The 72089-nt window shown below is 41.2% G+C and overlaps 1 protein-coding gene across 4 annotated transcripts; it reads right to left on the bottom strand.

The window, feature by feature from the left end:
• Positions 1–21132: 21132 nt before the first annotated feature.
• LOC126202906 (uncharacterized) lies at positions 21133–49623 on the bottom strand. Of its 4 annotated transcripts, none has more exons than XM_049936986.1 (9): positions 49474–49623; positions 48873–48993; positions 38007–38174; positions 33603–33965; positions 32939–33520; positions 32030–32142; positions 29088–29147; positions 28240–28326; positions 21133–21880 (listed from the first exon to the last, which is right to left on the bottom strand). In XM_049936986.1, exons 1-9 carry the CDS (start codon positions 49573–49575, stop codon positions 21725–21727), a joined length of 1752 nt encoding a protein of 583 aa, XP_049792943.1. In that variant the 5' UTR covers positions 49576–49623; the 3' UTR covers positions 21133–21724. The 4 variants fall into 4 exon arrangements, with proteins under 4 accessions (XP_049792943.1, XP_049792940.1, XP_049792941.1 ...); XM_049936983.1 differs by lacking the exon at positions 28240–28326 and adding an exon at positions 27398–27888 and having other exon boundaries at positions 21743–21880; XM_049936984.1 differs by lacking the exons at positions 28240–28326; positions 29088–29147 and adding an exon at positions 27398–27888 and having other exon boundaries at positions 21743–21880.
• Between the last annotated feature and the right edge of the window lie 22466 nt (positions 49624–72089).

Here is a 72089-nt window from a genome sequence, read left to right as displayed (position 1 = left end):
TGACAGTCTGAAAAGGAGAACGACAGATTTCCTCGAAGAAAAAGGGTGACACGATTGATGTGGTAAATCCACACCACACCACACCGAGTCTTCCTCGTAATATGTTTGGGTTTCCATGACAGTTCTAGGATTTTCGGTAGCCAAAATTCTGCAGCTGGAGATGCAAGTGTGAAATGGGTTTCATCGGTCCACAACATGTTACACAACCAGTTATCGTCTTCCCCCATTTTTCAAATGCCCCCACTGGAAATGCTCTCTGTCTCACAAAATCTGTGGCTAACACTTCATTATGATGCTGGATTTTGTATGGATAGCACTGGAAGGTATGCCTTAGTGCTCTACAAACAGTAGCGCATGGAATGCCAGTGCATCTTCACGAGTGCTGACTTCACCTTGCAGAGCTGAAGCTGCTAAAGGCTCCATTTCTTCCGGAACTGTTCGAGCAGCAGTAACACATGCATCTTGTCGTCCACTATGCAGCCAGTCGTCTGAACAACCTGTCACTTCAAACTTCGTGATCATTTTCTTCACAGTAACACTTGTCACAGGACCTTTTCCCATTTAAATACTATTCTTACGGCGATAAGTTCACAAACTTGCAGTAGCAAATTCTTCATTCTGGTATTAAAGCATCTTGACTTTAGCAGAAAAGGCACTGTTAGCGAAGCTTCACTAACAATATCTTTTCTGGTAAAATCAACATGTCAGAACTGCTGGCGCTTCTAACTTCCTCTATAACTACAGCTCATTTTATATACGATTTTCATTTGGCATCACTGGCATGTTGCTATCTGGCGCCATGTGTTCTCCAGTTTTTGTCACTCAATGTCATTCCAGGCATATGTGTCAACTCTTACTGCTCTACCTACATTATTCCATGAATTAGTGCATTTACAAATGTTCAAATGGTTCAAATGGCTCTGAGCACTATGGGACTCAACTGCTGTGGTTATCAGTCCCCTAGAACTTAGAACTACTTAAACCTAACTAACCTAAGGACATCACACACATCCATGCCCGAGGCAGGATTCGAACCTGCGACCGTAGCAGTCCCACGGTTCCGGACTGCGCGCCTAGAACCGCGAGACCACCGCGGCCGGCTACAAATGTTAATGAGCGTTTGGGTCGCCCCGCATATCTTCATACCACAGGAAAAGAAGTGGTGGGGGAACAGCAATTAACAAATGGCGATGGCTAAAAATGCAGTGCCCAGTATGCAACCTAGTTAAAATGAGCTCCTCGCAGCAGGAGGGCCTAGAGGAGTCGTCCAAGCCATTGGGAGAGGCTTAATAACACCGAGCTTATTCCCGTGAAGGGAGATCCAGTGGCGATGCTAAAGTGACACCACCACCTGACAGACGGCAACAGAAAGATCATCAGAGGGAATGTAAGAAATAGTCGGCTGAGGTACAAGGACTGGAGCCTTTACAACAGCGTCAGCAGCCTTGTTTCCTGTCAGACCGACTTGACCCACATAATCACAGTGGCTCCATCAAAAGTGAGCAAGTGGCAGTTTTTCCTGGGCCCGCTGCAATATGGAATGGACGGTGTACAGAAGCTTTGAAGGGCCCAGAGATGAGATTGAAAAGCCAGATGTACTGCGTGGCCTGATACGGAGCAAAGAGCTCTGCTGTCAATACTGAGCAGTCTACCGGAAGCCGATAACGAAAAATGTCGGCGCCAATGACGAAGACACATCCGACACCACAGTAAGTAAGAGCCATCAGTGCACACTAAGGTACTATCATGAAATTCCATGCAAAGACTATCAAAATGGAGGCGTTAGAGTGAGGCTGGAGTAGTATCCTTAAGAAATGAATGAAGGCCAAGCTGAACATGAGCTGCCACACGAAGCCAAGGGGTGAAGGGTTCACACCCACTGGAAAAGTTGGAGGGAGCATGAAGTAAATCTGCCGGAGTAAGAGCCAAAAGCTAACTCCAGGAGGTAACAGAGAAGAGGGACGCACCTCATACTGGTGATCAAAGAAGTCATTGAAGAAGGAGCCATAGGATGGGTGGCCACGCATGGAAGACAAATGGCATAGCGGCAGGACAGCAGTTGTTCAGCAGCTTCTGATAGAGACCCTCTACTGGGCTAGGTACCAGTGGCTAACAGATGCCATAATCGTGAGTAGTACTGAGATGGCGTAAGAGGGACAGACATGCAGATGCATAAACAATGCACCCATAGTCTAGTTCGAGCAATAAAGGGACCGGTACAAACGGACGAGGGTGCAGCGATCTGCTCACAGGAAGTACCACTGAGGGCACACAGGACATCGGAAACTGCCCTGCATACAGCAGGCTGCCAGGTAAGACATGTGGGAGGGCCAACAAAGTTTCCTATCGATCAGGAGCCCCATGAATTTCATAGTTTCAATGAACAGAAGAGCGACAGGCCCAAGATGTAAAGATGGTGGCAGAAACCAATTGCGCCGCCAGAAATTCATACAAACGGTTTTGTCAGAGGAAAAACGAAAGTCATTTTCGATGCTCCATTAGTAAAGACGATCGTGACATCGCTGAAGACGCCGCTCAATGAGACAGGACCATGGAGAACTTCAATACATGGCGAATTCGTCAACGAAAAGGGAACCGAAAATGCCTGGTAGGAGACAGCCCATTATAGGGTTAATGGCGATTGCAAAGAGGATGTTGTTCAGGGTAGAACCTCGAGGCACGCCGTTTTCCTTGATAAAGGTGTGTGCAAGGCAGAACCCACTTGTTCCTTGAAAACTCGGTGTTTTAAAAATTCCTCAGGGGGCATGTGGCCATGGAAGCCCCACATGTACAGAGCATGGATACCAGTCCTCCACCAGGTGTAATATGCTTTCTCCAAATCGAAAAACACGGCTACAGTTTGGAATTTGCACAGAAAACCATTCATGACTTTGGTGGATCAAGTAATGAGATGGACAATTGCAGAATGGCATGCTCGAAATGCACACTGTGTAGGTGTTAGCGAACTGCAAGACTCGAGCCACCATACCGGCCACACATTAATCATACATTCCATCACCTTTCAAACACAACAGGTGAGAGAAATGGGGCAGTAGCTGGAAAGAAGGTATTTGCCCTTACTTAACTTAGTTATGAGTATGGCTTCACGCCAGCATGTGGGAAACGTGCCCTTTGCCTAGATGTGGTTGTACATTTGAAGCAGAAAGTGTTCGCCCTCAAGACAAAGGTGCTGCAACATCTGAATGTGAACATAGTTTGGTCCTGGGGTGGAGGATTGGGATGAAGTGAGAGCATCATCTAGCTCCCTCATAGTAAAAGCGGCATTGTAGCACTCACAATTCTGAGAAGAAAAGGGTATCACCCGAGCCTCCTCCACTTGTTTCCCATGGAGACAGGCAGGGTGACACTGGGAGGAGCTCAAAATCTCCGCAAAATGGAGACCCAAGGTGATGGAGACAGCAATAGGGTCCACTATGACATCGTCTGCTATTGTCAGGTCGGAAATTGGGAATGGATCTTGGTCCCAGAGAGCCGTCGGAGGTTGGACCACATGATAGAAGAGGGGGTGGACCTCTTAAAAGAACAAGTGAATGAAATCCATCTAATTTTTTTGCTATCCCAAAGAAAACGACGACACTATGCAGGCAACTGTTTATAAAGAATGCAGTTTGCCATCATAGGATGATGTTTAAGAACGCGGGGGCCGAAGGTCATGAACATTCCATTGAAGAAGAGTCATGATGAGGAAAAAATGAAGGGGTGTCACCTAGGTGGCTGCCAAGTGCCAGCCTGTGAAGACTTGCTGCTACAGGGCACAGAGGCAGAAGGATCCTGCTGCACGAGGTCCACAGAAGCGTCGGATTTGTTCTGCTGTCGGCCTTCGGAGTCCAGCACAGAAGAACAGTTGGTGGTGTGCACCAGCAACATGGAGGCCAGCCAGGTGTGCGTATCACATGGTTACACTGTTGAAGAGGATCTTCGAGTCTGTGAAGATGAATACCATTTGCCTTTGCTGGACTACATCGAGCATTTCTGGTTAGCAGAGGAAGACTCAGGTGTTGGTTGGCTGGAGGGACGTAGGAAGTCTTTGCAGGAGTATTCCTTCTGTCCTTTCTGGCCGCCTGGTAGTGTAGCTGGTGATTTCGCCCCATGAGGCGAGAGTTTAAAACTGGGCGAGGGGATGGCGATGCTACCACGACACTAAGCGATTTCATAACCCCAGAGCTAAATTTGAGGTTGCATGTCTGAGTGGCGATATCATTCACGCAGCAAGATGTAGCAAGAACAGCACTGTGAGTGCCAGGGGGTAGAACACAGAGTTTGTGACTACCCAATAACTTATGAGCAACCGGGTAAAGTACTTTTTCCTTTACCTAGATCTCCTGGACGGCCCACTCTTCGAAATACATGGGACAATCTAGAGAGGCAACAGCATGGTCACCACTGCAGTTGATACAGCGGGGAGGCGGCGGACAATCGCCCTCATGCACATCCTTACTACAAGTTACACATCAGGCTGGGTCTCAACAAGACATGACATGACGACTCTGGTAGCAGCACATCACGTTCGGAATGTATGGTCAGACTGTGATAACTTCATAGCCTGCTTTCATATTGGACGGAAGCACCACTCTATCAAAGGTGAGAATATGAGTGCGGGTGGGCACTAAGAAGGCATTTACCTTTTTCATCGCCCGATGGACGGCAATGACACCTTGACCAGAGAGATGTGTTTGGATTTCTGTGTCAGTGACACCATCGAGCTGCCTAGTGAAAATAACACCACGGGAAGAATTCATAGTTCTATGGGCCTCGACACAAACAGGATAGCCATGGAGAAGCAAAGCGGCAAGCAGTTGTTGTGCTTGAGAATCGGAAGTAGTCTCCAAAAGCACTCTGTAAACGAGAGCAGGACTTAACAGGGCCGGCAATTGCTGCAACACATTTATGATTAATAAACGGATTTACCGTTGTGAAGGGCTGACTGTCTTCAGTATGTAAACCATGAGGAACTGTGGTGCAGCTGGGAGGGTCTTTGAATCGAGAGCTTCATTCCGTTTACGTTTGGTAGATGTGGTCTGCAAAGATGATGATTTGTTCATTGTGAGGAAATCCCCTATGACTGCCAGCATCTCTGATGTCGTGCTCCTTCTAACTGGGGGCCCCTTCACAAGGGGGCACACACACCTTAGGTGATTGTTCATGCCTCAGGTCACAGCTCCCAAACACCTGACATAGGTACCAATTGGCAATTTGGGAAGGTAGCAGCTCAGGCTATCACCCCTTCCTGGGCCTGGACTGTACCAGGAGGTATGTGCGAACCCTACCTGTTGGCCTGGGAATTACGTGTTAACTAGTCACCTGTTATGTGTCAGACGTGCAGCCCAGCCTTCAGGATTGCACAAGGAGGAGCCTCAAACGCCAAAGTGGAGGAGGGATAGGTGCATGTGACTGAAGAAAGGAAAATGGTGAAACTTCACACATCAGCTGCGGACAGTGTGGAAGATACCCAAAAACATCCCAGCCACACTCCCCAAGCAAGAGGAAAAAGAATAGCAAGAGAATAGACATGCAGCACAGAAAGATAAAGATGCAGCAAAGGCTGGGGCTCCATGGTAGCAAAGCACGAACCCGCCAAAGAGTGGCGAGTCCCCTGGGGGGACAACGGGAGTGGTGATGGTCGCCAAGAAGGCTGTCGTCAACAACCACAGGCCACAATGTACAGACAAATGAGGAACATATTTGCACCAATCAAAGTTTCCAGTGATGAAGAGATTCACACAGATATCCTTGACTACAAGACTGAGGAGCAGATTTCTATCGTCGAGGATTGAATGATTGGTAGAATGCTATGATGGTTGTTTACTAGGATTTGGTTACTATGTTGAGAAATATTATCAACTATCTCTGTCACTTTGAGGTGTACTGCAGTATTCAGTAAATGTTACTGCTATAATAATATGCGACGCAAGTTTTAGAAGTCCCCTGGTGTGACCAATTTTCAAATTGTATTTTGTGATACCTCTGTAATTAAGTAGTCATTTTATAAATAAAATCCATGAAACGAATCCCTGAAAACATATTACAAGAACAAAAAACTTCAGAGTCATGATGTGAAATATATGAGCCCAAATAATATGGCGAATCACAGCTATTTTTTAAATTTAATATTTTACACTTATTTTGAGCAGATGTAAACTTCTAATTCGCAATATATAGGCTCAAGACTGAGGACACTCATCCAGGCAGTTTCCCCTGCAATGACTCAAAAAATTGTGCCCCTCCTCACAAACCGTGTCAGCCATGCCTTACCACAGGTACCCATCAAGTGGGGTTGCACCTACAGTACCACACATGAGCCACCCTGTCACAGTAGCGACCAGAGGGATTTGGTGCCTGTGGCCAAGGAGTGTGAAAGTTGACAGCTGAAACGCACAGGTAGCAGCTGTTTGTTTATTAACTGTGAAAAAGAACTCAATACACAGTTTCTGTTGACACTACTTGATTATAAACTGAAAAGTCAATTCCTGATGTTGCCTGGAATGGCTTACAATGACAAGAGCCATAGTTGGTGAAGAGCAGATTGATTGCATTTTTATGATTAGTGATAGCTTCGAAGCAGGCATTGGGCTTGAGGACAGTTGAGACAAAGTCCTCGACAATGAGCTTGGCAGTGGCCACGACAGATCCAATGGAGCATGGTACTCTAGGCCAGCTGTCCAGAGAGCAGGTGACTATGGTGATGGCAATGACTTCATTTGATGGGCCTGTGCCGAGCCTGAAGAGTGCACTGACTACAGAATGGCAAGGCAGTGGTCTAATTCCAACCAGCAGATGGATACTGGCATGGCATTTAGTGGACATGTGATTTTGTGTGGGAAAGCAGTGCCTGCGACTGCAGTGCTGTTTACTCTGATCTGAAAGGGGTGTATTGGCAATGCTGGTGTACCCTGATACTGTGAAGACTGTGAGGCCTCATTGTAAACAGCCTGGTGAGTTGAGTTGATGTCTGCTATTTACATTTGATGTCCCAGTATAGTGTTAATATTGGGCCAGGGCTGTGGCTACCCACAATACACATCTGTAAGAGTCGTGTCCACATAAAAGATTGCAGCCAAACATATACAGTAGGGGAGTCGATCACATCTTTAGTACGCAACATTGTGAGCACATATCCCTAGCTGCCAGTGCATCGGTAAACAGATAACATGATTTGATGTGATGTGATTATACATTCAATAAAAATAAACATCATGGGCTGAGTAACTTTAAATTCTTCCAGAAGGTAGAAAATCTGACCAACATAATGTTCACCCACAAAAATGAACATACTAAACAGAGGCCTCAAATTTAACAAACAACCACATATTGGGAACAGTATGATTAAAAACAATATTGCAAACACTAATTGTACTGCTTGATCCTGGTTGACATATCATGAAAAAACAACATTCCTTGCAAAATTAGTAAAAACACAAGTAAAACGAGAAAGTAGGATCAATTTACAAATGAAGGACAGTAATAAAATTGTCAGATTAAAAACAAGCTTTAAGAACGTAATGCAATCACAGTGTAAAACCATATAAAGCCAATACATTGTCAATTATGTTAGAAGAATATTAAAATAGAAACTATTGAATGAAATAATATTAAAACTATCTACGGGACCCAACTAACAAATTTCATGCTCAGTCAAAGCAAACACTAGAAAGATGTTACTTCATATTCTCAGAAAATGACTTAAGATATTCCATAATAATGAAATCAACACCACCATCACTGCATGCCTAGCCCAAGATACATAAACACCAAGTCCTGATTCATACAGTTGTTAACATGGTTAATAACACACCACATGCTCTTACAAGGGAACCTCCCCATCACACCCCCCTCAGATTTAGTTATAAGTTGGCACAGGGATAGGCCTTGAAAAACTGAACACAGATCAATCGAGAAAACAGGAAGAAGTTGTGTGGAACTATGAAAAAAATAAGCAAAATATACTAACTGAGTAGTCCATGCGCAAGGTAGGCAACATCAAGGAGAATGGAAGCTTACGAGCGCCTTGGTCCCGTGGTTAGCGTGAGCAGCTGCGGAACGAGAGGTCCTTGGTTCAAGTCTTCTCTCGAGTGAAAAGTTTAATTTTTTATTTCAGACAATTATCAAAGTTCAGGCACTCACACATAATCAACTTCGCTCTCCAAAATTCCAGGACATATTCAGATTTGCTTGGACATATGAAGGATTTGACAGTCTACACACGGAAACATTTGAAAACGTACAAAACATATGTTTTGACAGAGCACAGGGAAAACTGTGCGACTGTGAAACTGTTGCATTCATTTGTTGCAGTTTATGTGACAAACTCTTATGTTTTCATCACTTTTTTGGGAGTGATTATCACATCCACAAGAAAACCTTAATCGGGCAAGGTAGAAGAGTCTTTTTACCCATTCGCCAGGGATGCAAGTTAGGTGGGTCGACAACATATTCCTGTCATGTGACGCACATGCCGTCACCAGTGTCGTATAGAATATATCAGACATGTTTTCCTGGGGAGGAATCGGTTGACCTATGACCTTGCGATCAAATGTTTTCGGTTCCTATTGGAGAGGCACGTCCTTTCGTCTACTAATCGCACGGTTTTGCGGTGCAGTCGCAAAACACAGACACTAAACTTATTACAGTGAACAGAGAAATCAATGAATGAATGGACAGATCATAACTTTGTGAAAATAAAGAAGGTAAAATTCTCACTCGAGGGAAGACTCGAACCAAGGACCTCTCGTTCTGCAGCTGCTCATTCTAACCATATGACCACGGCGCTCCTCAGCTTACATTGTCCTTGATGTTGCCTATACTGCGCATGGACTACTCAGTTTGTATATTTTGTTTATTTTTTCATAGTTTCACACAACTTCTTCCTGTTTTCTCGATTGATCTGTGTTCAGTTTTTCAAGGCTTATCGACTGTGTCAATTTATAACTAAATCTGAGGGGGGTGCAATGGAGAGGTTCCCTTGTTAGTAAGAAAAAAAAACTCAATACACTCTTCAAGGAATATTACACTTCTGACAAAGAACACACTAAAAAAAGTTGTTATGATATTATCAACAAAATTAAAAATACATACACAGCAGAAAACGGAAGACTATCACCTGATACACCTAACATGAATACAAACATTCCAGTGCGATACTATAGAAGTCACTGAAAACAACCTTCTCCAACATAAGAAAATCACTCAAGCAGAGGTTTATGAAATAACATAACTCCTACAATTAATCACTGCCTACAATTACTTCTCATTCTGGAACAAAATATATCACCCAGAAGATGGGGTAGCGATGGGTTCGTGCCTAGCAGGTACATTAGCAGATTTTTTGTTAACACTTCAGAAGCAAATTTTATTTAAGAAGTTCAGTCAAATAGCCGAAAAAATCCTTTATTACTACAGACATGTAGATGATATATTAATCCTGTTTGACAGCCTAACAGAAGAGAGTAAAATCATGCATTCACAATTCAACAGTTTACATCAAGAAATTAGTATCATCATGGAAAGAGAAAAAATTAAGAGTATCAACATATTGGATTTAAAAATATCAAACAAGGAATCTGGACACACATTTGAATTTTTTTTGTAAACTATCGATAACAGATGTATTACCCACAACCACTTACACCAGTAGATAGCACAGAAGCTCTCATATTTTCATTCTTTGATACACAGACTGATCAACTTACTACTGGAAAAAAGAACTAAATTTCTCCAAAATGTTGCTATAAGTAACGGGTATCTAGAAACTCAGGACCCAATATTCAGAAAGAAAACTCATTAAACACACCAATCCCATAGATAAAATAACTTTAATCAGAGAAACAGACAGGGAAACAAAGTTCTTGTATGGTCATATCTAGATATTGCTTCTGACAAAATTATTCAAAGTTTCAAGAATACAAAATCATACACCGTGGTACAGGAGCACTAACAATCTACAATGATTGAGACATATACCACAGAAATCAGAGCCTTTTTCGCAATCAGGAATTATCAAAATTAATTGTGAAGATGTTCAAAATTTTATATTTGACAAACATGAAAGAAAGCAAGCACACATTTTAAAGAGCACATGACACAAAGTGACAACAGCAAATCCACCCTTGCTGCACACACAAAAGACACTAACCACAAATCACTGCCTAAAATTACTTGTCATTCCAGTACAAAGTATATCTCCAAGAAGATGGGGTAGCAATGGGTTAATGCTTGGCATGTACATTAGCTGGTATTTCTGTTAATATGTAAGGTGGCTACAATTTCACACCTTACAAGCACTCATTCACATACTTTGGCGTGATTTACAACCACAATTAGATATCATTTGATAGGTGGTATATCGTATATATGAATACTTAAAGAAGACTGACATTGTCACATACAGCTTGTAAATAGTTGTTAACACTTATTGCGTGAAAGGTGACGGAGTGTCTTTATCAAAATGGCGTAATGAATGATTGCCCATACTAGTAGAGCTTGGAACGCCAGTGGAAATGAAACGGCAGGCATAACTCAAGCCCTGGGTAGAAAAGCCCGCACAAGTGTGTTGGTCCCGCTTCACATAGGAAGTGCCAAGACGGAAGGTCTGGGCACCTGAGCACAGAAGCACAATACAGCAGTGGCCAGCCAGTTTTGTAGTGGTGTCGGAAGGATAACCGGATAATACTTTGGAAACTCTGAAAATCTTGGACACAGCAGAAAGGAATGAGGAAGCATTACCTCGGAAATTGCAGGCTGGATTATTTCCGAGGATTTTTTACTCTGAGAAGTGTATCTCCTTGCAACCTTTCCGCGCTAAATGACAAAAGACTACAAATATGGTTGGCTGGCGTTGGAAGAATCTGTAGAGGGGAAGAATATTCTGTGGTTTCGAGAATATGATTCGCCTTCTGAGTTATGAAGGAGGGGAGCCGAGCTTTGCTGGGAAGCCAGCAATGGAGAGAAGCGGTCTTCCATTTTGAGCACCCAAGTTTGACGGTCACTCAGTGTCAGTTTTTGTTGGTATAGATGGACTTGCTGTCTTTGCTCCCAAGAGATTTTTTAGTTAGGACAATTAGGCACTGTACTGTTGCAAACTTGTACGATTCTGGACTTTGCCTCTGAGTAAGGTGTCGTCGTCGAGTACGCAGCGCTCAGTGATTGACAGCACTTCTTGTGTCTATACTCTCATAGAGACATTATCTGAATTCAGTCCTTGTGGCCAGAAATTTGTGTTTCTTGTCTGTAGAACAAAGAGAGGAGAAGACAGTATTACATTATAATGGTCATAGGCCCGACTTTTGCCATCCTAGTGTTTGAAAGAGTTTTATTTTGTGGCTGGGATCCTTCCATAGCCGCAGACATGTACAAGAACCATCACTCCGACACACCAGATTCAGTACACACAGTGATATTGCTAATTCCTCCGGCTTATTAAACAGCTGTGATCATGTAAATATTATTTCCACTGAGGTTGCACACCACTGTAGATGATCTTTGAAAGTAGTGCCTTCTAGTGTTTGGTACGTATACGATATTGGTCGTCTCGTGTTACTTATATGTGATTGTATAGCCCTAAGAGCGGCGGATTCGGGCAATTGATCAATTGTATTAGTTAAGAAATTCATTTGTATCTCTTTATGTCCATTGGACATTGATATATAAACATTTGTAATATAAAGGGGTTTTAATCTACAATATGGGTATAAGTGGAAACAGCATTTATCATTTGGTAGTTACTTGTTCCCTTAATCATTCATTTATATTTATGCTGTAATTTATATGTTAAAGAGCAAGGAGGAGATAATCACCGTTAACAGATACTAAGATATGCTTCAGTGGGTAGTCAAACAGGGCCAAATCTTCATTTTCACGTTCAGTATTTCCATTGCGCACATTCATTTTACACCCGCCTGGAATACCATCTTCGAAACACTTCAAAAGAAAAATACATTACATAAGTTATAGAAAGGTAAAATCGTGGATGTGGTGGAAGAAACTTCAATTTACATCCACCGAAAAGTCCAATCACAGTTTTAAGTCACTAAAAATACCTGCAAAATGGGAAATTCCTAGACAACTTTACAACAGGTGTATGGCGAAGCATTACTGAAACACAGAATGTATAGATACTGGTACACTCATTAACAAATGAGCAAAGGATCACACAACCATGAAAGATGTCATGAAAGGTTCTCCTCATTTTTTAATAGTTTTCAGTACTGTCTGATTAGAGTACTATGATCAACTTTACACGTAAGAGCTTTACAACAACTATGAAAAAATATGCTCCCACAATAACAGAACAAATATTTACAAGTTTTTTCAAAAAAATTGCATAGTCACATTTACGCCAATCATGAATGATAATTAAACATAATTGAGAATGAAGACATATATAGCTCAATGAACAAATTTCTGTAAAATAATTATGATCTTACTAGTGTAAGTACGTTAAAATATTAACTATATATATGAGCTTTGCAACAGCTACTCAAAAGTGACGTGCTCCGAAAATAGCGAAAAACTATTTCTAATTTATTTTGTGATAATTCATAGGATAGAGGACGTACAAGACGTAATATACAAGTAGAGAAACATCCATAAATTTATACTTTTCCTAGTATATCTTGGGATATAATCTGTACCTATGTTAAATTCCTAAGTGTTACTAATCCATTCAATGTATAATGCTTCTATTTTAGATACCTGAAAATGTCCTACGGCCAAAACTGTACATCAAATGGCAGCTGAAGGAATCACAAAATCTTTCAAAAAATTCATCACAGCTGCAGACCGTATCACAAAATTATTATTAACCTACCAAATTATGGACAAATAGGAAAGAATAATTTTTTTAAATTTCACTCAAAATAGTTTCTAAACAGTTGCAGAAATTAATTTATTGCTTCTGTTGGACTTTACCAGGAGAATAGTATTCTCCAATTTCAGTCATTTGTGCAGTTGCAGTTTACATCAGCACACTTTATGTACTGCTTCAAATATGATCGGTTTACACCACAATAAGCAGGGCAATGACCAGGACCATTTTCTACTCTACTGCAATTCTGTCTCTATAAAGCTAGTAATTACGACATGCCCGAAAGCATTAATTTTCCTTTCATCGAGCATGCCTGGTGTAAGGAAAATGTCCGTTTTCATTATTCAAATGACACTTCACTTAACTGTGACAACTGTGGGGAATAAACAAGGAACCATTTCATTGTTTTAAAATACACATTCCTCAAATATCATCGTAACAACAATGCTGCAGGAATTTAATAAAATGATGTGTGTGTATGAAATATTTCATTCCAATTAGTCACAACTGATGGAAGTCACTTGTAATATACCATCAAATACTGCCTCGACCTGTTTTCCTCTGCTACGCAACTTTCTAAAAATTACGTACACAACAATTTAGCTGTTGATATAAACTGCCTCTTATATAAAAAAAAAACAAGAGACATTAGGCGCTTCAACCCCACTTGTCACCCCAGATATTATCACTTTATGTGGGTGCCTTCTTGCCTGTTGCTCAATATAGTGGTCATCTGCTACTATAGTTGACCATGGTCAGTCACCTACTTTCCTTTGGAAAGCAGTACTTGTGGTTAGGAATGCTTCCCATGCATGTGAAACAATGCTGTAGTAGTTGTGACAAAGATGACAACCACCACCACCTACAGAACTAGTTTTATATATGCGGGATGCCCTGTTGTTAAAGGAAAAACAATCAGATGGATAATGCTCCCATTGGAGCACAAAAAAGACAAATATCCTCCTCTCTCAAAAGAGTGGCAAAACTGGGTACCAACTGCCTCAAACTCGCCAAGAATTTTGGCATGCACACTTGTGTATGCTTTTAGGTGTTGAGCAATAGCACTACTGGGAAACAAAGGTGTAGGTGTGTGTGAGGGAGGGAGGTAGGGGGGGAGAGGGGGGGGAGAGGGAGGGAGGGAGGGAGGGAGGGAGGGGGGGGGGAGAGAGAGAGAGAGAGAGAGAGAGAGAGAGAGAGAGAGAGAGAGAGAGAGAGAGAGAGAGAGGCTGAATATGGAGGTTTCATTTACAAAGAGACTGGTGAATGCGGCAGCTGGTGCTCATTTTTTGTTAGCCTTTTAACCCCTTAATTCCAATGGCATGGGTGCGAGGAGTGGTAGGTAGCTTTATGCCCACCCTTTGCAAACGCTGTAATCTAGTCAATTACTTTTAAATTTTGAAAGGTTATTTAGTGTTTGTAATGAATTTTTCTATCAGACTCCATAAATGTTTTAAATTTTTCAGTTAAAATTAACCCAGAAATAAGTCTCTGTAGTAGGGGCCACTTCTCTAATGAATGTCACCTTCGATATTTTGGTATAGAGGACCTTATACATCAGTAGCTAGTTATACTGTTAGGAAAAACATAATGAATATTGCATTTTTAAGGGTGGCTTTAAAGAACCCCTCCCTTAGTAGTACCATTATTGCAAGTGTGTTGATACTGCTAAGTGTGTGCTGAAAGATTTTCATTTTCCAGACCGTACTAACATCACAACCTCTTTGAAAAGTATATTGCTAATCTGTCAACAACAATTAATACATTTTGTTTACCTTTTTTTATCAGTATCAAGTAACCTCCTTGGTAAACCATATTACGGAAAATTCGTTGGTATTGCTAGGGTTAATGATGAACGTCTTCACATTTTTTTGTGCTCTGCCAGCTGGTTTTGTTAAATAACTGGTTAGCTACAGGCCAAATAAAATTAAAACACATTTTGGAGTTTATTGTGGCACTAAATTGCAGAGTCAATCAAAAAATATAACATCAAAATGTCTTTATTTCCAAAGATAACAGAGGTCCAGTCACTCAGTGTCTTCAAATTTGAATGTGCTCGTTTCACTCCATATCATTCCTCAGAGATTATACAGGCTAGCTGCTTGGCAGCACTGCAATAGCAAAGTTGTAGAAAAACTGAAGTAATGCAACTCCTTGTCTTTGATAATACAAAGCTACTGGCTGGTACACTGCAGCTAGCTGCTGCAAACCCACCCACCACCTGCCTTTTTACAGACTACTGTTAAGACCAATGAAATGATCATGTTGGACTATGCTTGATGGCAGCTCTTATAATTGCAATGTTGCTTTGAACTTCTGCCTTTTTATCCTACCAAACAAAAGCCACATTCTCATAACATTACAAACATATGAATAAGATTTCAACTGGAAAAGTAACATCCATTTGAGCATCACAGAAGATGCGACAAACTCACTGAAGAGAAAGCCTACATTACACTTGTCCGTCCTCTGCTAGAATATTGCTGCCTGATGTAGGATCCTTACCAGGCAGGATTGACGGAGGACATCAAAAAATTGCAAAGAAGAGCAGCTTGTTTTGTTATCGCACAATAGGGGGGAAGAGTGTCACTGATATGATATGCGAGTTGGGGTGGCAGTCACTGAAACAAAGGCTTTTTTTGTGGCGAAATCTATTTACGAAATTTTAATCACCAACTTTCTCTTCCGAATGCGTAAATATTTTGTTGACACCCACCTACATAGGGAGAAGTGATAATCATAATAAAATAAGGGAAATCAGAGCTCGAATGGAAAGATTTAGGCGTTCCTTTTTCCCCACACTCCATTTCAGAATGGAATGGTGGAGTAGTACGAAAATGGTTCGATGAACCCTCTGCCAGACACTTAACTGTGAATTGCAGAGTAGCCATGTAGATTTAGATGTACTGCACAGTGAATAAACTAGAACTGCAAAGGCAGGTAGACTGATTCAACTGCACTAGACATCAGGTCTCTACAGAGTTATTACCAGAAATGGCAGTGTACTTTCAAATGATGAACCAATTAACTATTCGGGTTGAAATATCTATATCCCCTGTGCAAACTATCTTAAAATTCTTTTCTTGATAAAAATGTCATTGACATGATTAAAACTGTTTTGATGCCAGTTCACAAAGATTTTACACGTCCTCATGATAGCCAGGTCAGGTCTGTACATTTCCACGTGCACTGCCAATTGTGACAGGAATATGTATCCATATACACACACTGCACACAACCTTATGGTGCATGGCCAAGTGTTTCTGTACTACCATCACACATTTCCTTTACCGTTCCCCTTGCAAAGAGGGAGGGGGAAGGGCTGTCTAGATGTCTCCGAGCCCAGATTTATCTTTGTGGTCCTTATATGAATCATGTTGGCAGCTGAAAAATCATTCTGCAGACAGCTTCAAATGCTGGTTAAATTTTCTCAGCAGTGTTCCATAAAAAGAACGTCTTTCCTTCAGTGATTTCAGTTTGAGTTCGTGAAGCATCTGCAATGCTCACATGATGAACATATCTACCACACACAAATTTAGCAGCATGTTTCGACGTCTTCCTTCAATCCAACCTGGTGGAGATCTCTGGGACTCTAGCAGTATAAAATTTAATTTCCATTCGAGTTTGTCCATGTATTGTAATGTGCTAGAAGTCCAACAGCTACAATTCCAATTTCTTTGCTCAGAGGGGAGGGATAAAGTGATGTAAAGGTATTTTCAGTTAAAAAAATTGTGTGCAGAATTGTTCAGTATTTCTAAAGTACTGGAATATCACCACCAAAAAAATATCAATGACACCCTAAACAATGACAGTCATATGCAAGGTATGTTCAAAAAATTCCAGTACTTTGCCCACAAAATTTTCCTACACTTACCTTTTATTGTGCTTGGTGTCCTTCAAAATACTCTCATGCACAACCAATATGTCACTCCCAATGCCGTTACCACTTCTGGAAGCAGTCTTTGTACACCTCTTCCTGGATCGCATAAAGCACCATCTGAATTTTCTTTTATATTGTCTATCATCGCAAATATTCATCCTTTCAATGGCGTTTTCAACTTTGGAAATGAAAAAAGCCCACAGGGGCCAGATATGGAGAGTATGGAGAATGTGGCAGCACAGTGATATTTTTTGTATAACAAGTCGTGCAGCAACAGGGATGAATGTGCGGGTGCATTATTGTGATGCAAGAGCTACAAATTGTCTCCCAACATTTCAAGACGTTTCCTTCTCACATTTCCTTACAGGTATCACAACACGTCCCAACAGTATCATCAGTTAATAATCTATCCCTTTGGCGCAAATTCATGATGATCTAATCCTTCACAGCCAAAGAAAAGTATCAGCATGGCTTTGACATTTGACCTGACCTGACAAGCTTTTTTTGGTCTTGGAGAACCTTTCCTGACCCACTGTGAAGATTGAACCTCAGTCTCAACATTATAACACAGACCCACATCTCCTCTCTTAAGGAGGGTCTCTAGCTCATTTGTGCGATCCATAAACTCGTCAGATTGCAAGGCCAAGGTCATTCTCATCTTGACTCATGAGTTGTGGTACAAACTTGGTGCCAAACATGATGTCAAGATTTCATGACATGATCCAACTGAAATGTTACATTCTTCTGCAATCTCTGACAGTCAGTCTTCAATTGGCACGCACAATGTCATTGATGTTCCTGACATCAGTGTAGTTGGTAGACATCGAAGGGTGTCCTGAACAAGGGTCATCTTTAACTTCTGTCCGGCCATTTTTAAATCGTGTGAATCATTTGTAACACCAAGTACAGCTGAAGCACTAACCATAGGTTTCCTGCATCAGTTGATGTGTGTCTAAAGTTTTTCTTCAGTTTCGGGTAAAATTTAATGTAGATGCGTTACTCCTCTAACTCTATCTCGACACTCTTAAACTGTGCGACATATTCTACTCAATACAGCAATAACAGACATACAACAATAAAATTTCCAGCAGTTACACATTAAAGAATATGCATAGATGCCAACTGCGTTTCTCTCCAACACACCACTGATATGAAAATATGAATGTTCTGGAATTTTTTGAACACACTTCATAGGGATTCAAACTGTGTTCAAAACAACTGCCCAAAGCCTTACTACTGCACCATTTCACCCAGCTGGTTGGTTGGTTTGTTTGGGGAGAGGGGACCAAACAGCAAGATGATCAATCCCATAGGATTAGGGAAGGATGGGCAAGGAAGTTGGCTGTACCCTTTTGAAGGGAAATCAAAGAAAACTTGAAGCAGGGTGGCCGGACACAGGTTTGAACAGTCCTTCTGAAGACAATTACAGTGTACTAAACACTGTGCCACCTCACTATTTTCACCCTGCGACACTGGAAGAATACATTCAGTGTAATTCTACATTTTAAATACTACAAAGTGGCACAATTTTTTATGGCTAGTCTTTATAAATCTTTCCCATCTAACAAGCAAGGTGGCATAGTGGTTAAGAGAAGCATCATTTGGGAGGATGGCAGCTCAAATCTTAGTCTGGTCATTCAGATTTATATTTTCCACGATATTACAGATTTGCAAAAGGCAATTGCTGTGTAGTTCCTTTCAAATGCCATAGCCAATTTTCGTCCCCATTTCAAGCTTATGCTCGGCCTCTAATGACCTTGCAACTGCTGGAATGTTTAACCCTTGCCTTCCTTCAACCAAAGACTGGAGGATACTCGTAAATGAATTATGAGACTGAATATAAACATCATCTGCCCATAAGATCTAGTGTTTATCGCAAAAACAATTTTTGTTACAGTCTTTTCATTACTTACAAGATAAGGTAAGATCTAGTGTTTATCGCAAAAACAATTTTTGTTACAGTCTTTTCATTACTTACAAGATAAGGTAAGATTATTGTTACTGTACTTAGTCAGCTCGAATTTTGCATACAGGGTAAGTACGTACATCAAATGGTGTGGAGGTCGCCATAACAGCAATTCAAATTCCAGGAGACCTGTGTACAGTGCAACACTATACACAAGTAACTGCACTTTGCAATTCACCATGTGCTTAAGACCTGACGACATTGGGCAGCAGATAATGGCAGACACTGGCCACTGATTGATGCGGAGGTAAGGACGTAACAATTCCTAAGTTAACACTATAGGACTCATTAATCTGGTGTTAAACACCTTTGTCATTGTGAGGGGAGTGAAAATCTATGTGAAACATCCCCAAAGATTCTTTTGAGTGCATTCTGAGATAGATGAAAATTTCACTTAATATGCCATACCCAACCCATACTCCCATTTTACAATCCTGAATCTGCATTGCCAATTCCACCTATATGGTGTACTGTACAACTCAATGTCATATGAGGTATGCAGTTGGGTATATGCCCAACTAAATGAGTTGGTGATAAAGACGATTTGGAAACTGTGGTTACACTGAGAGAATGTGGTTAAAGACTTGGCAAATGTGCTGAGAAATAAGGAAGATGATGCATCAGTATCACCTTTGCCCAACACAGAAATGCCTGACAATTACTATAATTTTTCCATTTATCCTTATAAGTAATAGCAATTTGAAATAAATACTCTTAACTCGATGTCCTTAAAAAAGCCAACAATACACATATTCTTGTGGTTTAGTTTGTATTTATTTAACTGCAATCACAAGCACATGGTCTCAATTTGTAGTAAATCTTTATTCAACTTTCAAGTAAAGTCCAACTTTAGGATTAACTTTCCTTCGTGAAATTCAAGCTATTTTTCTGCATATGGTGCTGTCTTAAGTTTTGCTTCCATCATGACTTCAACACGGTTTACAATGAATTTGCAATTACTGAATTTTCACGAGTGAAGTTTCTACACTGCTGTTAGCTTTAACCGGATTCTCGTTCAATGCAGCTGCCCATATTATTATAACTCGTGCCAGTCTCATTGCATAGCTACTGCAACTTACACTTACTGATCTCCATATTACGTTATAAAAAAAATACAAACTACCTTAGTTCTGTCAATTACAGAATTGAATTGTTTGCTTCCTCCCTCATTTTTTAAAAGTAAGCTGTTTACAGTGCGCACGCATGCACGCACGCACACGCACACACACACACACACAGCTGTAGAAACCATGAATCTTTACAAGTGTTTTTTCTTAGAAATAATTTGGGGCTGCCTACCAGTTGGACTTATATTCATCCCAAACGAAGACTTCCACTTTAAAAAAGTTGGGATGGTGTAACATGTAAATCCATGGACACAAAATGCCACAAGCAAATAATGGGACTAATTTAAAGGTGTCTATAGAACATATCAAGAAAGATAAATTTTGAAAATATAATGTAAATGGACAGATACAAAATCTATCCACTAACTGGAGGCAGGAGAGAAAGGATATGAAAGTTTCTAGAGCCAATTGCTATTACTATTCCTGGCTGAAGGGTTGGAGGGGAAAGAAGAGAGGTGAAGGAAAAGGACTGGTTAGGTTTGGAAAATGCAGAGAGAGATGGAAAAGTCGCCTAGATCCTCAGGTCTCCAGAGATCTAAAAGGCAATATGTGAAAATCAGAGTTTAAAGGCAGAAAAAGTAATAAGCACAAAAGATGACTAACAAAACATTCCTTTCTTCATTCAGTTTTGCCCCATCTTCCCCTCCAGCACTCTGTACTTAGCTTTCCACTCTTCTTAACTCTTGCACGATGTCTGGTCAGTAACCTTCAACTTCCTTATTATCCTATATTCCTCCGACAAGTTCAGGTTTTCAAATCTCATCCATTACAGTCCTCAACTATCAGTCTTTCCTTCTCATGCCACACAGTACGTCTCCCCAGACCCGAGGTTCTGGGCAACTTTCCTGTAACTGTAACCACTTCCCACATCTAGCCAGTCTCCCATTCAATCCTCCTGACAGGAGGAGTCACTTGCTCTGAAAGCTTCCAAATTTACTGAATATTTGTAAATGTTTTCTCCTGCTGCCTTTTGGTGAGGAGACACTTTATCTATCCAATTACACTAGAATGACAAATTCAAGGCAAGCCCAAGGAAAAACTAACCATATTACCAGCCCAACAAAATGCAGACCATGAACCTGCAGATGTCACCTATTTGTTTCATAGGTATCTTGTAATGACCCACAACAGGTTACTAATCACTGTCATAATAACCAATGCTTTAACTGTTTGCCTTAGTAACTGTTGCATTTTATAAACTTAAGTAATTAAGCTGTGTGACACACATTAAACAACAAACGCAGTACTTTAAAAATGTGCATCTAATCCCTTAACTAAGTTGGTTTAGTATTCAATGTCTTCAGTGCTTTCACTAAATAGTCTATTGTTTAAAAGTCAAGAGAATCAACAAATACGAGGTATATTTCCACAAGTTTTACAGGCTGTAATGGAAATGAGATTTACACTGCTCAGATAGTAAGACATGGAACAAAGGAATGGTTAATATTTAGTGGTGTCAAAACTAATTTGTACTCTATGGAATAATGATAATTTAAAAACTTTTAACTGCCCTCATTCACAAAGCTGGAGACTATTATTTAAATAGTCTTTCATTTTTATAAAAAAACACAATGAAAAAAATCAGCACCATCACACACTTCATTAAGGTTATTTGTAATTACAAAACAGCAAATATTCTGTACCATTTAAGAGTAAGGATACTCTCTGGTTCATTTACAATGAATTAACATGCTAAACCCGTTTACGGTAGCAATATAGTTCTAAAATAATGTATGAATGCACCAGTCTTCTCTCCATTTACTATTTATATACAAAAGAACCACCACAAGCAGTACAAACTTCACAGCACACACACTCGCTCTTGGTTCACTCATAATAAAATAATTTTTAAAGAACAGTAACACAGTGAAGTTTCAATAAATTCATTCCTGAAATCAGGAACATAATCACTTTGCATTCCACACAATGCACTATCAGTCCTCAAACTTTATAGAGTTAACAGCAACCGAGATCTGTCCTCCACGGTATGAACCACGTTTTTTCTTAGTTTTCTCGTGTCTAAATGATTTTCCTCTCGTGAACTTCAGATCTTGGTATGCACGTTCACCCCATGAACCTCTTGCTCCTCTCTGAAATTATAAAAACAAATTTTAGTTTTGCTGCACACAAATTAAATTTGCACTAAATTTGCTACCCAATGCCATCTGACTCTGAACTATAAGGAATTTTAAGTTTATTCAAATCTATACATTTACTTATATTCCTTCACAAATCACTGACAAGCTCTGAGCATATTATCTACGAACCATGTAATTTGGAAACATTCTATTATTACGAAGAATGTTGTCTTACAGCATCTCTTCTTCTCTAAAAGGTTTGCCAGTCCAGAAAATTAAGCAACTCTTAACTGGAGGTGCGGAGCGAGCTTTCTGTGTGCTGGAGTTTGACAAAAACAAGGGTGCTACAGCTGTTCAACGGATGTTTATAACTAAGTATGGTAAGAAGCCACCAACAAGGACACACATTCATGTACCGCCTCTACCACATGATGTAGCAGAGCTCCAGGAGACACTACGGCAAGCGACTGTCACAGTCGACAATGCCATGCTGGGACAGGTATGCCAAGAATTTGATTACTGTACTGACGTCTGTCGGGTCACTCATGGTTAACGTATCTAATGTTTTTTTACCAACTTTCAGAGCTTCTCTTCAAAATGCAATATGTATGACATCTGTACAATGTTTAGTTCTTGTGCAATAAATAATTGAAAGTGTTCCCAGACTTTATTTACACCCTGTATTAACTTTTTTGAAAGAAGCAGCACAAACTCACAAAACAGACATTTGGATAGCCCCTATGTGGTCTATATTCCACTGCCAGTTAAGCATGGGCATTCATGTACCCTTCACAGCTTGCCTGACTAGTTTATATTTATCCTTTACTAAAAAGACATGAAATTATTCCAAGTAAAATGCAATCACTGAAAGGTTATAGGCAACGGCAAGTTGCAACAACCTGGGGAACAGGACTGGGATGCATTGGATAATAAAGCACATTAACATAGCTAACAACAAATTTAAACATAGTAGTTCAAAATTGATTAATTTACTGTGAAAAGAAAATTTAACAATTGTCTACAAGGAGATAAAGATTTTAACTATCACCTTTAAATAAACACAGTTTTGTTTGGATATAAGTGTATGCAGTTGTAGACAATACAATTTCCTTGACACAGTACCATAATTTGATACTATAAGAGGCAAAACAATTGGACAGCCCAATGACGAAAAGGGTATGCATTAAACACACAGGGAATTTTAAATCTGTAAAATCAGTTTGAAGACTTGGGCTTCAACATCTCTGCTACCATTGCTGATTTCGTTATTCCAATTTCACCAATTCATTTATTACATTGATGTACAAATTTGAAACGTCTAAAAATTAATACTAGGAATTCAACTCAGTCCAGGACTCCAAACAGACCATATGTTTAGCACAACCATGCTGAAAGAAGGTAATGAATTCTGCTGAAACCACAGCCTACAGGGTGAGTCAGAAGAAAAGGTACATGCTTTCAGTGAGGATATTATTGGTGATTCTGAACAAAGGAGTCAAAGCAGTATAGGTCAATGTAGTGAAAATGCAACAGGTCTTCACATATGAGGACTGGTGACATGATCTTCATCCAAAGGTATGTTTTCTTAATCAGAGTTCTGGATATCAAGGTGTCTGGCAGATTACACGAGTGTAGTATGCTTCCCAGTGTACAAGTATCTGAATGTCGGGTCCAACAGGATCTTAGTGAATTTGAGAACATTCCTGAACTAGTAGAACACAGTCCAACTATCGGTCCTAGAACAGCTCCTGTGCAGCTACAAGAGCTGCAAAGTGCACTGAAATTGAAATTTTTCTCAGAAAATTAAGAGAAAATACGTTCGTATGACTTTTTATTCACAATCACAAATATCATTGTCCCTCAGAGCATGTACACATTTCCTCCTGACTCACCATTTATAATTTTTCACAAACGGGGGGGGGGGGGGAATTCAGAATCCATAAATACTGACTGGACTGGGAAAGCAACACCTGAAATATGGTGCAGCCTGCATATGTAAAACTTCTTGAAATACATGTCTCAAGACAGTCTAAAACATTTCATTTATAACAGATACTCTACTTTTCTCAACACAGTAAAACGTATTCATTGCCTAATAAAGTAAATAGTAAATGTGACAATTTGTATCTCATACTGATGCCACAGACCATCTGTAGTAGCCCGCTCCTCTCACATGTTACACAATTTTATACAATCACAGCATAACAAAAAATCTGAAAGTCACTGTACTTGACATTCCCAAAGGGAATATGACAAATATTCTCAAAGTTGATGCAATGAATACAATTAAATAAGTCATGTTTATGGAAGCAATTCACATGTGCTGTATCATGTCCAACAGAAAAAAATGATACTTTAGCAACAAGTGTGTTCCACTAGTTTATTGTCAACTGTTTAATACAGTCAAAGACAAAACCAGTATGGAACAAAAGAATTAAATTAGAATCATGATTAAAATTCTGTTTCACTGGAGTATCAACAAGATGTGACATCTATTCATTTCAACCCATATGCATCCCCCGATGAGAGAGAGCACAAATTAATGTTGTTCACTGAAAGTTACATCGAATACGCCTTATTTACCCAAATAGACGAGGTTTTTTTCCCCAACTTCATCATTCAAAAAATACGGGGCAGTCATATTCACATATCAAACCATTGCTGCTCACACCAACATTTACACTGTTTAATAGATGATTATAGGGATCATCTTACATTTACAGGTGAAGCTTTGGCCATTGACGTTTTGTACAAATTTATTTTGAAGAATTTTAAAGTATAGTAGGGTTTGGCAAATAATACTTTCATTCGAATAGGTCCAAGATTTCCTGATATGCATAAGCGTTCAATACAGTACAGATTTTGCTCAATTGTGTGACATTCGACCTGCAGTGCTAGTGCAATGCATAGTTGAGAAACTATGAACTAACCACTACAACAAATCCATTACTTGATTCTGAATCCCAGTCAACATTTTATTTGCTTCTGAGAAACTGAAGCAATTTATCAACTGGGTTGCAAATGAGAAATTTGGTCACTGATCATGTAAGAATACTGGGGAAATCATTACCAGTTTTAGAACAAGATGGTGACATTCAAATGAAATGAGAAAGAAAATCAATAAAGAATTAAATGCCTACAACTAAAAATCAATCAGCATCATAAGAATAAATAATGGCGAAAGGACCTGCTGGGGAGATAATACAGACAGACAGCACTAGATTGCAGAACAAGTGAAATCTGGAGAACTGTACTGAATCACAATTGGGATCTTCTTCTTACATACTACACTCCTGGAAATTGAAATAAGAACACCGTGAATTCATTGTCCCAGGAAGGGGAAACTTTATTGACACATTCCTGGGGTCAGATACATCACATGATCACACTGACAGAACCACAGGCACATAGACACAGGCAACAGAGCATGCACAATGTCGGCACTAGTACAGTGTATATCCACCTTTCGCAGCAATGCAGGCTGCTATTCTCCCATGGAGACGATCGTAGAGATGCTGGATGTAGTCCTGTGGAACGGCTTGCCATGCCATTTCCACCTGGCGCCTCAGTTGGACCAGCGTTCGTGCTGGACGTGCAGACCGCGTGAGACGACGCTTCATTCAGTCCCAAACATGCTCAATGGGGGACAGATCCGGAGGTCTTGCTGGCCAGGGTAGTTGACTTACACCTTCTAGAGCACGTTGGGTGGCACGGGATACATGCGGACGTGCATTGTCCTGTCGGAACAGCAAGTTTCCTTGCCGGTCTAGGAATGGTAGAACGATGGGTTCGACGACGGTTTGGATGTACCGTGCACTATTCAGTTTCCCCTCGACGATCATCAGTGGTGTACGGCCAGTGTAGGAGATCGCTCCCCACACCATGATGCCGGGTGTTGGCCCTGTGTGCCTCGGTCGTATGCAGTCCTGATTGTGGCGCTCACCTGCACGGCGCCAAACACGCATACGACCATCAATGGCACCAAGGCAGAAGCGACTCATCGCTGAAGACGACACGTCTCCATTTGTCCCTCCATTCACGCCTGTCGCGACACCACTGGAGGCGGGCTGCACGATGTTGGGGCGTGAGCGGAAGCCGGCCTAACGGTGTGCGGGACCGTAGCTCAGCTTCATGGAGACAGTTGCGAATGGTCCTCGCCGATACCCCAGGAGCAACAGTGTCCCTAATTTGCTGGGAAGTGGCGGTGCGGTCCCCTACGGCACTGCGTAGGATCCTACGGTCTTGGCGTGCATCCGTGCGTCGCTGCGGTCCGGTCCCAGGTCGACGGGCACATGCCCCACGTGTTGAGCAATTCGGCGGTACGTCCACCCGGCCTCCCGCATGCCCACTATACGCCCTCGCTCAAAGTCCGTCAACTGCACATACGGTTCACGTCCACGCTGTCGCGGCATGCTACCAGTGTTAAAGACTGCGATGGAGCTCCGTATGCCACGGCAAACTGGCTGACACTGACGGCGGTGGTGCACAAATGCTGCGCAGCTAGCGCCATTCGACGGCCAACACCGCGGTTCCTGGTGTGTCCGCTGTACCGTGTGTGTGATCATTGCTTGTACAGCCCTCTCGCAGTGTCCGGAGCAAGTATGGTGGGTCTGACACACCGGTGTCAATGTGTTCTTTTTTCCATTTCCAGGAGTGTAGTTGCTGTTATATATGACTACTCTAGAAGATATTGCCATCCATATTTCACTGTTGCTCAAGTACAGCACTACATATCGGCTGGAAGGGGTACTGTGACACTATCTTGGCTGAGAAGTTTAACTACAAACAGTATGGGAGGGAGGGTGTTGCACAAGCAGCAAATTTCGCCGTGCTGTCAACCATGGGAATCTACACTGTGTATTTTGGCTTTTAACAAACACCTACAACATTTAAACTGCAGTTTGCCTGAATCCATTTATAATCTGAATTGAACCGACTGTAAAATAGGGCAAACACTCAATAGCACACATTTTTGCAGGAAATGGTAAAAGTCTACATTGGAGCTAGTGGCATACTTAAGGGTTTTGTGCACCAATGTTGTTTATGCTCATTGTGAGGTATGACGGGAATGAAGAGAGGCTGTGTGAGTTGCTGGTTCTCCACAGCCAGAGAGAGAGAGAGAGAGAGAGAGAGAGTTGTGGGCAGACGATATGTATTTGGAGACAAGAGACATTGTAACATTCTCGTATCAGTTGAGAAACGAAATCGACAATGAAGACATAATTTTACAGTTATCCTATTAGGGGGATACCACAGATGACAGCATAACTAAACAAAAAGGCAGTGAAGATAAAAATTGATGTAAACAATTTATTTTTGTTTATTCCTTCTTGTATTGTTAAAATATGGATGATCAGTAAATGGCAAAGTTTAGAATATGTGTAACGTAAACTTTTTAGGCAGAGACCTTAGGTCAACGAAAGTTTGTAATACTGATTAGTCAGAATATGTTACACTTATTCAGGATCGTCTTACACTACTAAATATGATAATTTACAAACAAAATTAAGGTGAAATTTAGTTACTCACCAGTCATCAGCATTGTCAAATTTAATTTTCTTATTCTCCTGCTGACCTCCAAATGAGTCTCTCTTCTGGAAATTTCCTTGTCCTCCCCTACCACCACCAAATCCTCCCCTACCTCTCCCTCCTCTATCACCACCACGACCACCTCTAAATCCACCTCTCCTATCACCATCACCCCAACTCTTGCGGAAACCGCCTTTATCGCCATCACCGTCACCATCTCCATCTCCCCAGCTTTTACGGAAGCCACCACCTCCACCAAACGAATTTCTATTTCCTCCACCTCTGCCACCCCAACCACCTCTTCCACCTCGGTCACCGCCAAAACCACCTCTACCACCTCTTCCTCCTCTGTCACCTCCACGACCTCCTCTGAAACCGAAACCACCTCTGTTCCCTCTAAAGTTCCCACCACCACCGCCACCTCGTCCACCAAATGAACCACGACGATCTTCCCAGAATTTTTTCTGCCCGCCCTCATCTTCATCTTCATCCTGGACAAAAGAGAACAAAAAGTTAGACTTGCCACAAGACAACGTGCACAATGGGAGACGATCTGCAGCATGTGTGGGTACCTGTAAACAAGGAGGCCAAAATTACAACTACAATGCCATGTTCATGAAACTTGTGTAACAATATTAAAGATCTACAGAGAAACAGGCCTGACCCATGGCTGGCTTTCATTGCAACAAACTGTTGCTGGCTCTGACACTTAGAAACAATCTGAAAGAAACTAATAAATACTAATGCAACAAATATGTGAACTGCCATTTTTAACTAATCATCTCCCTTGTGACACTTGTCTTGCTTCAGTCTGTCAGACAGCCAGTATTTCCATTCTTTACCTTTGCGTCAAATGAATTGTTTCTCAGCCGTGGGTCAATTTCAACCTCGTCTGAACGAATTCTCCGAAAAGGTGATGACCTGCGTCCCTGCAATGGCACCAACCCAAAATACTGACTAATTAATACATGGACATGGCTTTGCATGTAATATAAACACATCACGACACAACAGATCAACTGTTCCAGGGCTACCATGAAGTAAAACTGAAGTAAATGTGTACAAAGGAGGTGACGAACAATCTCCATCCAATAGCAATGACAAAACTGCACACCAACATTTACTGTTAATTAACATTTTTGCAGTATGCAAATATTTTTACACATATATTTCTACATTTTATTCTTCTGAGAGAGTAGTGTATCACTTATCTACAACTTAAAAATCCAACAACGGAAAAGCCAGAATGGAATTTAACAATATTACAAAAAGAAAGTTGCTACTCACTATATAGTGGAGATGCTCAGACACAGATAGGCCCAACAAAAAGACTGTCACAAATTAGCTTTTGGTCAGTGTAGCCTTCGCCAAAAATAGGCCGCACACACACACAGAGCAGCTTCAGTTGCCATAAAATGCATATGTGTGCGTGCGAGCTGTGTTTGCATGTGTGTATATTTTTGACAAAGGGCATACTGGCCAAAAAGCTAATTGTGACAGCCTTTTTGGTGCTCCTATCTGCAACTCAGCCTTCTCTGCTATATGGTGAGTTTTCACAACATTAGTAAAAAATCTCTGACAACCATTAAAATTCTAACACTGTCTTTACAACATTACTTCCTCATACTGAAAACAGGATTTAAATGTGTAAGTGGATTCTGTATACTGTATAAAAATCTATATGGCTTACCTTTTCACCATTCATGGTTTCACCTTTGACAAAATTGTTGTAGTTGTTTGCAGGCTTCTTCTGAAGAAAAAAAGAAAAAAAAAGTACTTTAATGGTGCAGAGAGAGAGAGAGAGAGAGAGAGAGAGAGAGGGGGGGGGGGGGAGAGAGCGCTCACACAGTTCACCGGAAGCAATGTCTGTATGATTCCCTGGTTGTAACACTGCTCAGTCCAAGCGGAACTGAGAATTTGTGCGTAAATCACATACACAACAAATCTATACACTGACAGCTCTGCCATCCAGATATTTCCATAAGTATATTGTCTGTGTCACTGGCAGACGAAGGTTCAGCCCAAGTTCACTGACAAATATTCAGCCCAAGCTCATTAACAGACATTAGGTCAATGAGAGCTTTAGACCCAAATGAATAAAATAAGATGAAACTAAACAAAAGTACAGTCTTGTCTCAATGTGAAATGAGGGATAACTGAATCTTTTTTTTTTTTTTAAGCAGGCAATTTCACGAGAACCCAGAAATGGAAAGTCAGTTCCATGATTGACTTTAACGTGTGCACGTTGTCTTTCTTGATGTAGGGTTGTCAAATTTACAGGCCTCTCTTCAAACCCAACCTGCAAGGGGCTATCACTGTTACAATTTCCAACAAGAAGCTACAACAATTTTTCAACAGAATGCCAAATGACTTCCAATATTTACAGGGAATGGCAACCACAGCAAGAAAACTCAGAACACAGATTGCTATTAAACGAATTTGAACCGGATCCTAGATTTTCACTATTTATCTAGAATTAAATTCTATTACAGCCTTTTATACCTCCAGATACCTTTCTTCCTCACAGGTCCAATTCAAATCCCTCACATTTCTGATCTCAACTTTTCCAGGCTTTCTACTATTAATTTACATATATTTAACACATGTAACAAACAACCTTACAATTAATGACCAAAAAACTTGACTTTTTTGCAAGAGAGAGTACTGACTGCCCTTCCTTCTTTTCTCTACCATTTAAAGTTTTGTATGAGTATAGCCTTTCAATAGCGAAGTATACAGCATGACACACTTTCAAAAAATGTCTATAATTTTCCTACATCAAATATTTGACTAGTGCGAAGGAAATTGTGTTGCAACAAGTATACGTTATGAAAATGTATTAGTGAAAATTACACATTTAACAATTGCACAACAAATTTTAGTAGTGTACATAAACACTACAAAAAAGGTCTGACAGGTGCTCATTACGATGTTAAACAAAACTAACCACACTACCTAGCTTTAGCTTTAATTGCCATGACAGAAACAGTCATGGTTAAATGAATGATTCAATCTTTTGGTTGTAAATGGAAGGGAAATCTTATGAGTCACAAGAGCAATACACAAAACAAATGTTGTACACACATGAGAGAAGGGACTCAAGAATCCTTCACATTTATAAAGCCATATGTTAAGCAATCAACATTTTGAAAATTCCATTCAATGCAACCAATAAATTTTATCAATCAATTTGCTTCTGGTCTATGCAAAATACAAAAATGAAGAGCAAATGACAATTCAATATCAATGATGTGAAGGAAGCAGGTCATCATTTAGCACCAGGAAAAATTTTGCTCTTTCAATTTTGGGTCTCTGGGTCAAACAAATCATTGCTGACTCATCTATCAAAGCGGAGATCTACGGACTCCTCCCTTTGTGCCAACTGGGAAGAGATTTTGAAATATAGTTCCAATGCTGACAAGGGCAATTTGCTCAAACATGGTTATCAATAACTCAGGAAATATCTTTGCTTAACAGTTACAAGACTGAAAATTTTTACAATTTTCATTAATACCAACATTTGATGGTGCAGCAGAGAACCTAACTTTAAATATACTCAGAACAGACAAGAATGGCACAGAGTTTACAGAAGACCTTGGGGCCATCAGTGACATAGTGGAATACTGCAGAACAGATGACACACAAAGAGCACTGAAGGAAAATATATGAGTGTACGAAGACGGTATCTGTTCTTTAGGACATGCCCGATTACCATTGGTAATCTTGCAGCTCTTTAAGAATGAAATTACAATGACATCCAGACCATTAGCTGCTTGCAGGTATTGATAAATATCAACAGGTACAGTTGAAAATGTGTGCCCCGAGCGAGACTCAAAGGCAAGATCCCCCTCTTACATGGCAGATGCTCTATCCAACTGAGCCATCGAGGACACAGTGGATAGTGCGACTGCAGGGACTTATCTGTGGCACGCTCCCCACGAGACCTTCACTTCCGGCTTACTGTCCACACTAAATTTGTAGTGCCTCTGCCAATTGTACTCTTTACTCGCGGCAGTTAATCCACCAATTCCCGTAAGAGTTCGAGCAATGTGAGAGCTTCTGCATTGTTTGAACTCTTGCGGGAATTGGTAGATTAACTGCCGCGGGTAAAGAGTATAGCTGGCAGAGGCACTACAAATTTAGTGTGGACAGTAAGTTGGAAGTGAGGGTCTCACGGGGAGCGTGCCACAGAAGTGCCTGCAGTCGCACTATCCACTGTGTCCTCGATGGCTCAGTCAGATAGTGTGTCTGCCATGTAAGCAGGAGATCCCAGGTACGAGTCTGTTGCACACATTTTCAACTGTCCCCTTTGATATTTATCAATGCCTGTAAGCAGCTAATGGACTGGATTTCATTGTAATTTCAATAGATCAGTGCTGTGGAAGGAAATAGAAGAGGCCTTCAGTCATCAGTCTAAGAATAATACATTAACTGTTTGTTTCACTTATAACATGTTACTTGCAATCACCGCCTCACAATTTCTTCTTTTGGTCTCCTGTGCATCATTTTAACAAGCTACTCAGGGTAACTGAAAATGTTACATTCTTATAACCAAAGCATTCGCTTTGCCAAGCAAGGTCATATTCATATGGATTTGCATTTGTTTTCCGCATATTACATTGACAAACTCACCTTGGGTTGTTCATTATCATCGTCGTCATCGTCATCATCATCGTCATCCTCTTCCTCAGGATGAGGTCGCTTGACACCCCCTTGTGCTTGTTTCAATGCAGGTGATGGTTTTGCTACAATTAAGAGAAATGTCAGTAAGTGTCTCCTATAAATAACATGACTAAAGTAAACAAATACATCAGTATCACAAATGTTTTGAAATCCTACTGAAAAACAAAGCTATCAGTATTTTAATAGCTGCAATATCCAAGATAATGAAGTTAATTCCCCTATAAAATTGTAGTGCAGAGAAAGTTGAAATTAATTATTACAAGTACAACGCATGAACAGTAGTATAAAAAGGATCCACACAACACCATTTCAAATACCATGCGAATAGATTTTTACGAGACGCGCAGATGGCAAAGTATTAATACATTATATGAGCAATTGAAAAATTAGACCATATAGTGACAACATAATGCACTTAAGAAAGAAAGCCTATAACAGACTATTAAACTGGCGAGTCACAGCTTTTTGACCAAGTAGTATTCAGTCGACTCAACATTTTGCCTGTGCTACAGACATTTGAGTTCACTATAGATTTATCTCATCTAATGAATACAATTTAAACCAGCAGATCGAAGCTCACAGTGATGCCTTCCATGTTTAGATGAAAGGAAAGACTGCGAAAACATTATGCATTGTGATGGGAAGTAATGATACACACTAAACAATAATCACAGGCTTTCTGTAATAGACATTTTATGGGCTTAATAATCTGACCAATTTCCAAACAGGGAAATAATATGGAAACATATCTATAGATAACATAAAATAATCTTTGTTAAACACATGCATACAGAGTTCATATAACTAAAATCATCTGTATTTGCATACACTATGCCAATAATAATGAGATTAAAGCACCTGGTGTATCCTCTGAACTGTCAGAGTCGTCATCAGAAGACTCTTCTGCTGCAGCAGCAGCAGCCGCCTTCTTTGGTGGTGGTTTGGTAACATTTTTCTGCGTTGTTGGTCTGGCTGGCACCTTTGCTGGTTCATCTTCATCTGAACTGTCATCAGAGTCATCTGAGCTCTCCTCTGCCTTGGCTTGCTTGGGTGTTTGTGAGACCTTGCCAGGTGGCATTTTAGCTATTTGAAGTGGTTGAGAGGTTTTCTTAGCTGGAGGCTCATCGTCAGAACTGTCATCAGAGTCGTCAGAACTTTCATCATTACCAGTAGCAGCAGGTTTCACTGCTGCCTGTTGCGATTTCTTGACCACTGGCGTACTCTTCTGTGCTACAAGCTTAGTTTTCATCGTCTGTGGGGCTTCTTCATCTGAACTATCATCTGAATCTTCTGAGGAACTCTCCTGAGCTGGAGTGACAGGTTTCTTTGCAGATACTGCCTTCTGAGGAGTTTTGGCAACTGCCTGCACAGGTGTCTTCATCCCCTTTTTCTGAGCTGCCAATTGGGGTTTCGGTTTTACTGTAACATCGTCTTCAGAACCTAAAGCGGAGAATTTTTCAGGAATATTAGCATTCAAGGACATCAAACAACAATAATAAAACATAGCAAAAACATTACTCACTATCATCAGAATCAGAACTAGATTCTTCTTTCGCTTGTGGCTTTGCAGCTACTTTCTGAGGGACATTTGCTTTTGGCTTCACTACAGCAGTCTTTGACTGCTCTTCCTCCGACGACTCTTCTTCACTGCTATCTTCCTCAGGTTGAGCTGGTTTCTTCTGCACAATTGCCTTTGCAACAGCAGGCTGCTTCTGTTGATTTTTCTGTTGCTTTTGATTCTGCACTGGCACTTTAGCTGCAGGTTTGGTCTTCGTCTGTTCATCTTCAGACGATGAATCGTCACTGCTGCTTTCTTCAGCTACAGCTTGCTTTTTCTGGTTTGCCTTTGTGACAGGAGTTTTCAACTGTGGAGACTTTGCAGGAACTAGAACAATATTAACAATTTACAGTTAAGGCTAATATGAAATAGAAAAACCAACAAGAAAGCAGAATTTCCCTTATATTTCAAAGTAACATTGCTGGCGACTGACTGCGTCGTAAATAAGCTCAATTAATTAATTGAGTCACACAGAACAAACTCCAGGGCTTGATTGCAAAGGCAATAATTCCCATCTTAACCAAACAATACAACTATCTTACATCACAATGAGGTCTGCATTGAAGTGCGGGACCCCAACAGTTCGGAATTTTTCACAGTTGCATCTCATCGCAACCACCCCAATAACACCTCCAGTAAGACCATACTCTGAAAAGCTGCGCTTTGAAAAACTTACTACCTACTCTTAGAAACCTTAAATTCTTTACAGCTGGAACTATTGGAGCAATTTAACCTAAATGTTTTACACGTGACTTAATGGAAAAATGTCTAAGACACTCTTTGCACTCCAGAACTGATAGTGGTTTGTGCGACTTAAAAATAAATGAAAATGACCAATATTGCTAACATGCTAAATCAAACTGAATCACTAGAACTCTCCACAGTGCAGCCATTTCATACAGACCACGAAAAGCTTCCTCACTTTTGAACAACAGATGTTCAGCTGCTATTATATCATAGGTGAATAAGTGTTGAAGCAGATATCCCGTTTGCTCAGAAGCCTCAAGCCACAGCAAATTCAAGAACATTTAGAGTTGCAGAGTGGGCAACACACTGGCAGCCAAATGGGAGGGACTTCCAGGATAAGAAGTCTTCCTCTACCAAGTGGCAATGGTCTTTCACAGTAGATAAGAATGTAGAAGTGCGAAGCACTCTTGCCCTTGGGATGAAAAACTGTCCCTCAAGGCAGAAGTGCCAATGAAAACTAAAAGGCATAGACATACAGGACTAATAATCTTAAGTATTTTGTATTAGCTGAAAAACTGCTAACGCTGCTAACAAGGAAACCCTTTTCAACTGGGGAGTAAGATGGGAAGTCAAATATGGAAAACTGTAGTATCCAATTCACAGTTGCCATGGGCAGCATGAGCAAATCATCAGATTCTGAAGAACTTGCACAAACAGCATGGAGAGAGCCTGAGCTTTTTGAAAATAGGCAGAACAAAAATCAAGCATGAGCAGAAAAATTCACTTCTGAAAACTGGAAAGCTTCTACAGATGATATTCTTACTAAACACAACATACTCATTACAGCAATACTAGAAATAAAATTTAAAAACAAGTATGCCCCTGAATGAGGAAGCTAAAGAATTTTCAAAGGAAAAGTAGGGGAAAGGTGTTATGAAAAAAGACTCACATTTTGAAACTGCTTTCACTGTCAACTGCAAAATTTTAGATTCCATAAGAGATTCCCAGTCACTTAATGGAAGACTATCCATGCTATCCTTCACATGCACTGATCAACCATACCAATAAAACAAACAGAAGAACTAAGAAATTACTGCCGAAATTCCAAAGAAACACACTATAATACAGCTGCAGGATTTAGTGCACAATTGGGCAGAGAGAAAAATTCAGATGCACTGTTGGGAACTACCCACCTTAAAAAAGGACAAACTAACACAAACTCTAATAGGACTCTGCAGAGAACCAATCCTGTAATGAAATTCACTGCTTTTAGGCATCTCCCAGAAAACAGCAAGCTCTCCAAACCCAAATTTAGATGAATTTCAAATATATCCAAATAATCCTCCCAAGAAATCTAGATTGTTAAGATAATAAGGAATTTAAGTTTCACCCTGGATAAATAGTTGTTAGAATTTAAGTTAAATTCCAACAAAGGAATACGAAGTGAGAAGCCAAGCCCAGGACTCAAATCTAACATTGAAAAACTCAAACAATGAAGTAACTTTTGCAATAAACTGAGAACAAAAAATTCTGAAAATTGCAAACTCCATGTGTAGTGGAATTTCTGATATGATTAAACAGCCACGACACAAAATGCATGACTAAAATGGAATAAAGCCAATAATGTGCAGAACAGGATAAGATTCCTTGAAAGAACAGGAAACAGAAGCAAGGAATACCAAGACCAATGATAAAATCAATTAGACTGCAAAATGAAGAATACAAGAAATTTTTACAACACTTTAAAAGGAAGTTAAATATCAACATGGTTACTGAAGAAATACATCTTTAGAACGGGTTCTCCAATAAAAGTCAATAATAATGTATCGGAATAGAGGATCTAAAAATTGCATGATCACTTCTGTCAAATTCAGGAGAATCTTTGACTAAGCTGATAGGAAGTCCTACGTGAAAAATCCAATGAACACAGCTTATATAGTAAAACCACGCCTCTATGTGAACACTAACAAGTGTCATTTCTAAAGTTAAATTTCTAGAAGTTTTGAGATCAAAACTGGAAAGAATTAAAGAGTGTCTCTTCCCACTGTTCTTTAATTGTGTTCTCGGGTAATTAATCCATAATTAGCCCCACGTACCAACTGCAGAATCTGAGAATGAGGAGAAAGAAGCTTTCTATGAATCTCTGGAACGAGCACATGATGAATGCTCAGGGCATGATACAAAAATACTCACCAAAGACCTAAATTCCCAGGTGCGTAGGAAACAGATCTATAGACCAATAATCGACATCTATAGTAAACATGTCATAACAATGACAATGGGGCAAAGTTGATACTATTTGAAACATCTAGAAACATGGTGGTAGGCTCAACATTGTTCCCACACATGGACAGCACAAGCCGGAAATACAATAGATAGACCATGTACTAATTGATGCATGGCACAAGTCAGACTTACTGGATGTAAGGAGTTGAAGTCCAAATATAGACATGGATCATTTCCTAGCTTAGGGACAGGTGAGGGCAAGAATATCCAATGCAGTGAAAGGAACCTGGCCAAGGACACAGAAATATAACTCACAGCTTTAGAATCAGAAGAAGCAAGGAAACAATATCAGGAGAGAGTAATTCAGACCCTAGAAAACACTGGAGAATGTAACACCAAAGATCAATAGGAAAGATAAAAAAGACAGTGCAGACAGCAACAAGCAAGATACTTGGGAACAGCAAAAAGCAAACAAGAACCTTGTGGTTCGATACTGAATGTGAGACAGCAACAAATGAAAAAAAATGAAGCATACAGAAGGACATCACAACCACGTTGTAGCAGGAGGATAATAAAAGAATATAAAGAAAAACAGAATTGAAAAAAAGATCCATCAAAGGAAAAAGAGGGAGTGGACGAAGGCAAATACTGAAGAAATGGAGCTTCTGAAGTGCAAACAAGGCAAAGAAATTTTATAGGTACGTGAATAAGGCACAAATCTTTTAAGGGCAGAACACATATAATAAAAGAAGAAAATGGTGAAATTATAAGTGAAGAGGAGGAGGCAAGAGATGGCCTTGTCACTTTGATAAACTCCTTAATCTGAGGCCACCTGTATCAAGTAACCCAACAGACAAAGGAAGAAGACGACTCAGATAATGGTGTGGACCCACCTAACTTAGACGAGGTGAGAACTGCAATGAGGAAATTAAAGAACAAGAAGACAGGAACAGATGGCATTCCAGCAGAACTTTCCAAAATTTTCTGCACACTTTCACTGCTAACTCAGTGTCACACAAAAACATGTAGCACAGAAAAATGCAATAAAAACAAATCAACAATTATTGGTCACAAGCACTATTAGCAACTAACAAGTTATAACTTAAGGCTGCAGAGCAATGGGACAACAATGAACATTAAAGACTGTGCAAGCTAATTTTCTAGTTGTTGCCATGTTAACTGCCCTGTACTAACTATAATTAACTGATTATAGTCAACATAAAGTAGAAATATTAAAAACTAAACAATGCTATTTATCATTAGAATTCTCACTTCTAAATTGTTTTAGAATGTTGACATTAACACACCATTGTACTTAATATAATAAATTACATTTATTCATACACACAAGCATCTGGGGTATAAGAAACTGCTAGTGTACCTAACATTGGCAAGATAGTGAATTTTCAAGCAGAGAGAAGATAATCATATTTTGATATATCTTCTAACAGATACCTTTAGGCGGAGGTGCTTCATCACTGTCATCGCTGTCTTCACTGCTGCTGCTCTCTTTTTTAGCTTGCACTGAGGCCTTTGGTGTTACTGGAGCAGCAGTCTTTGCCTTCTGATTTACATTAGTTTTGACAGTTGCAACTTTGGCCGCAGGAGTGTCATCACTATCTTCTATAAATGAGAGTTTTAACGTTAACTCAACTTGAGCAACGTTCTTGGGGTACATACTACTAATATTTTGCAAAATTTTGAAGCACATGTCACAGTCGGATAAAAGGTACAAATGATAATACAAAGACAAATTAATGCCTTGACATTTAAAACAGTCAGTTCCATTTGGCCCTATTTATGTTACTCATTCAAGATCAATCATATTAACATATAGATTCGTTGTATACTGGGATGATACGGTGTGACCAAGATCAAAGAGGCCTCATGTTATACTGAATTTGATATTTGAAGCTGAGTGGTGTTATTTCTTAACACTAGGGCAGCACTCAAGAGGGGTCACGTCACATCGTCAATAGTCAGTTCTGCAAAACACTTTTTCAGTGAAACAAAGATATTATTGTTGCAACTCTTTGGATGTGAATTTTTTAAAATGCTACACAAAAAGTTCATGATATAATACCCAGAGAGAGCGGCTCCTGCAAAAAGTGTTGTGCAGAAACTGATTACAGGTTTTAGAGCAATAGATTCAGTCACTAATGCCAAATGTAACAACAAACTAAGCTTGTTCACATGAGAATACTGAACATGTTCACAAGACCATGGTGAAAAGTCCACAGAAATCATATAGATGTCTACCCTCCAAACTAAACATCAAACGAACGTCATTCCAGAACATGGTGAAGCTGCTAGAAATGGAGTATACAATGTACGAGTGAGGTAAGTATTAAAAAACACGGATTATGCAAAACGATTCTTGCAATGCAGCTGTGGAAATTGCACCAAATGAACTTGTGAAAATTTCCAGAAACATGTTGGGATGTGCTGAGCTGTGATTTAAGTTTATGGTCAACATTTCTAGCAACTCCTATGAACTGAATGTTAAATACAATGTTTTTCATAATAATTTATGACCCTGTATTCTGTACTTACAATAAACAGAGGAGTGTCTGTTTTTTATAAGACATGGGGACTATTTTGGCCACCCTGTAATTCTGCACTTCAATTCTCATAAGAAAGGAACTATAATGCAGTTTTTGTTAACATTATGTACATACTTGTGGGTGCTTTGGTACTATTTTATGTAAGAGTTAAGTAACAGGTCCCCTGTATCAGTAGGTTGGCTGGTTTGGTTTCATGGCACAAAAACAACTACAGCCATACACGCCCATGTTAGAACTGTAGAATACTAAGACAAAGAAGTTAAAAACGACTCCACATGAATCCCAAACAACGGAAGAGAAGACAGCAATAAAACATGGACATAACTCAATAAAATGTGCCATAGAGACACAGATATCCTGAAGTAAAAATTAAACAGCATTTGCCACAACGGATAAAAATTAAAACGTCGCCGATAGCCCATGCGTCATTCGCTAAAACGGCCGGTAACTAGATGGCAAACAAACGAGAATGTAAGGGGTTAAAGAAAGGGCATTCCATCAGGAAATTGCGGACCGTCAATGGTTGAGTGCAGTTAGTACAAATTGGTGGGGCAGCACCACTTAAATGGCAATAGCTATAAAAAAAAAGTGCCCATTGTGATCTCGTGGTGAGAAGGATGACAGGAAGAAGTCCAAGTTGGTAGGAGAGGCTTAATAACCTGGAGCTTATTCCTTTGTGGAGGGAGGACCAGTGGTGATGCTGAAGGGACACCACCTCCTGTATTTTCAAAATTCCTGAAGGAAACTGGGCAGGAGGCCATGAGACCCCCAACATGTAGATAGTACAGAGGATTCCAGTTCTCCAGGTGTCACAGGCTTTCTCCAAATCTAAAAAAAAAAAGGGGGGGGGGGCACAGTCTGGGATTTCCACAGAAAATCAATCATGACATGGGTGGTCAAAGCGACCAGATCGTCAACTGCAGAACGGCACGTTCGAAATACTCACTGTGCAGTGGTTAGTATATTGCGAGACTTGAGCCACCCTAAAAGCCGGGCATGAATCATACATTCCATCACCTTGCAAACACAATTGGTGAGATAAATGGGGAAGTAGTTAGAAGGAAGGTGTTTTTTCCTTACTGGGCTTAGGTATGGGTACGACAGTGGCTTCACGCCAGCATCTGGGAAACATGCCCTCTTCCCAGATGCAGATGTACATATTAAGCAGAAAGTGCTTGCCTGCAAGAGAGAGATGCTGCAACATCTGATTGTCAACAGTGTCAGGCGCTGGGATGAAGTGACAGCATGAACTAACTCCCTCATAGTAAAGGCGGCATTGTAGCACTCATCATTCTGAGAAGATAAGGGCATCGCCTATGTCTCGTTTCCGATACAGGAGGGCTGTGTGATTGTGGGAGGAGCTTGAAATCTCTGCAAAATGCCGGCCCAAGATATTGGAATGGCAATAAGGTCTACTACGACATCATCTGCTACTGTCAGACCGTGGATCTTTGTCCCAGCGAGCCTTAGGAGATTGGCCCACACGACAGATACGGAGTGGAACTTTTTGAAGTGCTAGTGAATGAAATACAGCTAGCTTTCTTGTTACCTCTAAGTATGTGATGACACTGTGCATGCAACAGTTTATAATGAATGCAATCTGTCATCATAGGATAACTGTTAAAAACATGGACAGCACACCTGTCCTGGTGACATCGATTGACAGAGCAGTCCACTCACCGAGATACATGGGACAGTCTCAACAGGAAGTGGCATTTTAACCACTGCAGTTGATACAGCGGGGAGAAGGTGGTGGACAATCCCCATGTGCGCATCCCTACCACAGGTTACACATTTGGCCATGTGTCGATAAGACATTTGAGTGTAGTTGAAATGGCGACACTGGTATCAGTGCATCGGGTCTGGAATGTATGGTTGGACTGTGATTACTTCTTAGCCTGCCTGATATTTGACAGAAGCACCGTACATAAGAAAAGGAGGGCATGGGGACACTAACAATGTATCTACCTTTTTTCCATCACCCGATGAATGGCAATGACACCCTGACCAGAGAGATATGTTTGGATTTCTGTCTCACTTGGACCATCAAGCAGCCTAGTGTAAAATAGCACCATGGGAAGCATTCTGAGTTCTATGGGCCTCGACACAAACAGGATAGCCGTGGAGAAGCAAAGAGGCAAGCAAGCAGTTTTTGTGCATGAGAATCAGAAGTAGTCTCCAAAAGCAAAGTGCCACTCCATGAACGAGAGCAGGATTTCACAGGGCCAGCGATTGCATGAACAACTTTCTGAATATGAAACAGATTTACCATTGTAAAGGACTTACTGTCTTCAGTATGTAAAACCACAAGGAAATGCAATGCAGCTGGAAGGGTCTTTAAATTGAGAGCTTCATTCCATTTACATTTGGTAAATGTGGGCTGTGAAGGTGGTGATTGGCTCACTGTGAGAAAATGCCCCACAGGTGCCAGTGCCTCTGTTGGTGCACTCGTCCAACTGGACCTTAGGTGATTGCTCACACCTCAGGACACACCACCTGAACACCTGACAGAGGTACTAATCAGCAAATTAGCAGCTCAGGAAATCGCCTCTCCCTGGGCCTGGCCTGTACCAGGGGGTACATGCAAACCCCAACTGTCCACCTGTGGCTGGGAATTGTGTGTGAACCAGTCATCTGTCACGCGTCAGATGCAGGGTCACCTGTCAGGATCACACAGGCAGGAAGAACTGAAAGAACCTCAAACGCTGAGGCAGTGGAAGGAAAAGAAGACAAAAGAAGAAAGGAAAATTGAACAAAAAGCAGTAGCGAGACTGTTCTAAAGTCAGCTACTGAAAATGCCGAACACATTCCCCAGACTTGTTCCCAAGGAGGGAAAACGGATAGCAAGAGAATACACATGCAGCACGCAAAGGGAGAGATACCACACAGGCTGGGGCTCCGTGGTAGCCAAGCACGAACCTGCCAAAAAGTTGCAGGCCCCCTGAATCAGTAGGGCCACAGCCATTCCAGTGTAATTAAACCAGTAGTGAATATTCACATACATAAAAGCAATTAAAGTGGATACAGCTATAGTTTTCTTCACGTAGTTTCACTGGGAAAACACTAACACTGCACTGCTTGTTTGCCTTTACGTTACTCTTAATTGACAAGCAGTCACATTTTCAAAATTTGGAATGTGAGCCATGTTATTAAATTCCGTAACTTTTTGAAGACCTTGTCACAACTCAAATTTAATGACACGAAAAAGACAAAGCTACAGCATCTGCACACACTACCCCACCCAATTTAATCACCCACTAACATTATCCATTATGAACAAACATGCCTCCAAAAAATGTTGTAAGTGTACTTAAGTCTTATGTGCACTTAACACAAATCCTACCACAGCAGAACCACCATCATTTGGGCATGATATACATATTGTAATTTGCACAAACACAAAGTTAGTCCCACCACGTCACTTCTGACTAAATGAATCAATCATAACATCTTTCAACAAGTGACTGGCTGCAAGCGCAGGGTATTCTGATTGCATTGCTGGTCACAGTTAAGTACAATTACATCAGGCAAAATCCTGCAACTCACTTATCTCAATCTGACGCTTTGTGGTTTCAATTGCTGTGCACACTTTCACAACGGCAATGTCACCTACACTGGTTGGTAATACAATCACAAACATCATTTTGAGAAATATTTACTTGACACATTTACAGACAGTCTCGCTATTTTTACAGTGCACACTGGTAATGTGGAAGCTCTAATGCGGATGGGCAACCATACTGTTGAAAATATCGATCTGCAAGCATCACAACTGCCTTTGTGAACAGAGAAAAGGTTAATCCACTGAAGCAAACTGCAGACAAACTGCAGAATTGTCTAAAATTGCAGTTTACGAATACTTCCACATTGGTGGCACCTGACAAGCAGAATTGACGATCCCAATGTCAAGAGAACATACTACAATCATTCACGAAGATCTTCATTTTTGACAAATATGTGACAATAGTCAATTATTACAGCGAATTACAACTGAACTAACAACTGGAAAAAAACAAATGTGCATTTGACCAGTCAGTTGTGAGCAAAAGGGCTTAGTAATGGATGTGCAGCCGTAGTGTAGATTTGTCACAAATCACAATGCAGTAACCTCCCTATATCAGGTGTTCAAAACATTCTCCAGAATGTTTTGAAAAAGAGAAATGTGTGCAAAGTTTGTCCTGCACACCTTAACTCCCAAACAAAAATTATGCGAAATGTGGGAAATTCTTCTCAGGCAAAAATCATGATTAATAAGACTTATCAACAGAAACCTACCACAAAATGACAAAGTGCAGAAATTAACATGAAGAATCAATAGTTTGCCAACAACCTGCACCCAAGCCAATGCGACACGCGAGTTGAACAGCACTACGAAAGATGTTCCTGACAGTTTTACATGGCTGTACAAATGTTCTGTGCTTTGTACTCACGTACAACATCTGAGGTATCAAAAACGACCATCTTAACTTTTTTCTACTTTATATCAACCCAGTCTCAGAGCGTTTTTGATTGACAAAGTATGCTAGCATCACACAGATGTTCCAGCAAATCACATGCAGTATGAAGTCAGCCAGCCTACATTTTTATATATTTATGAAGTATTTGTCATCTATAATGGTCTAGCAGCCAGTTCAGTCACAAAGTCTTAAAGAGCAGAGGTTAGCGATCAAAACTTGGATGTGCACATGCAGAGCAACAGAATGCAATTCGTGACAAAATGAGGAAAGGATATGACCAACAGTATGTTACTTGTGTTGATTTTTAGCATTACTAAACTTATCAGACTGTTTCAGAACCACAATGAGGGCTACATTAATCCATGACTAGTAGCACATCCCTGTCCTAATGATGAACATTCCTGTTAGATCTGCACAATGACAACATCAAACTCTGGCATTTTAGCAAAAAGTTAGTGTCTTCTCAGTGAATTAGGTCTACTCCACACCTACACACAACCCGTATGTCATGATCATAAAAAAAATTACGACAGGAGCTTTATGTCCCAGAACACGCAGTCTCGCAGCAATGCAATTATGACCAACTACAATAATGAAGTCCTCACCCTACTACAGTAACAAAATGAAGTTAAAGACTTCATTACCTAATACAGGTTTTTCAAATTTATCTCGCAGTTTTAGTTCTTATAACAAAATGTAAAATAGTACTGACAACACATTACGTTAAGATTCATTTGTTACCACAATCTTTGATCCACAGTTGTTGGCTTAAACTATCAAATTAGCACCTTCCAGCCTAACACCAAAACAAAGACTTCAGAGGGGGGACCACTAACTCTCACTAGGCCAGGCTTCTCCCAAAATGGCACCTGAGGCCCAATCCAATGCATCACACCCTGGAGCAAGAACAACTATACAGCCAACACAATAACACGCAGTCTCTCCTCCAGTTAAACTAGTTACGAGATGTGGAACTGTCAAATATAGGTTTGAAGGCTGGACTTGAGAACTAAGGAGACATGTGACACACGTCAAAGATAACTCCCTAAAACTTTAGAAAATTAACTCCAACATGATTAACAGAGGGAAAAATCTGTCAGTAAACGAGCTGCTGTCCCAATAAGAGACTAAAATATGCCACGCTGTGACCTATACACCACCGGTACCATACACTCGGGAGACCACTCACTGAAGACACATGCCAAACTGTCCAACAGTAGTGTTGTCTTTCTTCTCTGTTCCTCCATGCAGCTCCGTACTTTTTGATTTGCCCTATATTATAGTACAAGCTTTGTACGTAATGTAATATATTACGAACATATAAAAATTAAATCTAATTATTGCACAAGCCTCCCTATTCTTGTAACGCACACCTGAATACTTGCACGAGCATGCACAATCAAAAAATTCAATGAAATGTCAAGCTTGCTCGTGCTATCTCGTCCCTGCACAAATTTATACTACTTACACTCTAGCATTCTTGGGCAAACACACTTGCATGTAAGTGCTTGTCAAGCATGCAGTTGCATGTGTAGCAGCCTTAAGAAGGACCTCACACCATCTGCAGGGCAGCCACAGGTATGGGGACAGCGTACTGACTACTGGGTCACCACAACATGCTCTATTAGCTGTTACATCCACTAGTTTGTTTCCCTTAATACCCATGTGCCACATGTTCGGCCAAAAGGTACTTCCTTCTGCAGCTTTTGTGAGTGGAGAATCAACTTTGATAGTTATCTTCACTGCACTGACAATATCTCCAGTGTATCACGATCAATAAGCACTCTGTCTTACACACTGGGAAGAAATACAACAGTCATGTTATCCAACATCACACGGATTTTCAGTAGTCTTTTATTCAAAGGAAGCTTTATAAAAACACCCTAAACTTTTTTCATAGCAGGTGTACAATACATGTACAAAAATACTTGTCAGAAAGACTATTACATAAGATAGGTTTTCTGAGTGTACCACCAATTTTAGTGCATTAAATCTGGCACAGGCATCAGATCACACTTATCCATAAACATCAATTGTGTCCCTTAATATTGTACACTTATGAACTGCAGTTTGCAATATTTGCCCATTTGTCCACAATGCCCAGTGAAAGTCTAGACTAGGGCCAGTGGCATACTTACGTGTTTCATGCAGGAATGCTGTCAAAGTCTGCCGTGAGGTATGATTGAACAAAAGAAGGTGTCAGCTGTTTGCATTACACAGCCAATGAGAGAGCAGCAGGCTCACAAGAGGTTTTCATGTAATACATTTAGAAATAAGATTTCTGCAAACAAGGATTATTAATTTCATTGCTCCTTGTTTGAGTCACAGCTATTAATATTGTGCTAGTGTCTGCAAATGAAGGACAGCATCATAACACTATATTTTCAAAAATAACAATGGTTAATTGATTTGGGGAAGGGGACCAAACAGTGATGTCACTGGTCCCATCAGATTAGGGAAGAATGGGAAAAGAAGTCAGCTGCACCCTTTCAAAGGAACCATCCCAGCTTATGCCTGAACTGATAAACACCACTTCTCTATTCTGTGTTGATACACAATTGATCTGCATGAGCACAGTAAGTGGCTCAGTTATGACAGGTGGATCAATGTTTATTAGTAAATGGGTTAAGTAAATTATTATCTGCAATTTAGTTATATTATTGTGCATTTTGGTAGTACTGTCATTTTACATTGATAATGCATGCTTTGTTTATTTGTTGTTATATCTTTGAAATTTTCAAGCTGCTGGGTTAGTTTTATTATCACTGCCACACTGTTAATCATGACCGTTCTGTTGTCTATTTGCACCAAAGAACAACAACATTCAGTGATTTTTTTGTGGTCGGAAGGCGTATCGGGCCGAAACTCATCGAAGACTTTCGGTACAGTATGGGAACAGTGTTTTGCCACAATGTAGTGTCAATGAATAGATTGAAAAATTCCGAAATAGTCGCACAAGTGTTATGCATAATGAAGGAGCCAGACAACCGTTTACCGCCACAAACGCAGAAACCATCAAGCATTCACATGAAACGATTCTCTTAGACAGATGATTAACTATTGACGAAGTGGCACATGGTCTGCAAATTAGTCATGGTTCTGCCTACAAGATTATTCGTAACGTCTTGGGTTTAATGAACTTTGTGCAAGACGGGTCGCAAAACAATTCACAGAGTTGCATAAAAATGCATTTGGACATAGGCAAAAAACTTTTTGGCCACAATGGTAACGAAGGGGACAACTTCTTAGACAGGATCATTACTGGTGACAAAACACGAATCCATCATTACGAGCCGGAGAGTAAGTGGCAGAGTATGGAATGGAAACATTCAAATTTGCAGTGCAAGGAAAAGTTCAGGACACAACCGTCCGCAGGAAAACTGATGCTTACAGCTTTGGGTCGACAGAAGCGTCCGATCCCACGCGTCAGCTTTGACCCGTGACGTAAGGGTGTTGTGCGTGACGTCATGACGGTGCGGAGTTTGGTTTGAGTGTGGCTGTCTCCAGTTCTGTTTTATCTTATTTTATTTACTTTTCTGATCTGTTCGTTCTATCTCGTGAGACTCTTTTTTTAAATTTAAAAACACTTATCACTTATTTTAATTATCTGTTTCCTCCAATTTCTGTTTTAGTTTATTGTATTTATCTTTCTGATCTGTTCGTTCTATCCCGTGAGATTTTTTTTAAAGACAAAAAACGCTAATCAGCTACTGAAGCATCTTTATCTTCTATGGGTTGCAGGGGTTACGACCCCTGGGGAGGTGGGTGGGTATTCATGCATGGCTGTATTCACTTACACATTGTAGCTACGCAAGGCATCTAAATTTGTTTATATTTAGTTTGCCCCCCACCCAAAACACCCCATTTCCAGCGCTTGTCCCGTTAGTGTCATTAGGCTTCTTGTGGAAAGTGTGTGTGTTTGTTTTTGTTTCCGCCATGTTTGTGACGTCATGGATCAAAGCAGATGGGCGGGATCGGACGCTTCCGTATTTCCACAGCTTTTTGGGGTGCACTAGGTCCAGTACTGGAAAATTATGGGGAAAGGGGCGCAGCAATAAACAGTGTACCTTACAGAGATATGGTTACTGCTACGCTAAAGCCTGCAATTCGAAGCAAACGCTGAGGATTGCTGTCAAATGGTGTGTTGTTGCACGACAATGTCCTGTGTGCATACTGCTACCCACATTGCTGAAACACTCCAGATACTCAAATTTGAAGAACCGGATCATCCTCCATATAGTCCCGATCTTGCCCCTTTCTGTCGATTTGCTCAGACGAAGCAGTGAAAGAAGCGGTGCATTCCTGGCTTGCAGCTCAATCGAGAACCTTCTTTTATGAGGGCATCATAAAGCTACACTACAATGATGGACCAAGTGCATTGAATCGCAATGAGACTATCTCTAAACATGATGTTCTTGTGAGTTTCCTATTTGATCACAATAAAATTTTATAACTACTTTGCGGATAATAATTGACTTAACCTCATATTTGAACATGCGAATATTACTAAACACTGATCAACCTGAAGTGGCAGCTTTTGCTGCACTTCCAGGAGATTCCACCCACACAAACCTTTGACTCTTTAAAGAGCTATTTCACCACCAAATCTGTTACATCTTGAGTCTCTGCAATCCATCAATCAATAAGACCCGCACTAAAGCCATGCAGAACTAAATCACCTGGTGTCAATCCTAAAATATTTTTCCCAAAACTCAATAAAACAGCAAACAAGAAATAAGTTTCAATTTTGATGCTACAAATACATAGCATCTGTTCTTACCTCTCACTAGTTATGTGAAACAATCATCCCAAACACTACTCAAAACTGGTGTTTTGCCAACTTATGAGCAGTAGATATGCCTGAGTGACTTCTACTGTCTCTGACCTAGACTTTAGCCCAATCAGCATGTGTAGAAGAGAAACCTGTGTGCCACCTACCTCATGAGGCAGGACAATTTAAATCAGACCTATTCATTATCAAGTACAGTCATGGCAAGAAATTTTAAACTATATTGTGCAATTTGATGTAACATCTGGAAATAAACATGGTCCATGTGTGGGGAAATTAGCAGGGAAGTACAAAACTACCAAACCAGAATGACGGAGATATATAAAATAATTAAGATTAGTGGGCATTAACCTCAAAATAGCAACAATCAATGTCTTGCATGGCTCAGTAACAGATTCATATAAACTACTATGATTAAAAACTGCATACATTCAAGAACACACTACAAATTTATTCGCGAATTATAAAAATCATTTTAACATCAACCTTTTGACAAACACTAGTGACTCACCTGAGCTCGAGTCTGTTGATTCTTCAATGTCACCATTCTTCAAAACAATCTTTTTCGAGGACTTTGTGTTATAAAATTTCACAATCTCTTTCAAGGATGGCCAGCCTGGAGAAACGGGGCTCTGAAAGTGCAATGAGGAAACAAATAAAAAAATGAAAAAGTAATTTTACACAAACTAATACAACTGCGTCAGTGTGTTTACCTCTCACGTAACTACACGTGTGTAACATACTGCAATGTTTGTAATCAAAATCTGAACTCTGAACGCACTGATATATTCTTTGTGATATTTGGCAGAGGAATAGTAAAAACTGCAAATGATGCTATGTTTACACGTGAAATTAAACTAAACAGCCGGTTTCACAACTTATGCTGCTACACCACATATCAACACGTTATTAAAAAATATATACATACACTTCGCTGATGAATTAATCACAATGTTGTTAATAATAAACAGAAGTCATAGTCAATTACACCGTAATTGGCAGGTAGTGTACCACGTGTTTCTCAACAAGCCAATAACACGATCGATAATTAACGCAAAGTTTCAAAAGTCTGAACATTAATAACCATAGTAGCAAACAAGAACAGTACTCACAGGCTTTGCTTTCTTTTGATACACTGCGGCCAGAGATGGGCAGGTTGATAGTAAATGCTGATGCACAAGAGAATTTACAACACTCTCCTCTACTGCCGCCATTTTGAACCGAAAGAGCGAGCAACGCGCTACCTCCACGAACACTGTGTAAGCAATGATATTCAGTAGCGGAGAATACCATGCACAGCGATAACATACATCATGTGTATATACAATATGCAAAGATAATAAACCCAGAACGGGGAAATCACGTGTACACAGATTGTTGATTTTTTTTCCAATTTCGTACTATGAAGGCCATATAGATTTTACTTATCAATCCTAAAAGTACATCACAATGATTTAAATTGCCTTGCGTTGAATAATGAGTTTTAATTAGGATGCAAGAGAGCAAATATATTAAAGAAAAAGAGATTACACTTTGCTTACAGAACGAGAAACTCAATCCATTCACATTTACAAATAACAGAAAAACCAGATTAATACCAAAGATCAGGAACATACCAATTAGAATGCCGAAAATGAGAATCAGTATATCTGGAGATGACAGGTAGGAATTTCAAAACAAGGTATAAAGCTCGAAATATGAAAACAGCCATTCTATCTCCGCCGAACATATGGCAAAACATGAAACATTGACACAAATCATCAAGCATGGAAAAACACACGAAAATTATTGGAGAGAATAATCACAACAGAAAACTGCGGACATTACAAAAGAACTTCCACATACAAAGAGCCTTTGCAATGAAAATGAAAGCACAATCTTAATGACCAAATCCATTTAAGGAATAACTCTCTGAACATGTTAGCCATTTATTTGTTTATTAATTTATTTATTTATTTACATTTTTTGGGTGTTGGTCATCAAGCTGAAGACTTTTGCAAACATCATACATAGGTTGAGTAGGTAACATAGCTAACACTTACATACGGTAGTGGTACATACATTCATCTTAATATTACAATTATCCCATATGTTACAACAGAGGGGAAGTAGATTAGAATTTGCTGAGTGAATATAAGCATTTATTTACTAAGAAGGCTTTTATCTCCCTGTGGAATAGTTTTGATTCATAGGTTTTTAAAGCATGTGGCAGCTTGTTGAACCATATCTGTCCACTAATATAAGGACTATTCTCAGTCATTTTTAATTTTGTCCTCTGCCTGAAGCAGCTACTCTTACTTCTAGTATCATAATTATGTGTATCACTGCACTTATTTACTTTGTTTTTACTATTCAGAAAAAATAAGTTTATACAAATCAAAGGAATATTTAAGTTGGACAAGGTTTTCATGGCAGAACTCGCTTGACTTCAGTCCATGCATCAATCTAAGGACTCTTTTGCTTAATATTAATATTCTGTTCTGGTGTAGGTCTGCCACACAATCCCACATTTCAACACCATAATTAAGAAATGGATAAATTGTTCTATAGAAAACAATTTTTAGTATTTGACTTGGGACTATTTTTAACAGCTGACTTATCAGATACGAACTACTGCTCATTTTCTTACATACAGAAGTAATGTGGTTTAACCAACAGAGATTTTTCTGCAGGTGGACACCAAGAAATTCACTGTTATCGGCTCCTGCTGATGTAATACCATAAATATTGTTCATTTAAGTCTCATGAGAACTAGTCGCTTGAAATATTAGTAGCTGGGATTAGTGATGCTGTTGTTTAGACTCTGGTGTAGAAAACGCGTGGTTACTTCCGTCACATATTTGGCATCAGCTGAATGCAATGTCTCAAAGTCCTTTCATAAAGCAAGAGGCAGGTGTCAACAGCATAGGTTACTAGATGTGAGCTGAAGGGTTGCATCATGTCACGACATAAACCAGAAGAGAAAGGGACCAAGGATCAATCCCTGCGATACCCCCTGGATTTCTGTAACTCTAGAAGATTGGAAATCTATTACCTTATTGTCTATTTTACGTGAAAGTTTAATACGCTGTTTGCGATTTGTTGAGTATGTTGTCAGTAATTGCATTTTTAATGAGCATTTTTTTTATGAGCAACCCATGACTCACCGAGTCGAAGGATTTGGAAGGATCTAAGAATATGCCTACTGACTTCATACCTTGACCTAGGAGAGTGTACACTTTATGGAGACATTCAGCAACTGCAGTAGTTGTGCACCAATCTTTCCTAAAGCCATACTGTGTTACTGTTAACAATTTGTTCTTCATAAAATATGCAGAAAGCTGAGAAAGGATAACAGTTTCAAAAATCTGTCTGAAGGTGGGGATCAATGATATTGGACTGTAGATTGAAACTTCTTTTGTACTCCACTTGTTATGCAAATGCTTGTTTTTAGACTACCAGCATAAGTGCTACAATTTAAGGGGTACGCTGGTGGTTTTATCTATTTCTTTCATGCATATTTTTAAATACTACACTCGACATACCATCCCATCCAGCTGAGTATCTGCTCTTTAGTGCAAGCATTATTTGGCTTATATCATTTTCTTTACCTCATCAAATTCGAAACTCACTGCTTGAGGGGTGTGATTCGATTTCTCTCGGTACATTTCTAAAGTTTGTTTTGGATTCCTGTTGGTGATATGAAATGTTTACTAAAAAGGTTACATAATGCTTTTTGATCTTTTATAATGTTATCATCCTGTATGATACATAACGGTTTGCTGTCTCCAGTTGAGGAGATTTTTCGATACCCATGATCAGTTTCCAGGATGCCTTGATTACATTTGTAGATTGTGAGATTTCATTACTGTGAACTTTTTTTTCTAAGGTTTATAAAATGTACCTTAAGATTTTCTTAGCTGTGTTGTATTTTTGTTTGAAAATGCGCAATCTTATTGATTTTTACACGACATCTAAGTCATGAATATTTTGCCGAGTTTAACAAATCTCGCTTGAAGTCTGAGTTTGTTATATTTTTTGCTCTGACTGCGTACTGGCTCTTTCTGCATTTCTTTAATGCGACCTCAGATATCAAAGTGTCTCAATAGGATGTTATAAAAATCATCTCATTTGGTATCTGATTCTTCCATATGGTAGATTCTATCCCACTTCTCCTCAGCTAGTTTAATTTTCAGAGAGTTGATGTTACTGTCACTTGTAAGTTGTTTCTTTCCAAAAGTTCTTGGTATTATTTCAGGAGTTGTTTTTCTATATTATATCTGTTGTCAAGGTGGAATGAGTGTTGAAAGTCTATGTTACTATACTTAACAGTGTCTTCAGCAGTTTTATTGCGAGCTTACACTGCCGGCGACTTGCACCCCACGCTTTAGGACTGTTAATACACACCCCAGCGATCACCAAATATATTTGCGGTTTTTGTGTGGAAGATTACTTCATTCAGAAGCAATACCATACCTCTATTTATAAAGCCTATATAGTTTTTAACATGGATATTGTTAACGATACTTGTCTGCGCTAGTAGAACCAACACTGCTTGTGACAGTAACATAGCCGTTGCCATTGTGTTTTCTTAATAGCTCTTCACTTATAAGACAATTACATCTCTGTTCCTAAGACACACTCGTTCGACTCACAAGAAAAATAATGAGACATATCCATCCATCACAGATTTTCACTCAATATTGTTTGGTATCACCAGCATTCAGCTACTGGTGAAGTATTATACTTAGTAGGGGATGTTTGATATATTTGCTGTGATCAGCGAGCTAATAAAGTATGTGTGTTCTGACATGTGCAAAGAAAATGACTAAGTCCTATCATAGGGGAATGAAAGACTTTTTACGTGGTAAGTTATGTCCAGTCATAAGAATGCTAAAGATAATCATCTTTGCAGTCGCAGTCGTCAGGAGGGAGTATTTCCGATACTTCGCTCACTATCGAATGTCGTAGATTGACACTGCTAACGTATTACTTAACTATAAGTACAGTGATGAAATACATGTGGCTGGTTTCCATGACGATTCTGTCTGGCGTTTGAGGAGCGCGTATCGGTGGTGGCCGGTGTGTCCGTACGATTGACATTTCTGGCTTATGGTGGAAACCATCCTGCGTGGAGAAGCCAGCTGGAGAACAGAAATGTAGCTGACCTAACTCTGTCACCCTCTAGGCAGGTCAATAGCGCACTAATACTCAGTATGTATTGGAGAGATCTCGTGATCGCATGTATTCTCCTTGGAAATTTGAGAAGATACAGTATGGGCGTGTGTTTGCACTGGACAGTTATTCCGTCCCATTTAAATTGTCCGGATGACTGCTGTTACACATTTCCCGTCATTATGTGATTGAGAGAACATCGATAGTGGTGTATGTTGTGTGCATCTAGATGGTGAAAGACAGCTGGAGGAGACGTTTGCTGGTTCTCTAGACATGAGAAACATCTTAGTTGACTTTGTAAGGAGGAAGGATGATTTGGAATCTGGTATATCACTGACATCGGTATTCACGAGCGGAACTACGAGTTTCCTCTATTTCTTTCGAGTTTTCACGTAAAGATCTTCGCATATGAGATAAGTTTCTAGTTACTCAGAGGTTTGCAGCATGTTCCACCTCAGAGCACCTCGCTAAGGTTTCAGGTTTCTAGAGAAAAATTTCCACTTTTAATCTTTAGAATTATACTGGGAAAGCGATACTGCTATGCAAGCTATATTCCGATGTGCTCGATATCGAGAATTACTGCAATCCCTTTTCTTTTTTTTTTTATTTGTCTGTCATCGTGGGAAATGGTATATGCACGAGAGTTTGGTGGTCGATAGCTGTACGCAAACATGCAGCATGCAGAAGTGATGACTTTGTATGCTGCAGGATACGAATTATGTCATTATAACCCGGTTGAAGATCGGTAACATGCTGAAATATTCAAGCTTTCCTCGACAGTAGCAGATCAATGTAATTGAGGGGGTGTCTTTGGTGGTAGACACCTTATTTCATGATCTGTAGATAACTTCTGCAGGGTTTAATTAACAGATCAATGTGACTACTATATCTTTTTTGTTATCTGTAGAAAATAGTTTTGCTGATGAAAGTCTCGTAATTGCTCTGTCTGCAGAAAAGTACAGTGCTCCACACGGCACCAGCAGCAGTTTGGTGTGTATATTCAGTAAGAGCCAATCAGAATGCTTCATGCACAAGACATCCTCTGCGTGGAACATAGAAGTCTCTTCAGACTGGTTCAAACAAAACAGGGGCAAGGTATATACAGAAAATTTGGTGACATCTGAGAGTAATGTGATGTCTTCTTTGTTCAAGTTTTCAGAGACAGGTCCAGGCAGACCATCCACCTCTGGCGGGATGCTGTCCCTCATCTGCCATTGTGGCCTTAGAGCATCTCCAGACCAACAGTTGTAGGAAATCTAAAATTCCAGCCATTTTTCTCCTCTGTAGGACAGCACTGCGAGTGCTGTTTGTGTAATTGTTCCGATTTTCCCGTCTGTGCTAAGGCACTAGTGTGTGCTTCGAGATGTGAGGAAAATAACGCCACTGACTCCAGAAGCAGCAAATATTAAACTAAGCCCACTCACCGTTTCAGAAAAGTAATGAACTTCATAGCAACTGTAGGACTCAAAATGTTTTCTCTCTCTCTCACTGGCAGTGCCTTCAAACAAACAGCTAAAACTCGAAAAATGGTATATGTTCGAGTATGGCGGTATACATCGCAAAATTGACGAGAACTACTGTGCAGCGATCTTTCTTGAAAGTGTATGTACAGACATATTCAGTTCGATTCAGTAATTCCTGAAGCAGTCTGTGCTAAAGACAAATGTATTTCCCACAAAAGCGCCCGAAGTGTCTCATGGACGGTTTCACAAATATGTTGCGATCTTTTTAAAGTCCGTTTTCAAGTGTGGCGGTGATGGTATTCCTCGAAATAAAACGTGTAATTGTTAAGTCTTCTCGTGTCTTCTGCAAAGCTGTCTCTGCCTCTATCCCTCGTTGTGCATTGTTGCATTTAGTTCCTGTGACATCTTTAAGTTGTATACACTCCTGGTAATGGAAAAAAGAACACATTGACACCGGTGTGTCAGACCCACCATACTTGCTCCGGACACTGCGAGAGGGCTGTACAAGCAATGATCACACGCACGGCACAGCGGACACACCAGGAACCGCGGTGTTGGCCGTCGAATGGCGCTAGCTGCGCAGCATTTGTGCACCGCCGCCGTCAGTGTCAGCCAGTTTGCCGTGGCATACGGAGCTCCATCGCAGTCTTTAACACTGGTAGCATGCCGCGACAGCGTGGACGTGAACCGTATGTGCAGTTGACGGACTTTGAGCGAGGGCGTATAGTGGGCATGCGGGAGGCCGGGTGGACGTACCGCCGAATTGCTCAACACGTGGGGCGTGAGGTCTCCACAGTACATCGATGTTGTCGCCAGTGGTCGGCAGAAGGTGCACGTGCCCGTCGACCTGGGACCGGACCGCAGCGACGCACGGATGCACGCCAAGACCGTAGGATCCTACGCAGTGCCGTAGGGGACCGCACCGCCACTTCCCAGCAAATTAGGGACATTGTTGCTCCTGGGGTATCGGCGAGGACCATTCGCAACCGTCTCCATGAAGCTGGGCTACGGTCCCGCACACCGTTAGGCCGTCTTCCGCTCACGCCCCAACATCGTGCAGCCCGCCTCCAGTGGTGTCGCGACAGGCGTGAATGGAGGGACGAATGGAGACGTGTCGTCTTCAGCGATGAGAGTTGCTTCTGCCTTGGTGTCAGTGATGGTCGTATGCGTGTTTGGCGCCGTGCAGGTGAGCGCCACAATCAGGACTGCATATGACCGAGGCACACAGGGCCTACACCCGGCATCATGGTGTGGGGAGCGATCTCCTACACTGGCCATACACCACTGGTGATCATCGAGGGGACACTGAATAGTGCACGGTACATCCAAACCGTCATCGAACCCATCGTTCTACCATTCCTAGACCGGCAAAGGAACTTGCTGTTCCAACAGGACAATGCACGTCCGCATGTATCCCGTGCCACCCAACGTGCTCTAGAAGGTGTAAGTCAACTACCTTGGCCAGCAAGATCTCCTGATCTGTCCCCCATTGAGCATGTTTGGGACTGGATGAAGCGTCGTCTCACGCGGTCTGCACGTCCAGCACGAACGCTGGTCCAACTGAGGCGCCAGGTGGAAATGGCATGGCAAGCCGTTCCACAGGACTACATCCAGCATCTCTACGATCGTCTCCATGGGAGAATAGCAGCCTGCATTGCTGCGAAAGGTGGATATACACTGTACTAGTGCCGACATTGTGCATGCTCTGTTGCCTGTGTCTATGTGCCTGTGGTTCTGTCAGTGTGATCATGTGATGTATCTGACCCCAGGAATGTGTCAATAAAGTTTCCCCTTCCTGGGACAATGAATTCACGGTGTTCTTATTTCAATTTCCAGGAGTGTATATGTGACCATATTCTGCAACATCAGACATAATAACTCCTGAAGCAGTTCGTGTTTAATGACAAAGTGTATCGGTGCACTGGGGATGGGAAGGAGGAAGGCCGGGTATTCCCAACGTGACAGGAAGCGCTTAGCGTGCGGCCCTGTGGCTACTGCGTGGCCGTGCTGTAAGCCGGCGCGGAGATTCTTGGGGCAGGCAGACCAGTGAAGTGCGGATATGCTGGGGTGAATATTTGCTCTTGCGCTTTGGAAGACTGGCTGATTGTACTTTTATCGAATGATCTCTAGCACATGCATTTATCAGTATGAGTTGCAAAGCATAACTTAGCCCCATCCTGCGGCGTCTTCATTATTTCATGAAACGTATTCGTCTTCATCAAATGTCATTATTATCGACACAGTCCTCACATGCATGGTTACTACTAACATACTCTTCCTTCTCCAGGACAGACATCTGATCGACTGAACACAGTAAACAAACGTCTGTTCTCCCAGTCTTACATCCATCCTCTCCAATAGCTCAGACATACTGAGTCCTTTTCCTGCCAATTTCCAAATCGGTGAAGGGAGTGGATGGGTTGTGGAGGGGATGGGGCGTGGGAATGGGGCAGGGGAGGATGTTAGGTTCCCGCCAAAATTCTAACCTCCCAGCAGGATGGCACAGCGACGTTACCGTATCTATAGCCATCTTGAATCCGTCATCTTGAACGAATCTGTAAAAATGCAGAGTATGGCTATACATACTTTGCCTTAGTACTTCAGTCCACAGAACAAATTTCAGCAGCAAGCGAATAGCCTGTCATAACCTCAAAGTTTATTTTATTCATTCAGAAATTCGCAATGGAAAAAATTATGTTATGATATGTTTGCAACCTGTGTTCCCAAAATAAGAGACTGATCAAAATAGTCTAGACAAAGACAGCTTAAAAGAAAGTAGCTTTTGCACATAAATTTACTTCGCAAGTTGCTGTGCAAACCCAACAGCTGGTGTAATTACTTGCAGGTGGTTTTGGAAACATGTAATTATCTTATAACGCTAATAACCCCTCGTAGATGATTGTCATCTATAGTGCCTGTTGGAGGTACTTACGGATTGGTGTCCTCTGAAATCGGTCGTGTGTAAAGTATCAGATCACTGATGATGCTGTGTACATATCATCCACTACTTTTTTGTTGGGAGATTCCTGTTGGCAGATCTGGGGCGAGACGAAAGTTGCAATGGAAATCTGTGTCTAAGACTGATTCATAAATATTTGTGTTCAAAAACAGCCATGAAAATTTATCGCAATGACCAAGATAATTCGATAAAGTTTGAGTGGAGAGCATACACAGCTCATACTTGGATGGCCTTAGGCAGCTCCATTGGTAGATACTTCAGGGGAATGTTGCTTACTTCTAAGGCGATGTCAATGAGAAAGTATTATTTGTTACGGTATCGAGCACAAAGAGACACTCAGGATCTGGGCAAAACTGGTCAGGCCCAAGTGGCTGTGGGTGGCGTCACTGTGTGCTGCGATCTGGATCGTATCTTGCGTTTTGGGAGGTTGCACAGTGCAGAGCAGTTACGCGGATTGTTGTAAAAGCAAGCGTGGAACCAACGCAGCCGGGATCACTTCGGTGCACCTGCCAGTGGAATGCTGTCACTAGGCAAAGGCATGTTTCTTGTGGGTGGACGAAGTTACAGTAATTTACATGAAAGCAGTTTTCATTGATTTTTTTCGTATCAATTAGGCCAAAAGTGCAGCAGACAGGGAAGTTCGTGAATTTGACTACATTCTGTAAACACAATAATGAACTCAAGCACTCTAGTTTGGTTCATGGAATGTTGGCATAATTTTATATACTTTGTGCCAATAAAATTAAGTAAAAATTATCCTAGTGTTGTTAAGTGATGCTGCCGCATATATCATGAAGGCCGCAAAGTAGTTAAAGTATTTTATCATAGACTAACATGTTTAGCCCATGCTGAACAGTACGTCTAAAATACAATAACGTGAATATGCTTATATCCTCTACAATCAAGGTAAAGAGATGCATAAAATAGAAGGGTTTGATAGTTTTGACATTGTTAATGAAGTCATATGCTGACTTTTTTCCGCATTGAAGATATTCTTGATAGAACTTGTCCATATCGTCGCATTTAAAAATATACTGCGATATATAGCTTTGAGACTAAAACCTGTTATAACTAGATGGGGTATCTGAATAAACGTTTTCGTGTTTTACTGTGATAACTTTTATTACGTTAAGTCGGTAACAGACTGTAAATTTCCACACATTTATTGGAGTTAACATGTGCTTGCTTTATTCTACTGTAAAACTTTTAAGACATCTGCCACCTAATTGTTTTGTTTTTCAGTTTTCGCTCATAGACACTTTCTAAGGCACTAGTGTAGCATTCATTGAAGACACTGTAATGGCGTTCAAGAAAACAGATCTGGAGCAAGATCTGATTTATATTAAATCACATTTTGCGCATTTGCCTGGATCTCAGGTCTCCAGATGTTTGAGGAAAATCATCAGGATAACTGGCTGGATATGAGTTGGCATGCCAAGCAACCATTTCCACTCCATCAGATCACAGTTCCTCTTTGTTCCCTTTATTAACTGAAATTCTCCTTTGGTCGATTCCTCCCAGTCCAAGGTATCTATTCGTTTCAGTGATGCTGAAACTTCCCTCTGTTAAGTAGCAATGTCATTTAATGAAGTGATAACTGGGATTTCATTCAAGCTGCTGTGTTCCAGGTTTCTATGAAAGGCAGTCAGCATCCTCACATTTTTGTATAGCACTGTGATGTCATACTCCTGAAGCCTCAGTGCCTGGCCGGCCGGTGTGGCCGTGCGGTTCTAGGCGCTTCAGTTTGGAACCACGTGACCGCTACTGTCGCAGGTTCGAATCCTGCCTCGGGCATGGATGTGTGTGATGTCCTTAGGTTAGTTAGGTTTAAGTAGTTCGAAGTTCTAGGGGACTGATGACCACAGATGTTAAGTCCCATAGTGCTCAGAGCCATTTGAACCATTTGAACCTCAGTGCCTGTCTTGCTAGTTGATCCGATGAGTCCTTCAGGCAAGTTAACCAGCATAGAGAATGATGCTCCATCGTAGTAGTGAATGGATTGACAAATAAATACGGCCAGAATTTGTTGAGGGCCCAAACAACTACAAGGCATTCTTTCCTGATTGTAGATTAGAGTCTCTCGGATCTGGAGAGTACCTTGGAAGCATAAGCTATCACGTTATTAGCACCTTCCTGAATTTAAACCAGAACTGCACTTATCCCATAGCTGCTGGCATCAGTGTGAAGCTGTCTCGACATACTCGACTGGAGAGTATAATGCCCCAAAATTGAAAAGTAGTGTGAGTGGTATACGTATGTGGCATTACATATAAAAATCACCTCAACCTATTATTAAAGTGTCAATTTCGATGTAGAAAAAAGAGGTTGTTAATTTTATTTGTATTTCCTTCTGAAAATGTTGCCAAAATTATGTTGTAGAAAGAGCGTATGCAGCAGAGCCTGTCGCGGCCAGAGATGTCACACAACCGCGACGATAGCAGCAGCGTGGTGCATGGCAAAGACATCGACTGTTGCGCAGCCGGCCGCTATTTGAAGAGGAACGAAAGCATCTAATAATGAAAGTTGTGAAAAAGAGACGATTAGCGTGACGTGTTTGTTTGTTCAAAAATCCTGTTTCTTGGTTTTTTCCCTTGTTTCAAGTGGAGTTACCGTTGAGATCTCGTGTAGAGAGCTGCATTTGAGACATCAGGGAGTTAGTCAGCAGCCGGCCGTTGTGGCCGAGCGGTTCTAGGCGCTACAGTCTGGAACCGCGCGACCGATACGGTCGCAGGTTCGAATCCTGACTCGGGCATGGATGTGTGTGATGTCCTTAGGTTAGTTAGGTTTAAGTAGTTCTAAGTTCTAGGGGACTGATGACCTCAGCAGTTAATTCCCATAGTACTCAGAGCCATGACCTCAGTTAGTCAGCATTGAGGCCACGGGGTAACGTCAGTCAGTTCGTGACACTCGAAAAGTGTAAGCCCAGTTGGAGTTGGAGCTCGAGTGATTTAATATCGGATTTTGGCTTCTACAGTTATTAGTTGAACACATGATGGGGTTATGGCCTATATGGTAAGTTATATGTAATTATTGCGCGAGGTGTATTGTTCGCAATCGGTTGTGGGATGTGCGATGATATTTGGAGTTTGCTTTAAAAGAGTAACTCACTGTGAGACACACTAAGAGATTGGTTTTTCTCGCGTTTTCATGTGATTAGTGATAGTGTAAAGTTTGGTCGAGCTAACCTTGGAGTTACTCGCAATCAGGCGTTCCGTATCTCGTGCTAAGGGGAGGTTATTTTCAGTCTTGATTCTGTGTATTTGCTATCGCCTTCAATCGAAGACTTTGTGAGTGGTTTAATAAGGGTAAGCACAAAGGTACATGTGCCGTTGCCGCTTCTGTTATAAGGATTTGCTAAAGCTTTGGCGTGAGTGTGCGACTGTATTGTAATTGTAATTGTGAGGAAGTCCTAAGGTAATAGAATCTTCAGATGAAACAACCCTCAAATTGAAGTGCGGCCTGTGATTGTCATGTAATTATTGTGAGAACGGGCGTCCTAGTTTGATTCATGTAAACGGGAGAACCAATCTGTGTCAGATACTTTGTGACACGCGCGAATTGGTGTAATAGTATTTTCCATCCGACGAAACTGACAGAACCAAGACCTATTAAATGAGTAGGGCACGATAATTGTCACTTTGAAACTGTGATTGCTGAATGTTTTAAATTTGGTATAGAGGGACCGCGTATGTCAGCGCCTGAAGAGGGAGAGATTTGCTTTGATTTGAGTGAATAATAATGATACTTTAAAGTGGCGGTGACGCTTAGGTGTTTTGTTTCTTTTTTTTTACTAGCTTCCGCTTAGTGGGGAAGTAGTTTACCACCAGCACTCACGCCTGACGAAACTTTGTGGAGACATTAAAGATTAAGAAAATGGCTAAATAAAATGATGCTCAGACCCTGTGCATGATAAAGGAGAAATTGGTGTCTCGTGTTATTATTTCTCCCCATATAACATAACTTGAAAATACGATAACAGAATCTTTGAATCTCAAAAAATAAAAAGGTTAAAGATTACGTCGTGAATAAAACGGTAAAGTACAATCAGGACAAAGAATATTAAAATGAAAGATAAGTCACACTGAGAGTATGTTACGGCAATTACGTAATGTTCGGCGTAAAGTATATGAAAGAGGTTTTTGTCTGACTCTTTAAGTGATAAAAATGGGAAAAGTTAAGTTATGGGGAATTAATAAACTATGGAGGTTGTAGCATAAATCATTATCATTGATAGAATGCAAATAGCATTATCCATTGGGTGTGTTCGTAAAAAGAAATAAGCAAGGATAGAGCTGAAGTGCAGTGACTGTATAGGATTAATAATCTCTGACTAGCAACGCTCAGTCAACACGTAAAATTATAACACTGGCGTGCTCTTACGAAAATTAAACTAACTGAAACTGGTAGCTTAGAAAGTTCGGTCTAGATTGATTGCTTCAGTAGGGTTCTATTAAAAGGAACGCTTAAACTCCACGTTGGATAGTTTCAAGCTGGGAAAAAGATAAGATCAATCCAAGGTATCAGCGTTGGAGTGTTGGGTTACGTAAGCAAGGTTTCCGATCACGTTGCTGTGAAGTGTGGCAAATGGCAATGAGTTGGGTTTAATTTACTTAAGTAGCGCATCCTAATCAGACTTGTAGTTTCTGCTTGATTCCATCGACTAGTAGATTACGTTTGGTGTTAGCTTGCTGGTCGAACGTGTAAAACCTTGTGACAGTCAGATGCGTTAACAAAAATTTTCAATCGGGAGCTAACACTAGCCGATAAAACCAGAACCCGTTTGTACTAGTGGTGGTCCAGTTGCATCTTCTGCGGTAGCTATTGTGTGAGTGGTAAGCATTTGATTAAACTTTCCATCCTCAACTACTTGCAGATAGCTGACCTAGTGCACGGCGTTGCGGAACTCTATTGGGTCGCTACGCGTTTTAATACACTTGTCATCTCTGTGTATCAGTGCCATTCCACCCAGGTTTGACACACTGATAAATAGTAGTCGCTTTAGCAGGTGCTGTTGGCTAGCGCAGTAAATATAATTTAGCAGACACACTACCACTGAGGTGCAATACAAGAGGATGTCAGCAAGTCCTTAAGAACAAGGAAATATCTTTCTTGTGCTTTGTTTTAGGAAAAAAACTGGAGTCCCCTCGCAGTAGTTCTTGTAAGAGATCTGCCTTGGTCCTTTATGAACTGCTATTAGTGCGAACACATCCAGAAAGACTTTTTATCTCATGAATGTGCCAAGGGATCGGAAAATTTTTTACTGCTCTCGTTTTCTCTGGATTACATCACCATTAACTAGGTGCCGCAAGATCTTTATGTCTTGGGCTACAAAGAGACACTTTTTTGGATTAAGTCAGAGGCCTGAATCAGAACCTGCTTCAACAAGGTTGTTCTTCAAACGTCTCAAAAAAATGACAGTGTCATCCAGATAACACAGACACAAGTCGTTTGTTTAAGATGTCAAAGGACGGGTTGTCCATCACACTCTCGAAGGTGACTGGGTAGTTAAATAGTTCAAATGGATTAACTTTGAAATCTAGGAGGCCATTAGGAGTTACGTTCTTTTCCTGTTTAGTGTTGTCAGCCTCAATTTGCCAGTAGCTGTCTGATTGATTATAACTGGGAAATACCTTGCACTTTTCAAGCAGTTTAGGATAGTGTCAAAGTCAGCAATGGGTAGACATCTGTTTTGGTGATTTTATTCAGTGATTGGTAGTCGATGGAGGAATGCCATGTTCCATCCTTCTTCTTTAGAAGGACCACAAGAGAATTTTCAATGATGTCGCTTTTGCAGCATCTTTTTCATTTCCTTCCAGATTATCTGCATTTCAGCTGGCGACTCCCTATATTAGCTGTGCTAATTTGTGATTAATCTCCAGTGTTGATAACGTTGGGTTTGTCTCTAATCCACTCCAGATTTGGAAGCATCCGAAAATTGGCTCAGAATGGCTAATACTCGCTGACATTGTTCCCGAATTAGGCCTGATCATATTGGGAGTGCAATGGTGGCTTCCTCCCATGCATTTTCTGTCTTTTTAGAGAATCACTGTTCTTCATCGATGGCACTAAACTGCTCTTCCTGGACTCGTTTGGCTGTTCATACACACATACCTTTAGGGATGTATTTTGGCTGCTTGTGATAATTAGTGATCCAAAGTTCTCCTTGACCAATAGCAATACTTATGACCATCACTGGCTTGTAGATTTCTTTTGTGAGCTTGAGTTGCTTTTTTACAATTGTACTAAGCATCCAAATTGACGAATTGAACTCATCTCATTGATAGTAGGATGACAACATCTTCCATGGCAAACAAGCCCCTCCCTCCCCAGCAATCTTTGGTAAGTATGCTTGTTGGAATAGCTTCATCAATGTACTTTGATCTTCTACAGTCTATGACTGCTTGTGATGTCAGCAAGAAGTTCCATCCAAGAACAAGATTATGACTACATCCTGTTAAAATCACAAATTCGAAAGGCTGTGTTCTGTCATTGATATTTATTGTTGTAGTACATGTTCCTGCTGGCAGGACATATTTCTCACTTATGACTTTCAGTACTATCACTTTCGTGTAACACAGAATAGTCTTCTTTAGCTGGCAACAATTATCATTCGATATTACAGAAAAAAAGTTCCCGAGTCGATTAGCACCCAGACAAGTTGGCCCTCTATGATAATGATAGTTAGATTTCAAAACATCTTGGTGACCATCCTGCATAGAGGATTTTCATCTGTGGCAGCCTCATCCCTGTAAGTGGTCTCCTTTGTATCCCTGAATTTGTTGGTTAGGTGAACAGGAATACCCTTTGTACAGCGACAGGGAATGGCTACAACATGTTTGGGTGTGACTTCGTCCTGCATATGGCTACAGGCTTCCTGCCACAGGTCGACAATAATCTTCTGCAGTTGACTGCTGTGAGGAGAACTTTTGTGATGTTCGATGTCTGCAGCAGAGTAGTCATTAAACACTTGTTCCTCTTTCTGCAGTCATATAAGATGTTTCCAGGTCGTCCACAGTAAAAAAATAACACTGTGTTGTCCTCTGTCTTTGGAATATCTATCCATCTGTTGGGTGTTGATCTTAGCATAGCAGTTGATTGTACCTATATTGACCAGAGTATTGGGGCAAGGACGTATGAGTACACTCTACATTGTAGCCAGATGTATCCAAGATGGCGGAGATGACATCATCCAAGATGGGGACTTGTAGACTTATCAACAGTGCATGACGTAATCCAAGATGGCGGCACGACATCATCCAAGATGACGGATTTTGGCGGGAAGATAGCTCAATTTGGGTTACGTCCAATAACCTAACCCCCTCCCCTCCCCCAGAACAATGGCGGGAAGTTCAAATTACAACAGGATACTGTATCACAAAACAGTTATCTCTACTAACCTAAGAAGATTGCGGGAAGATAGGTCACTTGGGCTACCTCCAATAACCTAAATCACTTGACTGTCACCTCATCCTAGGAACTGGAGCGAAGTTTGGATTTTGGTTTGATGATAGGTCAATTGGGCTAACCTAAGAAAATGGTGGGAAAGAAAGGGCAGTTGGGCCACCTCCACCAACCTAAGTCACCTGACCGCCACCTCTTCCTTGGGATTCACGGGAAAAGGGCTCGACCTGTTCTGGACATAAGTCGTTATTATTTTGCATGCACCTGTCTTTATTTAAACAATTAGATGCACTACCACCATCCAGTATGGTCGCCATGGGGACTGGAGTCCAACTGACCTAGTACATGCAACTACAGCCAGAGGGCGCACTCATCTGTGGCGTTATCCAAGATGGCAGCCATGTCAGCTGATGACACAAGTAACGTTATCCAAGCTAGCGAGAAACTGTACTCGCCCCAAAGTCTGTACCTAGTACACAGTACCACCACCAGAGAGCGCTGAAGTCCGTACTGTGCCGTAATACTAGCTGGTGGGGAAAATGGTGGCAGGCAGTGTCTCTACAAAGGGATCTAGAGTCCAACTGACCTAGTACACAGTACTGCCACCAGAGCATACTGTCATTCCGCCTGTGACATAATCCAGAACGGTGGTCTGGAGGAGGAAACCGGCCCCAAAATGACTCAGCCTGCGCTGGGCTGCTAGAGAGACTAAGGAACGAGTGTACTTTATTTATTTTGGAACAGTCCATAAGAGGTCTGGAGTTCAAACGGCGCTGCCGTCCATTACGTGACATAACCAAAGATTGCGGTCTGGGGTGGGGGAAAATGTTGGGAAAAGGACTCTGCCTGTGCTGGACATAAGTGTTTATTTTGCAAGCAATGTCTCCACCACGAGATCTTGAGTCCAACTGACCTAGTACACACTACAGCCACCAGACAGTGCTCTCATCAATGACATAACCCAAGATGACTATCTGGAGGGGAAGATGACTCAGCCTGCGCTGGGCTGCTGGAGAGTCGAAGGAAGGAGTGTAATTTATCTATTTTGGATCATTTTATTTAGGGACAGAATTTGAGAGATAGTATATTTATCACACGGACACAAAACACTTGCCCTGATGTGCTTGGGGTCACAATACAAAATAATGCTACAGACACGCTTGCTAATTGTAAACTGTCAAAATAATGCATTCCACAACCTACACACATGCAAACTACTACAATGAAATAATTTCAGTACACAGCACACCACCTGCAAAATGCTCCTAAACAATGCATCACACTGATGTGTAGACATGCTCAGTACTCGTAAACTGTCCAAATAATGCATAGCACAGCCTACAGACGTGTAAACTACTCCAAAATAACACTCTGCAGAAACGCAAACAACTCTTAAAATACCGAAATAATTTCAGTACAGACCTGCAAACTGCTCCTAAATAATGCAGTACACTGAGGTGCAGACACGAAATCAACTAGTAAAGTGTTAAACTGTCCAAACAACACATAGCACATCCTACAGACCTGTTAGCAAAATAATACAACAGTCACGCAATCAACATACGCAGACACCGCCCGCCGCCACCTGTCCATTGGACAGCACAGGAGGCTACCAGCAGCCCTCACAAAGTGACGCAGCAGTCAGCTGTCAAACGACGGACAGACCCACAAGCATTAGGCAGCAACATCCCTTTCATACTTGACACCTGAGAACTTCCTCTCGAAATACGTGTCCACCTAGGCACCATTGCTGACGCCACAGGAAGGGAGCGAAGACCTATTTGCAGAGCACGCCGACGCCGTGAACCACCACCAAATGCAAGCCAGTGTGAGCCACCACTCTCACGGTTCTGCTACCTGCAACGCACAGGTGAAAGAAGCTTCTATTTTCGGGTATATGGTTAGAGTTCTCTGAGTGATATACTGACGTCATAAAAGTATAATGTGCGCTCATGCCAGTCCTATATGCGAGACACCTCTGGCAGCACATGTGTTTTACTATTGTTGATGCAATACCTGGGGATACTGATGTCACCAAATAGCATGGGGTACATTGTTTCTAGAGCGACATGCAAGACATCTCTAACCATGCTTGACTGGCCAGTGTGACTGATGTAACACTGCACAGTGCACCCACGTAGCTACAAACCATCGCACGCGCATCTAACAAGGCTCTTAACGTTATACTCATAATACATCGATATCTAAAATAAGAACTGAGTCGACCTCTCGGAAACTGTACAGCGTCCCAGAAATAGCTAACACTAGCTTTCTTGATGTCTCAGCTTGTATGCATGGAAATTTTTGCCCTAACAGAACCTTTTTACGAAAATAGCAGATAATAACATTGAATGCAGTTTTCCTCGCGGTCCTAATGTGGTACCCCGTCCATCACGTGTTATCCTTCCTGCTCTCAACACACGCAAACGTTCCCACTGCTATGTAGAGTCTCCTGTATCCCAGCACAAAAGAATATCTTGTGAATGAATAGAGCAGTATGATTGGCTCTTATCGAACTTACCCTCTGATTTACTGATGCTGCTAGTGTGGAAGCACCGTCCACCATTTCTTTCTTTCTGCAGATGGGACTTTCAGAGGCAAAAAACTATTTTACACAGATCAATGTACTGCATCAACAATTGAACCCTGCAATGTGCCACTATATATCGTCAAATATGGAAAGACTCTTACTCAATTACACTGCTCTGCCCCATAAAACAAGAGCTTGAATATTAGAGCGTGAAATAAATCTCCAACCCAGCAATATATCACCACTACCGTCTCGATGTAGTAAACATACAATTCGTATCCTGCGCCATACAAAATCATCCCTTTTACATCACTCGTACATTTACTGCAAAGACAGACAGCGCTGTATATGTCCCTCACAGCACTAGATATTTCCCTTCGAGGTTGGCGTTCATCCACACCCGACGGGTGACCAGAATGCTCTCAGTGGACCGATTTCACTCTCAGAACAGTTCCACAAATTCGGGCTTGCTTTCCCTCAACACAAACGCGTTACTGTTTCTGGTCCGGACCTGATTGCTTACTTGCTTTTCTACACCCTTCTCCGAAATCGGGGATACCGCGAACAGATGTATTTTCGCATGGTTTGCGATAATATTATATCATTTTCGCAGTACTTCTCGATATCAACCACACGGCAGCATCCTACTGAACACTCGTGCAAAATAATTCCCAAGAAAATTCCTGGCAGATTAAAACTGTGTGCCAGACTGAGGCTCACACTCAGGACCTTTGCCTTTCACGGGCAAGTGCTCTACCACCTGAGCTACCCAAGCACGACTCATGCCCTGTCCTCACAGCTTTTACTTCTGAAAGTACCTCGTCTCCTACCTTCCAAACTTTACAGAAGCTCTCCTGTGAACCATTTCCATTCAAGAACATACCTGTGTTGAATCCTATTGACAAGTCGTTTAATGATTACAACCACTACTCAATCACATTCCTGGCACTCTCATATCTCGAAACGAGTCACCTTTGTCGAATCTGTCTGCTATAGTAAAATTCCAACATGATTTTAGTCAGCCACTACGCATCTTGCAACTGATTCCATTTCTAGAGCTTAGCGCATGTAATTGTTCCAATTTAAGCAAGAACTGAGCAGAAGACGGAGAAAGCCATACCCACCACCTTCTGCAACTCCTGTAGAAACAGAACGACCTGAGTTAGTACATCAGGACCGTGTTTTGACCATTCGGTGGAAATACATGCATTGTAGTGAGTCTCCAAACCTGATACAGATACTACAGTCCAAAGCGGATCTGAGTCCATTCATATTTATCAGTCCAACACGCTATCATCATTATTTTGTTCCATCCAACAGAGAAAAATTACGAAATGTAAAAGCTCCACTAACTTCTTCTGATACAGAACTCACATGGACACAGATGTTGGTGCGATGACACATAGCTGTGGAGGGGGGGGGGGGGGAGGTGTTCCAGTGCAGATAGAGAGATGTCGCAATGCTTCTCAGAATAGCATTCCTCCTAGCATTCCTAACGGAACAGCCCGTCCATCATGAAATTTCCCTGTCAGACTGCTGCTGCTGTCAGTGTGGAACGATCCCATTAAATATACAGCTCTCGATCCACTGTAGAGGCCAGTTTAAGATTTCATCACCTGTATTGTAGGAGGATGATCGTATATGACAGACGATACTGTATATCGCAAGAGACGCTCCCTGGGGCGGTGTCCCGTTGCTTGAAGCATTATTTGTTTCTGCTGCAGCACGCTTTGTACATCACCATACATTTTGCTTTTCTGCCATGACTTCGAGGTCTGTGTCAGCTTCTAAACTGCTATTAAAACGTTCTGATGCACGGCCTTTCGCAGAAAACTAGACGTCGCACCGTATAAATCATGTTATTACTGAGGCTGCCATAACGTGCCACACACACACACAATCACTGAGTGATTTTAAACAAAAGAGAGTTACAACATACGCAAATTGGGGGAGTTTTTGCAGCATTGTGGATGGTTTCCAAACTACAGCCTGAAAGCGAATCATGAGCTCTACATTTAAACTCACCTGTCATAGTCATGGTATAGCTAAGGACTCTACATTCCATTTCAACTGATTCATTATATTGCAGTCACGTACGCGATCACTGTTTCGGTTCTATCCACCCCAGAAGGTGCTATGCATTCACCAAAACATTTTCTCCAACTGAAACAAGAGATATCAGTCAATCATTGTGTGGTAACCAACAGTGTGATAGTGCACGAATGGGATGGAAAAGGCACCTTTGATGTGCTCTAATAATGAGCATCACAGTTGATAGTGCGTACAATTTTACAGTAATTTTAATACCGATAAATGATGTAACAGCATGTTTCTCAATTTCAGTATCATAACGGACATGAAAGGGAAGCAGCAGTTGGGAAGGGAGTGAGACAGGGTTGTAGCCTCTCCCCGATGTTATTCAATCTGTATATTGAGCAAGCAGTAAAGGAAACAAAAGAAAAATTCGGAGTAGATATTAAAGTCCATGGAGAAGAAATAAAAAGTTTGAGGTTCGCCGATGACATTGTAATTCTGTCAGAGACAGCAAAGGACTTGGAAGAGCAGTTGAATGGAATGGACAGTGTCTTGAAAGAAGGATATAAGATGAACATCAACAAATGCAAAACGAGGATAATGGAATGTAGTCTAATCAAGTCGGGTGATGCTGAGTGAATTAGATTAAGAAATGAGACACTTAAAGTAGTAAACGAGTTTTGCTATTTGGGGAGCAAAATAACTGATGATGGTCGACGTAGAGAGGCTATAAAATGTTGACCGGCAATAGCAAGAAAAGCGTTTCTGAAGAAGAGAAATTTGTTAACATCGAGTATAGATTTAAGTGTCAGGAAGTCGTTTCTGAAAGTATTTGTGTGGAGTGTGGCCATGTATGGAAGTGAAACATGGACGATAACTAGTTTGGACAAGAAGAGAATAGAAGCTTTCGAAATGTGGTGCTACAGAAGAATGCTGGAGATTAGATGGGTAGATCACATAACTAATGAGGAGGTATTGAATATAACTGGGGAGGAGTTTGTGGCACAACTTGACAAGAAGAAGGGACCGGTTGGTAGGACATGTTTCTGAGGCATCAAGGGATGACAAATTTTGCATTGGAGGGCAGTGTGGAGGGTAAAAATCATAGAGGGAGACCAAGAGATGAATACACTAAGCAGATTCAGAAGGACGTAGGTTGCAGTAAGTACTGGGAGATGAAGAGGCTTACACAGGATAGAGTAGCATGGAGAGCTGCATCAAACCAGTCTCAGGGCTGAAGACCACAACAACAACAACAGCTAAAGCAACCCTTCTCCACTTTGCGAGTATTATTGCGAACATGGATAGATGACTGTACAGTATGTCCATTCATTGATAATTTTCGAACAAATACGCCTCCAAAGTGTATGAGACAGTGCCCTACATACACTCCTGGAAATGGAAAAAAGAACACATTGACACCGGTGTGTCAGACCCACCATACTTGCTCCGGACACTGCGAGAGGGCTGTACAAGCAATGATCACACGCACGGCACAGCGGACACACCAGGAACCGCGGTGTTGGCCGTCGAATGGCGCTAGCTGCGCAGCATTTGTGCACCGCCGCCGTCAGTGTCAGCCAGTTTGCCGTGGCATACGGAGCTCCATCGCAGTCTTTAATACTGGTAGCATGCCGCGACAGCGTGGACGTGAACCGTATGTGCAGGTGACGGACTTTGAGCGAGGGCGTATAGTGGGCATGCGGGAGGCCGGGTGGACGTACCGCCGAATTGCTCAACACATGGGGCGTGAGGTCTCCACAGTACATCGATGTTGTCGCCAGTGGTCGGCGGAAGGTGCACGTGCCCGTCGACCTGGGACCGGACCGCAGCGACGCACGGATGCACGCCAAGACCGTAGGATCCTACGCAGTGCCGTAGGGGACCGCACCGCCACTTCCCAGCAAATTAGGGACACTGTTGCTCCTGGGGTATCGGCGAGGACCATTCGCAACCGTCTCCATGAAGCTGGGCTACGGTCCCGCACACCGTTAGGCCGTCTTCCGCTCACGCCCCAACATCGTGCAGCCCGCCTCCAGTGGTGTCGCGACAGGCGTGAATGGAGGGACGAATGGAGGCGTGTCGTCTTCAGTGATGAGAGTCACTTCTGCCTTGGTGCCAATGATGGTCGTATGCGTGTTTGGCGCCGTGCAGGTGAGCGCCACAATCAGGACTGCATACGACCGA

This window comes from Schistocerca nitens, chromosome 9 (assembly GCF_023898315.1).
Source record: "Schistocerca nitens isolate TAMUIC-IGC-003100 chromosome 9, iqSchNite1.1, whole genome shotgun sequence".
NCBI lineage: Eukaryota > Metazoa > Arthropoda > Insecta > Orthoptera > Acrididae > Schistocerca > Schistocerca nitens.
The sequence above is the reverse complement of the archived record's forward strand: the minus strand, read 5'-3'. Positions and strand labels throughout refer to the sequence as shown.

Coding starts and splice junctions, on each gene's coding strand:
- LOC126202906 (XM_049936983.1), bottom strand. CDS start 49,575: ATGGCGGCAGTAGAGGAGAGTGTTGTAAATTCTCTTGTGCATCAGCAT. Junction 38,175..48,872: donor ATCAACAGACTCGAGCTCAG/GTGAGTCACTAG, acceptor TCTCATTTATAG/AAGATAGTGATGACACTCCT. Junction 33,521..33,602: donor TAGTTCTGATTCTGATGATA/GTGAGTAATGTT, acceptor TCTCCGCTTTAG/GTTCTGAAGACGATGTTACA.